Source organism: Nyctereutes procyonoides, unplaced genomic scaffold (genome assembly GCF_905146905.1).
Source record: "Nyctereutes procyonoides isolate TBG_1078 unplaced genomic scaffold, NYPRO_anot_genome, whole genome shotgun sequence".
Taxonomy (NCBI): domain Eukaryota; kingdom Metazoa; phylum Chordata; class Mammalia; order Carnivora; family Canidae; genus Nyctereutes; species Nyctereutes procyonoides.
Genome location: NW_026575131.1, coordinates 42,359,124 through 42,429,779, shown reverse-complemented (window position 1 = coordinate 42,429,779; position 70,656 = coordinate 42,359,124). Strand labels below are relative to the sequence as shown.

Below are 70,656 nucleotides of genomic sequence, written 5' to 3'. Positions count from 1 at the left end.
CTGAGCACCTTCCAGGAATTCTTTGGCCTGAATAATTGCAATAGCTCCAACAGGCTGGACCAAGCAATGCAGATTACAGAGACCCTAGGGATGACCCACTGCTGCATCAATCCCATCATCTATGCTTTCGTTGGGGAGAAGTTTAGAAGGTATCTCTCCTTGTTTTTCCGAAAGCACATTGCCAGACGCTTCTGCAAATGCTGCCCAATCTTCCAGGGAGAGCTCCCCGACAGAACAAGCTCAGTTTATACTCGATCCACTGGGGAACAGGAAATCTCTGTCGCCTTGTGACCTGGACTAGGTTTTTGTACACAGCCTGGGGGTGGGAGTGTTGCTTTTAAAAAGGAAGTTACTGTCATCTAGGGTCTAAGGTTCATTCACCCATCCGGCATCTCTTTTAAGTATATTAGATCATTTGAAGCCATCACTTCCAGAGAGTCAAATTGATATACATTGATGACATAGCAACCTTCTCATGTCCCCACCACGCACATCAATTTATTGGCAAATCTCCCTTCATTGCAAAAGCTCTTTATAAAAAAAAAAATCCTCTGAGAACTGCTGATTCTTGAGTTTGGTTTCTTAAACAAAAATAACAAAATTAATCAAGAAATATATTTTATAGTTTCATACCTGCTCCAGGCAACAGGTTGCAAATGGGCTTAAAGCAGGTCCTTGTCAGTCCTTGTCATGATGGGTTAGGAAATAACATCTTCTAAGTGCAATTTGCCCTGCAAGGTGTGGTTGGTAAGTTCCACAGATGTTCAGGACCAGGTGAGAACTGGGAAAGCTTCTTTGGTGAGAAGGGGATCCTCTGTTGGGCAAGGGGAGGGAAACTGAGCTCCAGGTTGCAGACCCAAAACACTTGGAGTGGCTTGGCAGTGGAAGGACTGGCACTGGCTGGGCAGGGAAGGTAAGCCTGGACCATGGGGAGCATGCACAGCACCACTTGTCAAAGCCAGAGCAGAGAGTACCCCAGCAGCCATTGCAGTGAGTTCATTGCACGGCCAAAGGATGGCCCAGAAAGGTGACAATTTAGGACAGGGAAACCAAGAACATGCAGGTGAGATGAGGAGGCTTCCATGTAGGTCCAGGCACCAGGGATGGGAAGCAGAGAGTATTTTCACAGCATGTAGGGTGAGAGCGGAACTTAGGATGGATTTGGGTTTGAGGTAAGAGACAGAGAGGAGACAAACAGAACCTCCAGGCATCAAGCATGCAGACTGGAGACGCCCTAAGGAAGACTTCAAGCATGGAAAGAGGATGAGGTTTAGGTCAAAACCAGGAGGGGCTGGTGAAAGAGGAAGGATCTGATTTTGTGAGGTTGAACATAGCCTTCTGTAGACAGAACCTGGGCTGTCTGAGTGGCTGCTCCTGCCCTCAGAGCTGTCCTTTCCAGCCCAGCTCCAACAACGGGGTGTCTCCAGGAGGCTTGGAAACACTAGATTTATGAATGCGTGAGTCTGAGGTCCAGGAACAATTGTAGGTCCAATATGATTTCCAGGTGAAGGCTGACTGCATAATGAACTGCCAGAGCTTTATAAGCATTAAACTAAGAGGTCCTGACATAGAGAAGGAAGCCCGAATAACTACGTTTCTGGCCTCCCAGGACTCACCACGACGTACACATTTTTTCAGTAGGCTGAGGGCAGAAGGGACAGATTGATTTGGAAACAGGCCGCCTCCTGCTTAATCAGTCACAAAAAGCACAGCTTGTGGACCTTTGTGTTTCAGGCTGAGTGTGGTGGCTTTAGACACTCCTTCCAGCTGCCATCTCCAAGACAAATCGTCCCCAAACACTAAGGGATACGTTCATGTCAGAGACAGAGTCATGACTTCATGTTCTGCGGTTGCTACTTTTATTGTTTGGTACCTGCCTGAGGTTGTTTTGAAGCTAGGAAATAGCTCAGACCATTTGGAAAAGATTAGGTGATGGATCATAAAGGAGTGAGAGTCGCTCAAGAGTTTAAGGTGTGAGAATCATAAGAGGCGCTGCGGACTTTCCTCAAGCTCTGAAATACGAAATGGGAGGGCATGGGTGTCAATGGGGAGCAACCAGAGGTGCTCTTAAGGTTGTTTCGAGGGTGTAAGTATCATATGACCCTGGCCTCTGGGTTAACTCAAAGACATTCTGATATTTTTGTGTATGGATATATATCATACATGTATGTGATGATCTTATGTACATAGAGAGTTACAAATTGCTTGGAAGAAAATCTTTACCTAATAAAAACCACGTCTAAAATAATTGATTATATTCTTGCTCTTTCAGTGAAGTGCACATTTAGAGACTAGCATATGAATTTTTTTGGTTTTTTTTAGCATATGAATTTTTAGATAGTTTAATTCTATATACACTTTTACAAATATATTACATATATTAAAATACGTATTTATTTATTATTTTATTATTTTTTAATTTTAATTTCTTCCCTGGGTCAAATTGCCAGAATAATTTGAGGATGCTGCCTCTAAGGGTAGCGCTTCTGAGCAATGGACACTCAAAATGTTTAAATTTTTCACTTAATTCTACTTCCCGAGCAAAGATCTGACATATTTAAAAAAAGAAAAGAAGAAGAAATTTGATGTCTGTTTCTGCACATGCCAGCTGTCTGTGTTTGACAATGAAAAAGGCATAATGTCACAGCCTGGTCATTTCTGTCATCCTAAATTGCAGATGCATGATGCATGAGGATGGCCACTATACAGGTTGCTTTTCTTTCATTTCAAATCCCTTCCCAAAACTCGGCTGTAATTGCAGTGATGACAATGCATTTGTCATTGACATTTGGATTTCTGTACACATGCCTCTTGTCCCCAGAGAGGACAGGTACTCCAGGAAAAGGTGACCGGTCCAGTCACATTCACAGTTTAGAGCCTGTTGGTTTTTAGGCTCTTACCTTCCAGAGTAGGTTCACCATCCCACCTCGAGGTCAGTGGAATGAGCAGAAGACATGGATAGCGGGAACAGTCACAGGGGTTGGCTTTTCCTCAACAACCTGAAGGATTGCCTTCCACCCCTTATCATGAGGAGGCATGACCCAAGGAAGGGCAGAAAGCGGCTGAATCCGAGTAGAAGAGTCCAGGGCACACTCCCATCGTCCCTGCACTCCTCACTTTGCAGCACCCTCCACTGCCCACCCTCCTCTGCCCCAGCCCTTAGATTGACAAACCAGTTGGGATTCATGGTGACCTTCCGGTTCTGGCTCCACTCACTCCCCAGCCCAGAGGCCTCAGTCATGGAGGGGGTCATATCTGTGCCATGGATAAAGTCAAAGTAAAGTGAATGTCCTTGGCAGGGATGGAAAATGTGCAAACTCATAAGTTTGGATTCTACTCACACTTGTATTCCAAGATTCTAGCTTAAACACCTCCAGTTCGAGTAAAGTGCATTGGCCTCTTCACTGTTAGGATGAAATCAAGTTATTTCTCTTCTATCCAGTGGAAGGAGGACACAGTCCTATACATAAACATCGACTTCTTAGTGTTGACCTTCTGATGAAGACACAGGGCTTACCTCTGGCTACACTGGAGGCTGGAAGAGGAGATGTGAGCGGGAGAGTGACCGTGAACTTCCTGACTGCTCCCACTCACAGCCTGTTCACGTACTCACCAGCTTACCCTCAGGGTGCAGAGACCTCCCATAACCCAAGGTTTGAGTGTGCCAAGGCAGAAACAAGAAAGCATTTCCAGAGATCCTTTACTTTTAAGTAAAACTCGCTATGGAAGTCTGGCTTGTATTTTTCCAAAACACAGTCAAATTTGGTTTCGTTTCCCTTTCCTACGCTGGTACCCAGTTTTTCAAACACTTTCCAAACTGCAATCAATGAACAGGTCTACAGAGCCAGTAAGAACCTTGGGCTACATTGCCCCCCTGTGGCCACCATGGCAACCAACAAGGGCATCCCGCAGCCTCACCTGGACCGCAGAGCCTATCTTCCACGCGGAAAAGTTTACGTTCAGCTGTTTGTGTTTGTCTCTGCTGGCACCCTCCCTGTTGTGGACAAAAGGTATCTCCACAACAGCTCAGAGTAGGTAATACTCGATTCTTGCTGCTTCTGAAGAATAAGAGGAGCACCAGTGGAGGACAGATTGATGTCTGCGGGGGAAATGAAAGTCCCAGTGCCCCGGGGCCCATCTCTGCAGATCACTGAACCCACGTTCCTGCAGCAAGGTCACAAAATGTTTTGTGACAAAGTATTTTTCACAATCCATCAAATGCCACAGCCCCTCCCCTGTGCCTGTCCTGTATATTCAGCAATGGACACAGGTACCAAATGTTGGAAGCAACCAAATAAGGTAGCCAGTTGGGTGGGTTTCTTTTTTATTCACCCTTCTCTTTCTCCATTCCTGTCTTCACCTCATTCTGAACCCTCTTCTGGTATCACATCATCTGGAAACAGAAAGGTTGTTGTAGACCCGTCAGCCCGACTCCTCTCTTTATGGACAAAGAATAGAGCCTCCTCCTCACCCCCCAGCACCAGAGATTCTGACGTCATAGGTCTGGATGGGCCAGAGCACCAGGCCTGGTTTCAGTTCTGGTGGGGTTTCCCCGTCACACCTGCGCAGCCAGCAGTGCACCATTGAGGAGAGCAGGTGGGAGCCCTGCTGACTTCCTTGATGGTCAGCACCCATGTTAGTGAGGGAGAGCCGGGCCTGTCATTCATGGGGGCCAGGAGCAGGGCCCTGGCTTCATCTTAGCTGCTCCTTGGAGTTACCTGGGCAGTTTTACAAATAGTGACACCTGGTCTCACCCCCAGGCTTCTGATTTGCTAGGTCTGCCGAAGCTCCCAGCGGTTCTAAGTATAGCCCCTTTGACAAGCACTGCTTAGGGATGCCTGGGTGGCTCAGTGGTCAGGCATCTGCCTTTGGCTTAGGTCGTGAACCCAGGGTCCTGGGATCGAGTCCCGCATCAGGCTCCCTGCAGGGAGCCCTCTTCTCCCTATGTCTCTGCCTCTCTCTGTGTGTCATGAATGAATAAATAACTCTTAAAAAGAATACTGCTGAAAGTCCTTCAGATGGAGCATGCAAGTGAGGACTGCTATCTGTGGAGGATCCTGCCCACCTGGAAGTGAGTGGAGCACAGGCCAGGGAGAGTCTGTAGTCAATTCCTTGATTTTTCACTACAGAACATTAACTCTGTCTTCCCATGAGCTGATGTTTAAAGCATATGACTCTAGACCGAATTGGCAATATAAAAGACCTATGTTGGAGGCTCCAAGTATCTTGGCTTTCATTTCTGGTTTTGGATTATGTTTTAACCTGTCCATTTCAAGTGAAAAGTAAATAAAGATGGGATGCCAGGTGCCCATGTGGAGTTTGGCGCCTTCAAATTCAAGACAGAATAAGTAGAAATAAGTGGATAAGGTCTGCTTGAGATGTTTGACCAATGAATGCGGATTTTTCTTAAGTTGGCAAAAGAATTCTCCCCTTCCCCTATTTCCTTGTCCCTCCAGGGAGCCACCCGTCTAACTGTGTCCGATAAAGCCTTATGCTTGAAGATCTAGAAATGACTTGGAAAATCTGGAAGTGTGTGTCAGCCCTGGGTAAGGCAATGATACTTCTGCAGAGAAAGAAACAAGTTAGTTTTAAAACAGCAATAGCCCATATTTACTCTAAAATGCCTGTAGTTTGGTTTATTTCCCCTAGTTAATATTCTTCAAAAATCCCTGGTAAAAACATGATTTTTTTTTCCCTAACAGATCACCAAATCAGGACTCTGTTGATTTGTTATCTCACTGCTTCCTACAGGGTGGAAAGTGGAGCCTGGTAGACGAAAGAGCTGAGATTTAAAAGTCACACTGACTTGAGGTCCAGCATTGAGGCTGGGAGAGCTTGAGGACTGACTCAGAGTCAGATCAGGATCTCCGAGTCCCTTCCTGCGACTTGGGACACTCTCTACCTGATAGCTGTGTCAGGATGTAGTTAGTCTTGAGACCAAGAACTTTCAGTAATGGTGGAGATGTCCAGTACAACGGCTGTCCAGTACAATGGCCACTAGACTAGTGCAAAACATGGCTAACATGACTATAGAATTGGATTTTTTAATTTTACTTAATTTCAATTAATTTTAAAACATCCAATGCATGTATCAATGGACAGTGCAAGTCTGGCATACAATAAGTAGTCAAGATATGTCAGTGTAACTTGGACTATGACATCTGGGATCCTAGGCAAGTTGTTCGGTGCTTCTAGGCTCAGTTTCCACATCTGTGATATGGGGCTGATAGTAACACCTTAGTAGCTCATATGTTTGTGCAGGGGATGAAATGAGAGATTGCCTGTTGGCTGAACTCAGTGCCTGGCACATGAAAGTTCTCAAAGCTGTTAGCTACTTTCCTAATAATGACTGTTTCCTCTTTAGGTTAGAATTGCACTCCCCCAAAGGATGCTCTTCCGTGTCATGGGCAACGCAGCTCCCCTTCTGCAGTGGAATGGAAGCACTGTGGATTGGGGGTGGGGGGCTCTTGGATGTGTAATCAAACACTGTGGATTGACAACAATTGATGGAAAGGACCTCTCAACTTGATGGCGTTGTGTTCCATCCATGTGACCCTGGGTAGTGCCTTTGGAAAGGCTTTTAGGTGCAGGGGGCAGGGAGCCTGGAGGGGGTAGGAATTAACCTGAGTACTTAATTCTGGCTGATGCGGACTCTGCAGCTCTAGGCAAACGGGAGATGGGGGCTGGCAGGCTAACTCCCCACCCCCTCCCTCTGTCTGGGATTCCAACAGAAGCTGACACACGCAGAGAAGTAAGATGGGAACACAGTTCACTTGTGCATTGACCATACGCAGCCCAGTTTTAGCATTCACTCATTCATTCAACAAACATTTATTCAGGGCCTATGCATGACACAACATGGGGCAAGGGATAAAGGAGCTCCCTTGCAGGAGGCTCTGTGTCCTTGAGCACGGGTTGCTTGGAAGCTCCATGAGTGGAGCCTGGGGGGGAGCAACTGTGCAGTCTCCAACAGGTGAAACAAGACAGGACACTGTCCAGGTGCTTAAAGTGGCACAGAAAAAATAAGTGGGACAAACAGTGCTTTATCTGACCACTTGGTAAAGAAAGGGTAACTACACCCGATTCCTGGTTCCATGCCTCCTTAAGCAGCTCCCGCAGAACAGAATGTACTTATTCCTTGTGGCAGCACCAGCACGCTGCCCTGAGGAGGGGTCATCCAGGGCCCGGGAGAGGGCTGTGTGTCTGCACAAGGCACCAGCCTCTTTGAATTCTGGGGGCTGGTTTTGTACTTTCCCTGTCTCCACTTTTGCTTTCAATTTGTTTGTACCAAAGAGAGTAAGTGAAAAGTCTCCTGTCCACTCCTGCTTCCTGCCATTCAGTCATCCATACAGGAGGCGATAAACATACCAGTCTTTTATCATTTGGGAGATATTTCCTGTATATAGAAGCAAAATCACGTCTTTACCCTTAAGCCCTGTGTTTACACGAATGCCAGTAGTGTGTACCACACCTTGGGTTTTTTCACTCTACGTCTTGGGCAAGTTTCTTAAACTCTCTGTGCCTCACTGTCCCCATCTGTGAAACGGAGATAACAGTACTGGCCTCATTGATGGTTCTAAGGGGTAAATGAACGAATATATTACCAAGCACGTGGCATATGTAGCAAGTCTTTTCTTTTAAAAAAAAAAGATTTTATTTATTTATTCATGAGAGATACATACACGCACAGAGGCAGAGACACAGGCAGAGGGAGAGGCAGGCTCCATGCAAGGAGGCTGATGTGGGACTTGATCCTGGGTCTCTAGGATCATGTCCTGGACTGAAGGTGGCGCTAAACCGCTGAGCCACCAGGGCTGCCCCTGTAGCAGGTCTTAACTATCACATGATAACCACTTGGTGAATTTTAGCTGTTGTTTGCCATGAAGATTTTATCCTTATGCAAATGAACTTATTAACATTTTCTTTGGTGTCTGGGTTTCATGACATGCTTAGAAAAGCCTTCCCCAGGCCAAGACTGCAGAAATCTCCCATCTTTATTCTTATAACTTAAATAACTGTTTAAATAACTGTTCTTAAATAACTGTTCTTGCTCTTTCTGGAATCCAACTTGGAGTTCAGAGTAAAGTGAGAATCCAAGTGTTTTTCCCCAGATGGCACATGACCATCCCAAGACCATTTATTTATTTTTTTTTTAATTTTTATTTATTTATGATAGTCACAGAGAGAGAGAGAGAGAGAGAGAGAGAGAGGCAGAGGGAGAAGCAGGCTCCATGCACCGGGAGCCCGACGTGGGATTCGATTCCGGGTCTCCAGGATCGCGCCCTGGGCCAAAGGCAGGCGCCAAACCGCAGCGCCACCCAGGGATCCCCCAAGACCATTTATTAAATAATTTCCTTGCTACCTTAAAATGCCATTTTTATAATGTTTTGGGCTTACCTTCTTCCCATGTTTGGCTCCATTTCTATATTTTTAGTTAATTGACCATATGCCTGGGTGTCGTTTAATGTGTTTCATTCCTTGGGGCGGCCGCTCCATACGTGGGGTGAGTCTTTCCGTCGGTCCACATGGGGTGTGCTGCCCCTGCTTCCGTGATGCAGACATTGATCTTGGGTCAGGGACTATCAGTTAGAACCACTAGAATTTCCCACCAGGCTTTGGTGATCTTTCAAGGGCCCTTGCAGCGGGCTCACAAATTAGAGAGGCTGTCTGCCCAACACAAAGTCCAGGAGTGTGCTACCCAAGGTGAGCCAATCAGATTCTTGCTCCCAAAAGTGATGACCATGGATGCACCCCCTAGGGGCCAGCAGTGCCCTGGAGAGAGGCCTTAGGACTGCCTGGGGAGATGTCCAAGGCAGAACTGCCTGGGGTCACATCTCTCCCAAGGGAAGACATCCATCAATTTCTTCTGTCCTGGGATCAACCCCAGGGATGTCCCAGCCCTCCCTATCGCTGCTAGGTGAGCCAGAGCCCTCACCAGTACAGATGTAAGGTGTAAGGTTCTCCCACACTCAGCAAGAAATAGTCCTCCACTTCATCCTTTCTTTTGCCAGATGAGTTGATGGCCAGCTGTTGTAGATTTGGATGTTTGTGGACCTCCCTCAAAATTCATGTGTTGAAATCCTAACCTGCCACATGGTGGCGTTAGGAGACTGGGACGCTTTGGGAGGCTATGAGGTCATGAGGCTGGAGCCTCTCAAATGGGATCTGTGCCCTCGTAAGAAGAGACAGGAGAGCTTGCTCCTTCTCTCTGCCCTTCCCCTGTGAAGACAAAATGCAAACGTGGCCATCTGCAAACCAGGAAGCGGGCTCCCACAGGACACCACATCTGCTGGCAACTTGATATGGACTGCCAGCCTCCAGAAGTCTGTTCTTTAAGCATCCCCTCCTCCATCGAGTCTGTGTTAATTCAATACAGCAGCCCAAGCTGAGACACCAGCCCTTTCTTCTACTAGATGTCTGTCTATCCTCTTGGAAATTGCTTTCTTAAGGGGCCTTATGATAATTACCAAAGAATCCTGCTTTAGGAAGATGATCCCTTTTGCCCCTCTCAAAGAATTGCCCCCCCCCCCCCCGCCGCTGGGGTATTCCTCCTCCATCAAAAACTCCCCTCCCTCCTTCACCCAGCACAGAGTGAACTAACAGATTACAGTGGAAAGTGTTATTCAGTTATTTACCTAATGTATATTGAGAAGCTGGTGTGCTGGCACTAAAGCACAATGTGGCCTAAGTCCTGCATTCAAGGAGTGATGGGAGCCTAGAGTCAGGGGCCGGAGAGTTGGACAGTCCTGGTGAGAGTGAGGGGCGCCCCCCTGCACTAAAGCAGGCCCCTTAGCCCAGTGCTGGGCTGTCAGAACTGGCTCCTGGCTGCAGAGCTGGCTCAGCTGCGCTGGGAACAAGGAGGAGCCATGTGACGTTTCCATCAGGCCCATCCTTGGAAGCACGAATGAAGGTAGTCTATAGCCAAACAAACATTCCCTCATTCTGAGGTGCACCAGATTTAGAGCCCGGAGCTCTACTTCCTCCTTCCTGGCATGTTGGGTCCTAACCCAGGACTCAGGAGTCAAATTCAGGAGGCACAGAGCTCATTTCTCCTGGTCCCCCAACTCCCAATGTTGATTCTTCTGGTATAGCAGGTCCGCCCCCCCCCCCGACCCCCCAGAGCATGCTTTTCCTCCAATGGCCATGCAGCAAGGTCTGGAGATATTTGATTTGTCACAGCCTAGGAAGAGGCCAACAACGCTGCTCCACATCTTACAATGCACGGGACAATCCCTCAGAGCAAAAGCTTATCCAATCCAAATGTGAACAGTTGTCCAGTTGGAAACCCTACCTGGTGTTTCGACCTTGCTTGAAGCCTCATCAAGAGGAATCTGGGAGTGCCTGGGAGGCTCAGTCAGTTGTGTCCTACTCTTAATTTCGTTCGGCTCAGGTGGTGATCTCAGGGTCATGAGATTGAGCCTCATGTTGGGCTTTGTGCTTAGAGTGGAGCCCACGTGGGATTCTTTCTCTCCTCCCTCTGTCCCTCCCTGCTCATTCTCTCTCTCTCTCTCTCTCTCTCTCTCTCTCTCTCTCTCAAAATAAAGAGGAGTCTGAGGGCTGCAATGGGCTGGTCCTGGCCCCTCACAGATTACAGCAGCATTTTTACACACAAAAAAATGTTCTTTTTTGTGGAACATTCCAGATCCCTGGCACGGCCACAGGCACACCTCATTCTCATTCATGCCACTCCTCCACTTTTATGGCCCTCCCACACCTGTTGATGCAGGACACACCCACGGTGAGTCCCATGGAGGGACTAGGGGGAAGAATAGAACGCCATGCTCTCTGACCTGCTCTCCCCCCTGCCACCATTGGCAGATGTGTGTCCCCTGTCCCACTGGCTGAGTGCCCTTAGAACATAGCCAGGCCAGGGGCACCTGGGTGGCTCAGTGGTTGAGCATCTGCCTTTGGCTCAGGTCGTGATCCCAGAGTCCTGGGATTGAGTCCTGCATAGGGATCCCCGTGGGAGCCTGCTTCTCCCTCTGCCTATGTCTTTCCTCTCTCTCTGTGTCTCTCATGAATAAATAAATAAAATCTTTATTAAAAAAAAAAAAAGAAGAAGAAGAAGAAGAAGAACATAGCTGGGCCAGGCATCTTTCCCAGTGATCCAGTTTGAAGGGGGTTGGGGGGAGGGGTCATACAAGGAGAAAATATAAGGACCAGTGTTTATATTTATATATGGGAGGAATTCCAGTGGAAACAGTGTGAGAAAACACGGAGGCAACTTTGAGAAACCATAAGTGGTTTCGTGAGAGCAGAAGAGAAGAAAGTGGTGGGAGGAGGGCAAATGAGGCCGGGCCTGACATAGAGCGCTAAGGAGTGTAGGCCAGCGGGGTGAGGGGATTTGAAGCCAGTAAACATGACCCTTGACACCCACCTGGCCCTGGCATGCGGAGAAGTTACTGGAGGAAAGCAGGGACCAAGTCAGAGCCCCAGGGCAAAGGTTGGGCTGTGCTCCTTCTGGGACACAGCAGAGGCCTCTGGAGAGATAAAAAAAAAACTCAGGGTAGAGACAAGTGAACGGATCTGAAAGCTACAGGGGACAAGGAATCAACAGGACTTGATCTCAAGGGAATGAGAGAAGCCGGGAGGGCAAGGCTGGACCTCCAGCCCCAGGGGGTGGGAAGCACAGGCTTTAGGTACAGGTTTCAGGACAGGCTGAGTTAGAAATCCTGGGGGACATCCAGGTGGCAGTGTTGGGGGAGGCTGCCTTGAACCCAGCAGAGCATATGCAATGGAGCTCCACAGTCATAGGCAGTGGACACCATGGGGGTGGACAGATGGCTCCAGACAGAACCCAGAGGAGGACAGCAGCAAAGGAGCCCCAAAGGAGAAGGAGAAAGTAAAGGAAAAGGAGGAGGAGGAGGAGGAGGAGGAGGAGAAGGAGGAGAAGGAAGGAAAAGGAGAAGGAGAAGGAAGGAGAAGGAAAAGGAGAAGGAGAAGGAGAAGGGGTGCCAGGAAAGGCAGAGCCAATGCAGAGAAGAGAGCTCTGGGAGGAAGAGGAAGTGCCAGCAACGTCAAATGCTGCAGAGATATGAAGCAAACTAGGAGCGGAAAAAACATCCACTGAGTCTGTGATGCAATCAGAAAAGCAAGATAACTTCACTGCCCCCGCCTTGACTCTTCCCCCGCCGACTCATGGCCAAGGACACAGAATCATACACCCCCCTTCTCCCTAGAAAAGCACTTCTTCTGTACCCAAGTTCTGGACCCTCTGGAGGGGACAGGACCAGCCTCTGTGGTTCGAAGGTCTTGGCTCCCCGGTTAGGGGCCCTCTCCAACCACCCTTTCCAGAGGCTGCGGCTGAATCTTTGGGACAGGAAGGGGATGGGGGTCCTGGACTCTGGGGCAGAGACAGGAGCCGTAGGACCTTTGGGGAGCCTCAGGGATGGTCCCTGGGGGGCCCTGGGCAGGAAGGGAACAGAGCCTTCAGTGTCCAACAGCTGGGGCTTTCTGGGACCTAGACCCGGGGAGGGGCCTGCAGCAGCAACCAAACCCTGTCCATGCTCAGGTCAAAGCTGTCATGATTGAATTTTGTTAAAATGAGAATGCTTCCTGGTTTATTACTTTTTTTTTCTTGCTCACAAAAAGAGATTTTCTAAAAAAGATAGTATTTATTTATTTGACACATAGAGAGAGATAGCACGAGCAGGGGTATCAAAAGATGGAGATGGAGAAGCAGACTCCCCGCTGAGCATGGAGCTGGACATGGGGCTAGATCCCAGGACTCTGAGATCATGACCTGAGCCAAAGGCAGACGCTTAACCCACTGAATCACCCGCGCGCCCCAAAAGAGATTTTTAAAAATCTATTTTAAATATGATTAGTATCACACAGGTGACTGACTGTCCAAGCCACCCAACCCTATGGAAACAGGAGTGTGGCCACTTAGGTGGGGAAGGAGAAAGAGGAATGAAAAAAGAAAAAGCTGGAGAATGGGGCCTGGAGGGTCCGGTTCCTCTTCCACTCTGCTCTTCGCACTCAAACACCAACGGGTGAGTAACCACCAGAGCAGTCACGTGCACTGAGCGAGCAGTTGGCCCGTGCTGTGCACATGACGCCTCCGGCGTGCACAAGTGCACCCAAGGGGGCTCACGGTCTTATGACATGGTGGTTTTAGAAATTTCAGGTTCCGATTCTTGTTATGCAGGGTACATGAAATCTGTAGGAAACCCAGAACCCTCAGCCTGGACAGCGGGTGCTATGGGGTCTGCTCTGCTGTCCTCTTCAGGGCTCAGTGCACCCACCTTGGAGAAAGGGACCACCCCCAGCCTGCCCAGGGCTCTGACCCCTCCTGAGGCTCAGGACTGGCTGATGTGGGGTTGCCAGGGCCCAATCCCCTTCTTTCCGTGTGAGACAGTGCTGAAGGGCCACATCCCAGGCCAAGAGCTCCTCGGGGGTCGACGGGGGCTTCAGGGGTTACCATACTGGGGCCTGCTTCTCCTTCTGTCCTGTCCTGCCTCACCCACTCGCTGACGGGGGTGCCCCCTGGAAGCCCCCTACCTCCCCAGCCAGGCCTCTGCCTGCAGCTGTCCTGCTGAGCTCTGGACTCCCAGGAACTAGATAAATAGATTGGTTCCTAGTTTCCACTTTCTTTTCCACAGAAACTCAGATGCTGATAAGTAATAAAATGTCCCCCCCTTCAGTTATTTCCTTTCCATCACCTCATCTCTGAGATACAAATGCATGGCCCCTAAGGACCTAGACTTCTAGAGAAGACATTAGGAGAAGGGAGAAGAGAAGAGGCTCAGCTCCCCTCACCTGGCCAAGCCACTCAGGCTTTCTGCTTGGATGGCCTCTCTCCTGGGATACCTTCCTTCGACCCTCTGGACGGTGCCAGGTGCCCCTGTCCATGGCTCCCCTAGCTTCTGGGCACTTCCTCCCCAGTGCAGCACCAGACTCCCTGGATTATAACTGGTTAGGTACCTGTCGAGGTCCCTTTAACACATCAATGCCATGGGCAGAGGATGGGTCTATTTGCTCACCATTTTCTTCTAAGGCCTGGCAAAGTTCCTGGATGGGTCCTGTAGACTCTTTGGCAGAAGACAGATGGCACCCTCCAGTATGGCAGCTAAAGAAGATCAGCAAGAGGATTACCCCAAGATTTAGACAGGGTGTAGGGAAACCCCCATGCATCTCGCAGCGTCTGGTGCAGGAGAGAACAGGGCGCCATTCCCACCGCTAGGATCAAGGGCAGAGGAGGGGACAGGCTGCCTTGTTCAAGGTCAAGGGACCAAGGGACGCACCAGCTCCAGGAAGAAGGAGCCGGGGGGCTAAACTCCTTGACCTCAGTCTCTAACCTCCCACGCAAAGCTCCCATTGACCAAACCCAACTGAGATTCTGAGGGCCAAGGCTTCTGCTGCTAACAAGATGAGCGCCCTGGGACACGTAGCAGGCTGGAAGGGGATGCGGAGCAGATACAGAAGGGCACACGGGGGATTTACCAGGCCGCAGACACTACATGCCTGTGAAATGTAGAACATTTTGAGATGAATATTTGCTCAATGAGTATTTATTATTTTGACCACTGTCTGATTATAAACAAACAAAAAGGCCTTTGAGCATGACTCTGACCCAGAGCAGCCAGTGGGCTCAGGCCACGTGTGATGGGGAGCCGGTGCTGAGAGGGTCCGCCCCGCCCTGAAAGCTAGCCCCCCGGGAAGGTGAACTGAAAGAATTAACACCCAGATTAAGAAGGAAGCTCATCTGGTTTTGCTTCAACTCCGAGTAGTAGGGGGAAAGTCTCTGAGACTCCAAAACCTGTGCCTCGTGCAAATAGGGAGCTCAATCTCCTCATACCCTCAAAATGGGAGACCCAGAAACTAAAATTCCACTCCAGCCACGGATGCCCCTTGTGCTCCTGGCAGAAATAAATGCAAAACTCTTCCGGAAGGGAGTGCTCCCACTGCTGACCACAAAGAGGGGCAGGACCAGTGATTCCCAAAAAATATGAATTCACATGGATGCTACAAAATGCAAGAAGAAACATGTCACCAAGAGTGACAGTGGGCAGGCCCCACAAACCATAGGACCAGAACCCTGAAAGACTCGGTTAAATCATTAGTTGGTTTAAAAGTATTTTTATAAGGAATCAGGGCACCAGGATGGCTCAGTCGGTTGAGTGTCTGCCTTCAGCTCAGGTCATGACCCCAGAGTCCTGGGATCGGGCTCCCTGCTCAGCGGGGAGTCTGCTTCTCCATCTCCTTCTCCCTCTGCCCCCTGCCTTTCTCCTGCTCTCTCTCTCTCTCTAATAAATAAATTAAATCTTTAAAAAAAGAAAGAAAAAGGTAATCTTTAAAAAAAAAAAAAAAAGCCATGCCCCGGTGGCTCAGTGGTTGAGCATCTGCCTTAGGCTCAGGTCGTGATCCCAGGATCCTGGGATTGAGTCCCACATTGCGCTCCCTACAGGGAGCCTGCTTCTCCCTCTGCCTATGTCTCTGCCTCTGTGTGTGTGTGTGTGTGTCTCTCATGAATATATAAATAATTTTTTAAAAGGTATTTTTACAAGGAATCAAAATCCTACAAAAATAAACTAAGACAAAGAATTTAAAAACCCAGAATATTACTGTCAGAAGTTATTCAATGTGTACCAGGGTGTATTTGACTTTTGTAGAGTCAGTCCTATTGCCCTGGCTCAATACATTGTCTTAGAATATGAGAAGTCCAAGAAACCCTTCTGGAAGAGGAGGGCTTTTACTCAGTAGGTGTTTCTCCTTTCTTTTCCTAGGGGTACATACTCACTTTCTACCCACTTGTCTCCTAACTGGAGAGTATTAGGATAATTCTCGGGATTTACTGATTTTCGCTCTTTCTTCACTCCTGTGTCTGTAGCAGGATTAAGTTTAGACATGGCTGTAATGCACCAACTTTCAAGGTTTGGGAACAAAACTGTACCCTATGCCGTGGTCAGTTGCTACTGGCAAATTTTTCGAATTTTTGTTGCAGCTACCTTATAAGGTACAGGAGGAGGGAGAGGCCGTTGACCCTGCCTGGTTCCACCATCTTTACTGGAAATTCCATATTAATGTTTTTTAGATTTCATAAGGGTTTCAAAAGCATAAAGCATGGCTTCAGCTTGGAAAGCCCCAGAGGTAGTGGTGTTGATGTGTTGTTGACCTTATCATGAATAGGGGTGTCTTGGTCACATCCTGCTCACGGGCATGTGATGCATCAGCTGCCCCCACTTCACAGGGCGACAGGTGACATTTCATCACAGAAAGGTGATGGTGACCCTGGGGAGGCCAATCTCAGTGGCACAGTGGGGACAGATGCCAGGCTGGCAGGGACTGAGTAAGGAATGAAAAATGACAAAGTCGGAAACATGGGTTTGGACAATCAATGAAGGCTGCCCGAGAATAGGGAGAGTATGTAGTTAGAGCCACATGTGAGCTTAAGGATGGACTTATGGTCTTTATTTGAGGGAGATACCCGGGTGTTCCAATATTGTGAAGAATGCGGGCCAGGTTGGAGCTGATTGGAGCTGATGCTTGGAAACACTTGCTAGCAGTCAGAGAGAATGAGATCCAGACGGCAGGAGGAGAAATTAGCCTTTGCTTTCAGAGGAGCAGCTCTGTCCATGGAAGAGCAAGGAATGGAGATGCCAGGATGACATTTGAAGCACAGGAGGCAGGGAGTGCAGAGAGTTCTGAGAAAAGCAGGAGACGAGCTCCTGAGCCCAAGTGCTGGTGGCAGCAGTGGAAGGTTGAAGACACTGAAAGAGTTTTAGGGTGCTTGAAACAGCTGATGGGAAACAGGAGAAGGTGACCATTTATTTGTACATGCAGAAGAGTGACCGGGAAAACTAGAAAAATCCCTGGAAGCTAGCTGAGACTGGAGACCACAAATCAGTGATGGGTCTTCTCTTTGTGGCCAAGTGGAGGGGGTTTTTTTGTTTTTCTTTTTGTTTTGTTTTGTTTTTTGTTTTTTGTTTTTTTTTGTGTGTGTGGCCAAGTGGTTTTAACCAGCTATCCTCAGAAACACATACTCAGAGAAAAATCAGAAGGAAGAAGCAGATTAACGGATTGATCTGAGGCTGAGGCTTCAAGGGAGGGTACGGTATTGACCAGGGTGGGGAGGCTTAGTGATAGACTTGGGTATCAGCTAGATGGGAGCTATGTGACCACTGGAGGTGCTCACAGGCAAAGCCGGAGGACTTGAGGAAGGAGAACAAGCAATGGCGGGAAGGGATAGGAGGGACAGGAGTCAAGGGCGTGGAAGCTCTCATCGGGAAAGTGAGAAATTTCATTGTAAGGGTTTAGTGGTGGATCAGTGTTAACACACCAGAGTGGAGTTGAATTAATGAGTTAAGGAAAATTATGACCAGGGTGCTGGATGGGGGTCAACTCGGACAGCTAAGTCCCCAGGGGCATGGAGGAGACCCGGGTGAACAGAAGCCTGTTGTCCATGGCTCAAAGGCTAAAATAAAAGAAGGAAGCAATCTGGCTGGTGGTGGCAGCAATGCGGTGGAGCAGAAAGTGATACAGTCAGAGGGCTGGGGACTGAAGGGGCCTCCTGCACACCTGGGAGCAACGGTCACCAAGTGGTACTGGGGCCCGGGACGTTATCTCCTGACCCCCAAGTCTGAGGTAGGTGTAAGGGGGAAGGAGTATCCTCGAGGGACAAGAGATGTTGGGAAGGTTCTGGGATGCGGATGTCAGGAGGAGTGTCCGTTCTGGAGTTCAGATTCCAGAGGGCACAGAGGAAGAGCGGGGGAGAAAGTGAACATTGAGAAGTGAGCCGAGGGCAGAAGGAACACAAAAGAGGGTGGCCATGAGAACCAAGAGAAGGTACATGACCTGAGGAGTTGAGCGGGATAGGGGCATGATGGCAGTACCTGGTCACCAGTGTTCCAGAAAGTTCCACCCCCTCAGGCCACAGGTAGTGGTGGGCAAGACAGTCAGAGAGGGATGAGGTGCTGCAAAGTATATCATTCCCCAGTAAGTGAAGGTCTCACGACTCTAGAGATGGATGCCTCCTATCTGAGGAGCTGTGTTGGTCCAGCTCCTTCAAGATGGGATGTGGCGTAGAAGTGTGTCAGAGGAGATGTCTCTGCAAGGTTGCAAGAGAACTGGGAGAAGCTGGGAAAGCCACCAGATGACAAAGCCCAATTGACCCCAAGTGAAGGAGAGAAGGAGGGAGCAAGGCTAGAGGAAAGCATCAGCTAAAGTCACCATCGGAGGAGCCTACCTCCCGGGATTGGGCCTGTCCTGGTGTCCCTAAGAGGGTCACTGGCTGGAGAAGCCCCTGGTAGGCATGGCCTTGGCACCAATGCCAGGATGTGTTTTGGGGGGCAGCAGCTGGGACCCTCGGCCACTATGCTCCCTTCAGAGATGTGGAGGCCTTAGTCCGTGGCCACCCCCATGACACAGTAATACATGTATGGCAAAGGCAACATTTCTCAAATTATGTTCTGCAGAGCTCTGGACCCATAAATATCTGTTTGAGAATTAAAAGGGGGGTTCTGTGATCAAACAACTTTTGGAAACACTGCAGACCCTCTCTTCCTCATGGAGGATCACAATGCTTATTAGCGTAGTAAAAGTTCTAAGAGGTCCTGTAGTAAAGAAACTTGCTTAAATTTTTTAGTTTCACTCTTTTGCAGACTTATTTAGGCAAAGTCTCCCCCACCAACCTGAATTTTTTCTCTTTTAAACTTTTTTTTTTACCACACTGCAGAATAAACAGAGCATGCATCAAGAGAGGCTTTTTAAGATATATTTAACCATTTTTCTTTCAGTAAATGCATAGAAAATCTGTGTTTGGGGGTTGATTATCAATACAATCACATTTTGAAAGGATCTGTCCCCCTCTAGCCGCCCTCCCAGGTTGGCCAGCTACAGGGAGGACCAAGCACTGAGGCGGGGTGTTAGTCATTAGGCGGTAGGCAGGAGAAAATGTGGGGGCGGGATAGACACCCTCAGAACCCTGAAAATTACGACACGTGGGTATTTGCCCTTTTATTCTACTACTCAATGCCAAACAACTAATCTGGCAGAAAGTAGTCATCTAAAAGTAATTTTTGCACATTTTCCATTAAGAAGCAGTGCTATTTAAAAATTCTAATAGCTGTCATTTGTGACTATCACTATTACCGATTATTTTTTCTATGCTTTCCAATTTTTCTGTAATGAAATATTTTCAAATAAAAATTAGATTGATTGATAGATAATCTGAGAGCCCTGATACTTGAAGAAGCCATTTTAAGGGATAGGTTAAATGATCGTCATTCTAAAATTTTGAATCCCCATTTCTCTGTATCAAGTTAACTCCTTGAGAAATTCCTTTCTCTCTCTCTCTCTCTCTCTCTTGAATAAATAAATAAAATTCTTTAAAAAAAAAAAAAGAATAGAAAAGAAAAGAAGGGCAGCCCGGGTGGCTCAGCGGTTTAGTGCTGCCTTCAGCCCAGGGCCTGATCCTGGAGACCCGGGATGGAGTCCCGCGTCGGGCTCCCTGCATGGAGCCTGCTTCTCCCTCTGCCTGTCTCTGCCTCTCTCTCTCTCTCTCTCTCTCTCTCTCTCTCTCTCTCTCTCTTTCTCTCTCTGTCTCTCATGGATAAATAAATAAAATGCTTTAAAAAAAAAAAAAAAGAATAGATCCCTGAGAAATTCACCACGCTAGCAATTCATCATCTGGGAATGCTTGCAACCCTTCAATGAACTAAATTCAATGTTGTATATCCATCAATTGGCATCCAGTAAAGAGACACACCAGTAATCTGAACAAAGAACATTTACTACGAAGAATTACTAATTAGTAACAGGGGACTGACTACCCAAGGCAGTTGGACACAAGACCAGGACAGGTAGGGAGCAGTCTCTAGGCTAAAGCAGAGCATCCAGAAGCAACGCACTTGGAAGGTGCCTTCCCTCCAAAGGCTGAGATTCAAACCTTGTTGGAGACAGTGTGACTACAACCTACTGGATTGTGTGCTTTCCAGCCTCCCTGGTATAAAAACTTAGTAACAACAACAAAGGAGCCCCTGGGTGACTCAGTGGTTGAGCATCTGCCTTCAGCTCAGGTCATGATCTCAAGGTCCTGGAATCGAGTCTCGCGTTGGGCTCCCCACAAGGAGCCTGCTTCTCCTTCTGCTTGTGTCTCTAACTCTCTCTGTGTGTCTCTCATGAATAAATAAATAAAATCTTTTAAAAAGCCACAACAACAAAATGAGATCATGAGCATTAATTATCAGACCTAATCATGTGCTATCTCTGCACACTCCTGTCACCAAGCTTTCTCTGACTCTCGTACATAAAGTGTGAAACCCTGAGCCATCCTGGCCCTTCTTACCCTCCTTCCTGCTTTGCTTTTCTCCATAGAACATCTCTCCTACTACTCTACAACTTACGTGCTTATTCTGGTTTTGTCTATAGAAAGTAAGCTCCGTGGAGTTCGGGATGTTTGCCCACGTTGTTCACCCAGGACGGTGCTGGACACAAGCTAGGAGCTCTGGAAATACAGATGAATAGATGAATTGAATAAATGAGTAATGTGTATGTATAGGAGAATGAGACTTAAAGCTTCTTAGTTTCTTGGACAGAAATTGAGGTTGAGTTATAGTGATAAAGACGAACTCAGGGCAGTCCCGGGTGCCTCAGCGGTTTAGCGCCTCCTTCAGCCCAGGGCCTGATCCTGGAGACCCGGGATCGAGTCCCACATCGGGCTCCCTGCATGGAGCCTGCTTCTGCCTGTGTCTCTTTCTGCCTCTCTCTCTCTGTGTGTGTCTCTCATAAAAAAAAAAAAAATCTTAGAAAAAAAGGAGAAGAACTCAGACCCTCAAAGGGAAGATCGTGACCCACATGCTGAAGCCACAGAAGACAGTAAGGTTTCACAAACAGTGAGGATGCTATAATGGCTCCAGATCATAGAATGGTAATCAAACTTTCCTCTTGCCTCCACTTCAGACCTCCAAACCATTCCTTCGTATTGATTTAGAAGTTTCTAGAATCCCATGGCCTTGGAGAACTAACACATAATATAGTGATTATTGGCAACAAAACTGTATTATAAACATCAAACTTGCTGGCAGGATTAGGTCTTAACTGTTCCCACTACTAGAAGAAACAATAGTTACATGGTGGGACAGAGGTGTGAGCCAACCTGGGGATGGCGATCATTTTGCAATATAAACATAAACCCTGTACACCTCAAACTTACACAATGGTGTATGTTAATTATATCTCAATTAAAAAGGGGTGGGGAGAAGAACCCCATGGCCTGAGGCTGGATAAGCAGAGTGTTGGGAATCCAGCCAAAATAAAATAATACTGAAAGTGAAGACTGTTAATATCAGGAAGTTAGGGTGGTCCCAAACTTTCAGTGTTTTTCCTGGGGAACTTCAAATTTCACATAATTCTGTGACATCCTTGACGTCCTGCTTACTGGTGTTTTGCTCTATTTAACCATGTAGTGTGTGGGCGTATATCCATGAGGCTTTTCATGTTTCTGAGTTGAGTTGACTCCCCCTCCTTGCCCAGCACAGACCAGTGAGCAGCTGAGGATAAGACATGAGCATTATGGAGCCTTGATGGCTTACTCACTCGAGGTCCTGGGGAGGGAGAGGGGAGGTGGGGAGGGTGCTGGTGTGGCTCCAAATAGCCCAGCTGGAGGTAGAGCCTCAAGAGGGCGGTCCACAGCCTGGTCCCAGGACTGTGCTGCCATCAGTGGCAGTGACTCCCACCCACTCACAGAAGTTGGTGCAGGGGGTGGGGGTGGCGGCGGGAATGCGGGTGGGGGGTGGGGGTAGTCCTTGCTGGGAAGTGTGCAGAGCCCAGGTTCCCACCAATGCCAAGCCCTCCACGGGTACAGAGGAGGAACGTCATCTTTGAGTTAAATTTAATGCTCAACCGCATGTTCATCTGGGCCGTTTTATGTTTGTCTTGCCTTTCTTTTAATAGTTTGTTTCTATTTTCATCTTCACAGGTCCACACTCTGAGTTGAAGGCTACCTCAGACACATCTCCGGAATTCATGAACAGGATGTCCTTTAACCGACTAAATGAGTGCGAAACCGCTGTGTAGGGGGTACCCCAAATGAGGTCAGTCACAGGTCCAGGGAGTGCATCGGAAGAAGTTCACATGGACTTTCCAGCTGTTTTGTGTTCCTCTTCTTCATTTATCCTTCTTCCAAGCTGCCCCCCACCCCAGCCTCCCCCTCACCACCACCCACTGCATCCTCTCCTACAACCCTGAAATCTGGATTTCTCCACTTCCTTTCTCTCGTGCTCCCTCTCCTAACAGAGTCATGAGCTGGCGAGTTCCCCCACAGGCTCTGTCACCCAGACTTGATGCCCCCCACCAACCCCATGGAATTTCCTGGAATCTTCTCAGAGCAGGGTCAGTGCCTCACAGCTTGCCTAACTCCTGGCTTTCCTCACTGTTTTCTCCAAATCCCATGCAGCCACCGCCCACCTGCTCCTCACTGGTACTGAGCATCTCTGCTCCAGCCCCCTCCCCAAGTGACACCACTCTGTGGCTTCCTGGGTCCCCAGATCCTCTCTTGGGAAACCCACCCACACCCCTCCCCCCAGCCACAGCGCAGTGTCCCTTAACAGTGATGGGGAGAAGAGAAGCTCATGTCACTCACTGTGGTTCTCCCTGAGCCTTCTAGACGCCCTACTGGATGCAGGGAGTGGGCTTCTGCTGACACGAGGAGCCACTGTAGGGAGCTCCAGGCTCTGGGGTCTGGACACAGGGCTACCGCACAGGATGCTTCCTCCTTGGCTGCTGGCTGCCACCTACTCAGACATGCCCTGCTGTCATCCTAACTCATATCACTGGAGAGCAGTAGCAACTCAGTTCCCTTATCTGGAGCAGCCAGGAAGAGGCCTGTCACCAGGCCAGGGCTGAGGGTAGAGGGAGGGGGACGATCAAAGGCCGGGTCCTGGGGAAACCAGGGGGAGCAAGGGACTTCCTGCTTTCCTCAGTCACTTGAGAAACATTGTAGGGGTCCAGAGGAGCTTTCAAGTTGCTTTCTTTGGGTTATTCCCTGCCGACACTGAGAGCAGTGACTTGTGGTATAGAGCTCCCACGAGAGCAACAGTGGCTTCTCTTGCCCCTAAAGGTCAAGACCGGCTTCTCAGAAGAAAGGCGGTCTCTCAGCAGCCCCAGACTACTCCCACAGCTGCTTGGATGGTGGCTCAGGAGGCAGTGCCCTGTCCCCCTGGAACTCTGTCAAGTGGTAAGTCATCTGTGTATTTAACCATTAGAGTCCATGTTGATGCTTGGGATGGTTTCACTTTTGCAAATCTTTGTTTCTGTCCTTCGAGAGAAGAACACAGCCAGCCTGTCACAGGAAGCTATTTCACAGAGTGAGCAGACTTTTCGAACGCAGAAATTAGGACCGATACTGATTTCATGACACAGTACTTGGCTCTCTTCGATGGTGTGTTTCCTTAAATATTATCTTCGGATAGTCACGGCTTGTTTCCACCAGGAGAACTAAAGTTCTGTAAAGAAGTAGAATGCTTACTTTTTTTTTTTTAATCTGCCCTGTGGTGTTAGCACACTGCCCTAGTATGACGTGAGGGCATAACAAACAGGTCAATTATAGTAGCCCCTCTCAGCAGGTGCAGATGCCTCAGAGAAATGTTTACTTTCAGTCTTCCAAGATGTAGACCTATTCTGGGTAAAATGAAGTACCAGTAAAGGGAGAGGATGGCTGCATGGACACTAATCCAATTCTTTTTCCCCCTCCAGGACCACCCAGCCGTATGAAGAGGAAATAATCTTTGGCTTCTCCACAGGGCAGCCTGAAGATGGATAATTACGTGACAGCCCCAGAGGACGACTATGACGTCCTCATAGAGGATGATCTGAATAACGATGAAATAAAACTGTGCCCCCTTTACGAAACCAAGATCCTGTCAACCCGGGTGTTGCCGCAGCTCTACGCCACCGTGTTCCTGGCTGGTCTCCTGGGCAGTCTCTTGGTTGTGCTCATCCTGGTAAAACATAAAGGACTCAAGCACATGGGAAATATCTATTTCCTAAACTTGGCAGTTTCAAATTTGTGTTTCTTGCTTGCCCTGCCATTCTGGGCCTATGCTGCGATGCATGGGGAGGTTCTCGGCAACTCCATGTGTAAAATTCTAGTCGTACTTTACTCCATAGGCCTGTACAGTGAGGCTTTGTTCAATATCCTCCTGACTGTGCAAAGGTACCTAGTGTTTATCAACGTGAACTTTCCCTCGACCACGAGAGCAGTGCACTGGGGCATCAACTCGAGTGTTCTGGCATGGGTCTTAGCCACTCTGGTCATTTTGCCTGAATCCATGTTTTACAAACCTCAGATGGAAAGCCAGAAATACAAGTGTTCCATTAGCAGACCTCACTTCCTGCCGGCTGAAGAGACATCCTGGAAGTATTTTCTCACCTTAAAGATGAACATTTTGGGATTTCTTTTCCCACTGTGCGTTTTTGTATTTTGCTACGCGCGAATGAGAAGAATACTAAGGTCTGGAGAGAGGGGGAATGGCCTTCACCAGCTGGTTTTCGCCATAATGGCTGTCTTCCTTCTGATGTGGGGACCCTACAATATTGCACTTTTCCTGTCCACTTTCAAGGAATATTTCTCCCTGCATGACTGTAAGAGCAACTACAACCTGGACAAAAGCGTTCAGATCCTTAGAATTTTCGCGACCACCCACTGCTGCGTCAACCCCCTCCTCCACGTGTTCCTCGACACCATGTTCAGAAGACACCTTCGCCGCCTTTGCTGTGTGCATGACAGCAGTCTGCTCCAGTCCACTGAGGAATCTGCACGAGCTGCACCAAGGGAAGAACGTGACCATTCTACCAAAGTGTAAACTAGCTTCTGTCAAAGGCAGAATAAATATTGATTTTTGTATCGTTGCATTGTTTTGTGTAATCTTTTTACACACCTTTGTATATAAAAATAGGTTATGGGAAGAAAAGCGAGGTGGTGAACAAGCATTTTCCAAGCTCTGAGTCTGTCTCAAGTGTTGTGCGAGGCTCTTTGCAAACCTGAGCCCCTTTGCGCCTCAATACTTGACCATGGGTTTGGGTGGAATTTGTCTCATTCTGCTAAGGGGGATACTAAGGCTCAGACATTTGTCTAGGCTCACACAGCTAGAAAGTGGCAGGACTGGGACCCAAACATGAGTGCCATTCACTCCAGAGCCAACACACCAAACTTCCAAAAACTGGGCAAGGAAACTCAAAAATTAATATGTACTCTTAAAACCAATAAGACCACATTCCAAACTAGAAGCAACCTATTCATATAGAAGTAATTGTTCAGGTATATTTTCTTGCAGGTAATTGAAAGAACTGGCAGGCTGGAAGCTATGGGTAAAGAGGTAAAAGTGACGTGCTCTGTGGAATTTGCTAGGTCTCCGTGGCTACTTGCTACATGAATAGTCTGCATAAAATAACTCCAGGCAAGAATATTTTCAAAGGAATTGAAAAAAACACTAATTCAGTATAATCTGAAGTGGAATCTGCTAAGATGAGTTGTAACTGATGGGGGTTAAAATATGTGTTGAACAGGAAAAGGCTTAGTTGGGAAAATTTACAAAATTTGTGAAAATGGATAAGTCAATGGTTATTCATTATTGATACTGCGTGGAAAATTTTGGAATTTACGATGTGCATTAAACCGGTAGCGTCAACAATGAATTTTATGTGCTGCCACAGACTTAACCATCATTAGTTCTATGGATTTCTTTCAGAAATAAAAATTGAGGGGCACCTGGGTGGCTCAGCTGGTTGAGCGTCTGTCTTCGGTTCAGATCATGATCTCGGGGTCTTGGGATCAAGTCCCACATCTGGCTCCATGCTCAGTGAGGTGTCTGCTTCTCCTTCTCCCTTTGCCCTTCCTTTCTCTCTCTCTCTCTCTCTCTCTCTCTCTCTTCATAATAAATTTATTTTTTATTGGTGTTCAATTTGCCAACATACAGAATAACACCCAGTACTCATCCCGTCAAGCGCCCCCCTCAGTGCCCATCACCCATTCACCACCACCCCCCGCCCTCCTCCCCTTCCACCACCCCTAGTTCATTTCCCAGAGTTAGGAGTCTTTATGTTCTGTCTCCCTTTCTGATATTTCCTACCCATTTCTTCTCCCTTCTCTTCTATTCCTCTCTCTCTCTCTCTAATAAGTCATTAAAAAATCAATAAAATCTTTAAAAAAAAAGAAAAGTTTAATAACCTGATTCACTTTATGACAGCAATTTAATGGTGTAGCAGTGGCAGGGACTCCATGGAAATTGTCCTGAACAAGAAGGACTGTCAATATCTATTATATAGAACACTGAACAGCTTTGAAAATTAAATTCATATGTTTCTTAACAAACTCAACCTAACAAAAAAATAAATAAATAAATAAACTCAACCTAACATTACAGGGCAAAATAGCACTTACATATGAAACATATAGTGTAGTCGTCACTTGACAACTCTTGTTTGGATCACAAGAAATGTCAAGCCTCTTTATACACTTCCCATGAACTATGTCGAAAGTAGGAATGGACCTAAAGGGTATTCTGCTAAGTGAAATAAGTCAGAGTGAGACAAATGTCATAGGTACTCACTCACATGTAAAATCTAAAACCAAGCGAAGGAATAAACAAACCAAAATAAGAATCGGAACTATAAACTCAGAAGACAAACTGATGGCTGCAGAGGGGAAGGGGGAGGGGAATGGGTAAACTGGGTGAAGGGAAGTGGGAGACAGAGGCTTCTAGTTACGGAATGAATAAGTCAGGGGAATAGAAGGCACAGCATAGGGAACATAGTCAATGATATTGCAATAGTGTTTGGTGACAGATGGTAGCTCCACTTGTTGTGGGCACAGCATAAGGTGTAGAGAAGTTGAATCACTATGTTCTACACCTAAAACTGATATAACATTGTGTGTGAACTATACACAGATAAAAACATTTTAATAAATAAAAATTAAGAAGTAAAGGTCCAAAAAATGTATACCCTACATTAAAACTGTGCTGCTCCCATGGCCTCTGGGTAGCTCAGTTGGTTGAATGTCTGACTCTTGGTCTCATCTCAGGTTTTGATCTTAGGACTGTGGGTTTGGGCCCCATATTGGGGTAAATAACTCTACGGCTGGATAATACTTTCACTGTTTTTTTTTTTTTAAGTAGGCTCCATGCCCAGCGCAGAGCCTAGTGTGGGGCCTGAACTCATAACCCTAAGATCAAGACCTGAGCTGAGATAGAGAGTCAGATGCATAACCTACTGCACCACCAAGGCACCCCAGCTGGATTTTTTTTTTAAGTTAAGTAGCAGGAGTGCCTGGGTGGCTCAGTTGCTTGAGTGTCTGCCTTTGGCTTGGGTCATCGTCTCGGGGTCCTGGGATTGAGCCCCATGTCAGATTCTCTGTTCGGCAGGGAGTCTGCTTCTCTCTCTCTCTCTCTCTCTCTCTCTCTCTCTCTCTCTCTCTCTCTCTCTCTCTCCCATTCCCCCTACTTGTGCTCTCTGCTCTCTCAAATGAATAAAATATTTTTTTTTAAATGTTAAGTTGCAGAAATGAGATCTCTGCTCTTATACAAACATATCAAACATGTTTTCTGGGGTGCCTGGGTGGCATTGTCAGTTAAGCACATGACCTGGTTTTGGCTCAGGTCATGATATCAGAGGCATGAGATGGAGTCTCCTTGGGATTCTCTCTCTCCTCTCCTTCTGCCCCTCCTGCTTGTGTTCTCTCTCTCTCTCTCTCTCTCTCTCTCTCTCTCTCTCTCTCTCAAAGTAAATAAGTCTTAAAAAAATAAAAACATATTTTCTGAACTTGGTGATTTTCAGACCTTGACACAAAAAGAGATTTCCATATTTTTAAATCAATTTGTGCAACTGGAGAGCTTCCATCTTATCTCCAGTTGGAGGTGGTCTGAAATCTAATGGCATGTCATGCTAGAAGGTAAACATCAGGTGAAGAATCTAATAGAATTCTAGAAATGCCTTCTCAGTGATAAATATGCACTATGTATATGCTAGCAGACTGGTATCAGAGTTTGGCAGCACCTGTGTGAAAAGACATTTTCAAAGACAAATCATGTAAAATTTCTCTGTGGATCAGCTTTATGGGATGAACTTTTGCAATCCACTTTAATAATAGGGAATATCAGTTTTGAACCTCAATTAAACAAAAGTTACCCCCCTGATTTCCACTCTTCTCATTAGTAGACCTGTATCACACAAAAGAAACTACTGCAATTATGAGTTGATACACATACCATGCCACCCCAACCCACAGCTTCCACCTTACTTCCTCCATTCCGAATTTCTTTCCTCCTCCTTTCCTTCATGGTAAACTCTAGGTCCCAAAAACATTAACACATTTACTCATTTTCTCAATCACACATATACACAACAGTCTCCAGGGTTGCTACACTCATAGTGCTTAGAATCATGGAAAGACAGATATAAGAAGGGAGGAGCACAAGTAGGGGGAGTGGCAAAGAGAGAGAGAGAGAGAGAAGCAGACTCCCTGCTGAGCAGAGAATCTGACATGGGGCTCAATCCCAGGACCCCGAGACGATGACCCAAGCCAAAGGCAGACACTCAAACCAGCCCTAAAGATGTAGCCTGGAGTGGGAGAGATGAAGCTGTCACTGGCCCTGGGAGAGTGATTGATGTTATGAGATTTATCGGTAGTCTTCCTGGAGGGTGTCTGAGCTCAGAAGTGAGTGATTCCCCCACAGGAATCCTGCACCTATTCCATCTTCTCTTTCTATGGAGTCTATGCAGGTGGAGTGCAGGTGGAGTCCTGACTATGACACATCAAGGAGGGACACACTGAGCCTGAAATCCAGCCTATGTACATGGCTGAGTGGGCCGAGCTCCCTGGCGGGGGCTGGGCACACTGTGGAAAAGGGGTACCTTTCCTGGACTTCGTACAGAGGCCCTGTATGGACAGCTCTCTGCTCAGGCACCATGAAATGCTCTGCTGCCACTGTTCTAATGCACTTTCCCTACCATCACACTGTCCCCTGTCCTGTGCGTGGGCAGACGTTCATGGGAATCATTCTGCCACCAGGACAAACAGGAAAGGGAGTTGTCTCCCTCTGAGACCAAGCTCAGGGGCAGAAGGAATTCAAGGAAGTAAGGCAGGGACAGCCCCAAGTCAGTGCAGGACTGGAAGGTCTTGCCAGAGGGTGGAGAAGCAGAGAAGCAGACACAGGTGAAGACCATGCAGAATGCAAGGTCGAGAGCTTTCCCTGGAAGCCTGTGAGAAGCTAGGGCTTGGAGGGAGTGAAAGGAAGGACGCCAAACTACGCCCTCACTCCATTCAGTGTGAAAAGAATGTGGGAGCCAAAGGTCGTGTGGCAGCCCAGGGCTTGCGCTACACAGAATGCACTTCCTGTGGGAGGAGAAAGAAGCATACGGGCAGTTACAGGACTGGGCAACACATTTCCCACTTCTGCAAGAATTCATGAGTACAAAGGTCTGAGATGGTTTACCACAGATATAGTTTCGGGGTTGGTTTGTCCCCAAAGATATGAGACACACAGAAAGAGGCATATTTCTCTAGTAGCTAAGACAAAATCCACAAACTGGTTCCTTCTCATCCCTGGAAGCCTTGACCATCATCTCAGCCAAGCTGAAGCAGAGGAGATGTGCTATTTCTTCTTTTCCTCCATCTTGTCCCTGCCTTACCCCAGATTCTCCATACCCTCTATCTCTCTAGGGGTGATGCTGTTCTTTAAAACTCAAATAGCAGGCTGTGGTACCAGTTTCCTGCTCTGCAGAGGGCTCGGGGTCCTCCTCAGCATTCCCACGGCCTCCCAGGGCCTCACCTGCTCACCACCTGTCACTCACATCCTTCTGCTGCCTCATTACTGATCTTCACCACCTGTCATTTCCAGAAGTTGTGATCTCTCCCCATACGCTCTCCCCATATGCAGACACTGTCCTGGTGTGTGATGGCCTAGATGGATCAGTCCTCCATTTGTATCAGGCATCAGTGATTAAGGATCCTGGCCAGCAGAGACAGGAATTATCTCTATGACTATATTTTTCTTTAGAACCTGACTGGCTGTGTTCCTGGGGCCCATGCATCCTCTCCGAGCAGATCTTTCACCATCTCCACATTTCCTCACCTGTGGTTGACTCTAAGTTCCCCATTCACCCAGAAGAGTGGGTCAGCTCTATTGATTTGGTTTCAAACTCTCACTCTTACGGTAGAGGGCTCACCTTTATCAACCCCAATGGCCATGTGACACGATTTCCTAACATATCTTCTGCTTCCATCCTGAAATTCAGACTCCAGCCATTTATTTTATTCTTGCTCTAACACTGGAAATGACCTGCTTTGGGCCATGGTGTTTCCAGCCCAGCAGGACTGTTGCTTCAGTTGGGAGGAGCAGGTTGGTGCTCACACCCACAACCATGGCATGGGTGGTGGTGATTTGCTTACCTTCTCTATTTTCGTGACTATGAGCCTGATGTATAGATATTTATGTGTGTTCTGTTGACAACACTAAATTTCAGAAAAGAGAGACATAGGCTTAGGGTTGAAATAATGAAGGTAATGCCTCAGATCCAGAAGAGAAATAGTGTCCTATTGCCAAAATATTCACTGCTCCCTCCCACTGGGCCTCTCCCTGCAGGACATCATATGCCTGCCTTGTTGATGTCGTGGCCACTCAACTTATTCTGAGCAATGAAATGATGGGAATGGCAAAGCCATTGCCACTACAGAAGCTTTAGAAGTTATTGTGAGGCATCTCAAATTCTCCTTTCTGTCTTCAGGCCAGCAGACCCCAGGTGGAGCCACTTGTTCAGCCCAGATCTCAGAACAAAGGTATGAGCAGAGCAAAAGAGCCACTGGTGCAAAGACATGGGTGTGAGACAAAAATAAGCACTTGTTGTGTAAGCCGCTAAGATTTCTATAGAACTTAGCATGAGCTGATGAATGCAGTGATGTTAGATTTTCTAATTTAATTTCAGCCAGAAAGGGGATTTCACTGGTGGGCTTTAATTTCACCTTCATATCTTATTTATACAAGAAATTTCATACTGTTCAAATGTCATGCTTTGTGGGGCTGTTATTATAAGTAATATGGCAACAGCATCAAATGTTGCTCACTGAATAACCTTCTCAGGCTAGTGAGGATACATGGCATATCTGGGCCATAATTATAGTAGCAAAAAGAAAGTGAGTTTTCATCCTAAGTTTAGGGGACCCTAATTCATGTCCTTTCAGAGCCCAGTGTAGGCAGCAGCAAAGCTACCTACCCGCTGATGGTGGTCAACACTGCCACCCTTGTCTGACATCAGCCTTTGAAGGTACAGTATTCCTCTGGTTGGCATGGGTTTACTTGTTGGATCCAATGAGCCAAAGGAAAAACTGAAAGCCAGAAAATTACCCCTTCCCAGGGAAAAGTTAGCAATCTGAGAGAGCTGGTACCTAGCCACCCCTGAGCCCCACTTTCTGGAAGAAGGTCCACATTAGTAGCTGAGACCACATCACTTGGTTCTTTCATAGGTCAGAAGCAAAAGCCTGGAGAAGAAAGCCACAGGGAGCTCACTGAAAGAACAAAGCATGGACCCTCCACAAGGCAGAGGAAGGCAGGCCAGAGAGGAGGATGAGTGATATGAAAGCTGAGGAAACGGGGTTCGAGAAGGAGTGAGAGGACCATGGGGTCAGGAGTGGCTACGGGCTCAGGGGAAGAGATCTGGAAACCCTGAGAAGCTTGGCAGTTTGGGAGGGCATGGGTGTCCTTTTCCAGAGCCACTCAGGAGAGAGAACAGGTTAGAACCCAATCACAGTGAGGTGCAGAGAGAATAGGAGAGTGGCCCGACTGCTTGCTGAAGGAATAGAGGGCAGCCCGCCTGGCCCGTGCTCTCTAGAGCTGGGCTGAGGGAAGTGGGGGGAGTGTAAATGAGTGAGTGGAGGTTAACCAGAGGGGGAGGGACAATAAGGCCAGTCAGAAGGCCAAGGGACAGAAGGTTGTCACCTCTCCCTATGATGCCTGTATTTGTACATTCACTGTACCTGATGTAATTTATTTAAGATACCAAATTCTCAAAAATCTTTGTGATACCCAGTTTCTTTCACCAATGCCTCAATTCCTACTCCCTATCCCTCTCCCTGCCCTAGAAACACATGCACACAAAGCACACATACAAACGCATGCACACACACGTACACGTGCGCACACGCGTACACACCCACCCCAGCACACACAGCAACAACCATGTGAACAGCCATCCAGATGCCCCTGGGGAAACCAGATGCTGGGCCTGGTCTTTGCTTCTAGACAAGCAGGCACTGAACCCAAAGGGAAGAGAAGGAGCCCGACCTGGAAAGTGTGGAAGGAAAGATCCAGCTGTGCCAGTATCTGATCAGACACATGATTTCTATATAAAATTCTAGAAAAGATGAATGATGCTTTATAAGGAATGAAAATCGAAAGACTTTCTCATTTTATTTATTGCAAGGATGACAGCAAGGAGCTGGGAAAGCAGTTGATTGGCCAGGAGGGGAGAAGGCCCAGTACCCCCAAGGGGGAGGCTGTAGGAGCAGTGAGGGGGAGGGGCCGAGGCACCTCTGGGAAAAAGGCCAGGCAGTCTTCTCATGTGTTTTATCTCCTCAGGAAGGCGCAGGCTTCCAGAAGCGCTGTGGGACACACCAAAGCAGGAGATTCAGAAACAGATTTCTCTTTTTTTACCCGAGTCAACCAAGGAGGGTACTAAAACACAGACTTTCCCCCTGCCTTCTCCCACCAAAGCCTTGGCCAGCCAGCTCTGTCCCCCACACCCTGAGCCACTTCCTGCCCTGGCCTTAGTGACACAAGATCCATCCCATTTGTCTCTAACTGAATCAACACTCAAGTTCACAAGACATGAGTGGTCCTCTGATGTGAGCCATTCATCACCCTCGTCTTCATGCAAATCTGTCTGCAATGGTGTTCACTCAGTCATTCACTAGTACTCTGGGGCCTGCTTTGTGTGAGGTACTGTGCTAAGTGCCGGGGATTGAGCAGGGACAGAAGGACCCTGCCTTCAGCCAGCATGCACTCTGTGCAGTCCTGAGCTGGCTGCTCCCAAGAATAGCCCCACAGCCTCTTTCTCAAAGCCGAGTGCTAGGGCCACCCCATCACAATTCCCCAGATGCGGGTTGGTAAAGAGCAGTGACACTGTTGACATTTGAGACCCGGGAATTCTTTGTTGGCAGGGCTCTTCCATGCTTTTTTTAGCAGCATCTCTGGCTTCTGCCCATAGACACCAGCTGCACCACTCACCCTTTCACACCCCCGCCCCACCCCAGCAACTTATAAGAATCAAAAATACCTCCAAGCATTGCCAAATGTCCCCTGGGACAGTGGGGGGCGGGGGGGTGGTCACTGCACCTAGCTGAGAACGACCAGTACAGAGATTCTTGGTCCCACCCCATCCCTGGACCGCCACCAGGCCGACACCTCCAGCTGTCTGATGAGGTGCCAGGAGTGGGACTCTGGGTGACCCCCATGCACAAGGGAGGCAGTACACACTGAAATTTTAGATTAACCACCTGGAGCCTTACAATGCTCTGCAATATCTTATAAATGTTTTTAAAGGAGCAAATTATTTGTCAGTATACTTTCCTGGCTAAGATACTTTCTTGGAATTTGTACTCTCAATGGTTGGTATTTATGGTAACAATCTAGAGACCAGAATTTGTCATTTCTGAACACATACGTGCATATATACACACAGACACACACAAATATACATATGTGTGTATATGTATGTATACCTACACAAAAGTATACCTACATGCAGATACACACACACTTCATTCTACTGAACAAAATGAATGATCAGTTTCTAAGAACCATGACAGACACTCTCAGCATTATAAAAATTTAGCCTATCACCACTGCCTTATTTTTCTCTAAACCTTACACCTCATCACTGATGCTGTTGCTTCCTGAGGTGCAGGGATACATACTGCCTTAACATTTTATTCCCATCTCCATTCCTAAAATGCTGTCTGGCCCTCCAGCCTCGCCACCCTCCACTCATGGTGGCTCCTCCAGGCTGTTGCACTTACGGGAGGCTGAGCACTGTCTCAGATTAGCAACGGCCGTGACATAGGCTGATCCCAAATATTCTTCATATGTGTTTTTGCCTTGGAGTTTGGCCAGGCACTCAGTGTTGTCATTGAACAGAAGATTTTTGGTTTCAGACTGGAACAAGCAAAACTCGCTTGGGCATTTGGCTCCATTTCTTCCAAACTGTGTCTGTGATAAAAGGGCAGACAGTAAGCAAGTGGCCAAGGGAAACAGGAGAACATTTAGGATTAGGAGAGGCCAAGGACCTCTCTTCCATCCAGGCTCAGGCCTGGGAAGCCTACAGAAGGAAAGGAGCTGAGTTCTGGAGCCCTTCTACCGCTTGGCTGAGCCCTCCCCTGCCCCATGTCCTCCCATGGCCCCGGGGTGACAGACCCACCAGGCAGTGCCGGGGCCCCTCACTACTTCTGATCCCATCTTCCACCATCGTTCCCTCCTTGTTCATCTGTGGCTTCTTCCTGTAGAACCTCTGCGTGACTAGGTGATAGCTGAGAATTTCTGAGGTCTCCCCAAAAAGGTGGTCACCTACAGCATTCTGACAGGGCCAGCTCTCCCACACAGGCAGTCTGCATTGGAAATCTCTGCCATTGGTCAGGACATTGCCTCGGGAGGGTCACTTAGCCTCTCTTGGCCAAAGTTCCTTCTCCGTGCTCTGGGGCAAGAGCAACACACCTCAGCGATGAACCACCTCCTACCAGCATGAGTGTGCCATAGCGAGGTAACTTTACCCATGATTACCATTCCAGGACCACCGTCTTTAAAGCACACCTGGACACCTGATGTTCTACTACCAAAGTAGAAGTTCCAAAACAGAATCACAGACTTTAAGGAAATTGCATGGTTTCCTTCAAACCGCATCCCACAGATAGCCTTCAATCTACAGAAGTTCTGGGTTTGTTGTTTTTAGAGATTACACATGTTCTCACTGAGACTCTGGGCAGCTCCTCAGCATGAAGCAAACACTGTCACCACCAGCTTCAAGCAGAGGGACTGCAAAGAAGGGCTCTGGCCAGACTGCTTCACCCAGCTCTGGGACCCGTGTGGTTAAGAGAGGGCAGGAGGCCCTCGTGATCCGCACCTGCTGGAGGAGCAGCACCTGCTCCAGGTGTTGGGCCTTTTCTTCCCGAGATACCACAGCATGGTTCGGAGCCATGGCCAGGTGACATCTCTGAGCCTCTGTCACAGGCTGCCGGGTGCCATCAAGACACAGCAGCTCAAAGTCCTCCAGCTTCAAATCCCTGGCCCATGGCTCAGGGTTCCCTCCTGGGGAGAGAAAAAAGAGGCAGCATTAGCCACAGGGCTGCCCCGCTTGGTCAAAGGTCTTTTCTGGGTGGGTCCGACGAGTCCCCTGGCCTCCTGAAACGGTCACGTGTGGGTCGCAGTGATGTGAGGTAGAGTGCAGGAAGCTTTGTCCGCATGAGCTATGCAAACTCCAAATACAGCAAATGTCAGTGCTGCTTCCATACAAGGGGACAAGATTCGAGAATATAAAGGAGCGAAGCCCTGACACATTCTAACATTTTACAATGTGGATGAACTTTGAAAATGTGATGCTCAGTGAAAGAAGCCAGTCACAAAAGTTTATGTGATTCCATTTATGTGAAATGTCCAGAATGGGCAAATCTACAGATACAGAAAATAGATTGGTGGTTGGCAGCTCTGGAGGAGTGGGGAAAGGTGCAGGGGTACTTTATGGGGGTGTGTGAGTGTTCTAGAATTGGACTGGGCTGGTGGGTGTGGAGCTCCATGAATGTGCTAGAGACCACGGAACTGCACACTTTGAATGGGTGAATTTTTATAGCATGAATTATATCTCAATAGAGTTGTTAGTTTTTTAAAAGAGAAAGCCCTCCACCTGTACCGTATTTTCCAATGAGTTCCAGAAAGAATATCTGGTTTATGTTCAAGAAGAAATTGTTTTCTCCTTCCCTTCATATTTAAATGCTCTTAGTGTCTAACTAGAAAAAGAATGGGAAATTCTACAAGTTTATCAAATATGATCCATCAATTTAAAAAAATACAGTTGTGAAATCCAAAAGAAACCTATACTTAAATAGGTTTCTCTATTTAAGTCACTCTATGACATCACTCTAGGGGATCAAAATGAGTCATGAGTCCCGAGTGAAGTACAGAACTATTGAATTGAATCGGTACACTGTACTCCTGAAACTAATATCACACTGTGTGTTAATTATACTTCAATTTAAAAATATGACATTAAACTGATCCCTGGAGATCACCTAGATTAATGGTTCATAAATTTGAAATACAATTGTATGTATGTCTGTGTCTAAGCAAACACAAGTTCATTGTTTAGGTCCCTGCTTCTCTCCTTCTACCCTCCCCCCTCAAAACAAAAGCAAAAACACTTTATCTGTTCTCTCAGCTTTTGTCTATTTGATATTGAGGTCATTCCAAATTTATAGGTCTGTCCTCAGTCCCTTTCCCAAGAGACGTGGGGAGGATCAGAAGGACGGAGGAGTGGCCATGACTCGGAGGAGGCAGTTCTTTCTCAGGGGGTGAAGTGGCAAGTCATCTGCTGGGGCCGTGGGGGGCAAGTGAGGGGCGAGTGGGGGCTCAGGAGAAGGCTGCAGTTTGGAAGGCAATCAGAGGGCTAGGGGTGCTGAAGTTAGCAATTATTATTCACCTTCCATTATATGTCTTTGCCTTTGGGGGCAAAGACTCTGAAGGAATTTCCAGACTGCGAGCTCACATGGGTCTAAATGAAGGTCCTTACTTCCTTTTTTAAAACTATGGCACAGGAAAATAAATAAAAAATAAATAAATAAATAAATAAATAAATAAATAAATAAATAAATAAAATAAAATAAAATAAAAACTAAAACTATGGCACAGGGAGATGGTGTGCTTCTGTGGTTAACTAGACAAAGCCAGGGAGATATTTGCTACTGAGTATGGCTGGTGTGTGTGTGTGTGTGTGTGTGTGTGTGTGTGTGAGAGAGAGGAGAGAGAAGAAATTTGGCTTCAAAATCAATCTCACACTCATAGACATACCATATGGCATAAGGAGGTAAAGAATTTTGGAAGTAACCTGATCCAAAGCCTAGAAAAGGTTATAATAGCTTCCCAATTGCAAATCTGAATACTGGGACATGAGAGGGAAACACTTCACTTACCGTTTGTGTTCTGCAAGATAGTGGAATCTTTCACAAATGCGACATCTCCAGCCTTCTCTGCCAGGCACCTAAAATGTTCCAGAAAATAAACACATTGCCAGAGAAGAAAAACTATTAGGGTTTTCATAAATATTTGTAAGATGCATGCCAAAAACTGAAACGTGGAAGTAAACACGGAACAGATAAAGACAAATATTTCCAGGAACTTATGGTTTAAAATGGTAGCTTGAACACATATGCTTGTGAGCCTTCTCTGCTTCTAGAATCCCAATAAAATGACATTACTGAGATTGTTAGGGTTTGGGAATTTTTTTTTTTTACATTAGGGAGATATTGTTTTAAGCCATAAACCATGAGCAAGAGGAGGGCAGGAGGAATAGAGTAAAGATAATGTGGACAATGTTTGCAAGGTGGAGAGCAAATCAATGAACAGGAATTGATCCAGCAGAGCAGAGACAGCTTTAACGTAAGCTGGAAGTGGGGGAAGCCCAGAAGGAAACTGATGTGCACTGCAGAACTCCAGAAAGACTCATTAGTTAGAAGTACTAGGCACCACTGAAAGTGGCTGAGACAGGAGGACTGGATATAGTGTGTACAGACATGGCTTAGGTGCCCTTCTCTTCCATGCGGATGTAAGATGACTCCCCCCACACCCCAGCAGAAAACTGAAGGTTTGTTCACAAGAGATTGAACCTGAACAACATTAGAGACACAGAGCCAAGCACAGTGGAGAGCAGAAGGGTGCTCTATTTGATATCAAAGTAGACTGAAAATCTGTATTCCAGAATGTTAAATCATAACCTCTTTCCCCCATGCAGCCTCCCAAAAAGCATACAAGATGATTCTTTCTTTGGAAAACCTGATCAATCCAAGAAAAATTCCTATAGATTCTCATATTTAGATGCCCCATAGTGAAATGACACACACTAATTGCCCCACAGGTGAGGCTCATAAGTCAAGATGTGGTACCTGACACAGAACAGTCAGCGCCAGTATTTCATTCTTAAATATGGACAAATGGCCAGAAACCACTGAATCTTTGAAGAAATGCTAGAAAAAATGTAGACTGAAAAAAATAGCTAATTATATTCATAATATACAGAGACAATACAGGATACAAAATAAAACTTTTTAGACTATGATTAATATCATTAAGGAGATGAAAGAAAGTGCAGCACTCATAAAACAAGAACAAGAAGCTCTAAACAAAGGACCAGTCAGAACACAAAGTGTTCTTAGAATGTAAAAAATCATCATCATAAAAATTCTAAAAAATGATATATGATTAGAAGGTTAAGCTAAGCAAATACCCCAGAAACTGGAAGATAACAAAAAGCAAATAATAAAAGATAAATAAGAAAATGAAATGATAATCCAAGAGACTATAATTTAAGAACTAAAGTTTACAGAGAAATCAGAGAAAACAGGGTAGAAATTATCAAAGACATAATGAAGTAAAATTTCCCAGAACAATTTGAGCTTCCAAATGAAACAGGCCCACCAAGTGCCCAATCCAAAGGATTAAAAGGAGACCCACATGAAGAAATAGAAGTATGAAGTTTCAGAACACTAGAGATTTTTAAAAATTGTTTTTTAAAAACTCAGAAACCTCTTGAAGAAACTCATTGTCAAAGCATTTTACTTTTGATAAAACCCCAAATGAATTTTTCCTAAAGAGTATTTTTCATTCATTATTAAATCTCTGTAAATTGAGAGAAATACATATTTAAGAAGGAAGTATAGCTGTTTGATTTCTTTAATCTTTACAAAATATTCTTTGTGTCAACCTGTATATCTAAGACATTTTCTAAGCCTCCTGATGCTTATTCTCTCAGAATGAGGAAGTTACAAATAAATTGTTGAAAACTCAAAAATATTTTTTTTTCAAAAAGGAACAGTCAGATACAAAGAATCAGGAATTCAAAGTGGTATCAGATTTCTCAACAGAAATTCCAGATCTAGAAGACAATGAACTAATGTTTTGGGTTTTTTTTTTTTTAATTTTTGAATTTACTGTAATTTCTGTCTTTCTGTTACATTCTGGATAATTTTTTCACATATCTTCCTCAATTCTTTTTTTAGCTATGCCTAAGCTGTTTAACCGGTCAACTGCATAGTTGGTTTCAATTGCTATATTTTTTTCTTTTCCAGAAATTCTACTTACTCTTTTATAAAAATACTACCGTGTTGTTTCTGCTGGATGTTGCTTCTGATAACTTTTCCCCTGTGTATTTGGTTAATATTAGTTCCTTTTGACTGTGTACTGCTCATTGTTATTGAGACGGGATTTTTGAGCAATCTTTGAGGCCTATCCTGAAGGTGCTGTCTTCCAGGCAAGTTTCTAGAGGGGCTGTTAGTTTGGGACCACTTTTAAAAATATTTATGAGGGGCACCTGGGTGACCCAGTTGGTTAAATGTCTGCCTTCAGCTCAGGTCATGATCCTGGAGTCCCAGGATCGAGCCCCAAGGTGGCGGATTCCCTGCTCATTGGGAGGGTCTCCTTCTCCCTCTCCCTCTGTTCTTCCCCCACTCATGCTCTCTCTTCTCTCATTCTCTCAAATACATAAATAAAATCTTTTTTAAAAATAATAAAAATATTTATGATTTGAGAATTTCTGGACCATTTTAGGGGATATGAGTTTGAGCTGCAAATCCATGCAGGAGGTGGCTCATGGATTCAGTTTCTCAGGGATGGTGTATATTCTTCTCCCTGTCTTCCTCAGTATCCACCAACTTGATGCCCCCAGGAGTAGGTGGGAAAATTACTTCTGATTCATTCCTCTCTGAAGGTGTATGTAACTTGTGTATTCAAGTGTGTCCTCAGGACAAAGTGAACACTTAGCTCTCTGAATTCCTATTCGCCCTTAATAATCTTACTACTTTGTCATTTATTCGGTAGTCCTAAGAACGTGTGTATGTGTGTGCACCTGTGGACTAATTCAGCATTTTTGCTTGTTTTTAGTGAGAGAATTGGTGAAAATAGCTAACACTGTCATTTTCCAGATATGGAAAATCCTGTCAAAATCTCTAGGGATGGAAAAAAAAATCTCTAGGGAGGGGCACCCTGAGTGGCTCAGCGGTTTGGCTCCATCTTTAGCCCAGGGTGTGATCCTGGAGACCCGGGATCGAGTCCCGCATCGGGCTCCCTGCATGGAGCCTGCTTCTCACTCTGCCTCTCTCTGTCTCAGTGTCTCTCATGAATAAGTAAATAAAATCTTAAAAAAAAATTTTTTTTAGGGATCCCTGGGTGGCGCAGCGGTTTGGCGCCTGCCTTTGGCCCAGGGCGCGATCCTGGAGACCCGGGATCGAATCCCACGTCGGGCTCCCGGTGCATGGAGCCTGCTTCTCCCTCTGCCTGTGTCTCTGCCTTTCTCTCTCTCTCTCTGTGTGACTATCATTAAAAAAAAAAAAAGTTTAAAAATTTTTTTAATCTCTAGGGAGAATGTTTTTCGACCTACGCTTAGTTATCCAGCCCAACTGTAAATCATTTCAAAGTAGTATAAAGACATCTTCAGGCAGGTAATACTCAAAAACCACCAAGGCCAATTCAGCCTTTCTCAAAAAGATGTGTTTTGTGCCAACAAAACCAAGAAAGTGAAAGATATAATATGCAGGAAACAGGCAATTTAACATGAAGTACGCAGAAGGGAAATCCCAGAATGACTGTCAAGGGGAATCCCAGGACCACAGATGTGCAAGGGATCTAGAGAAGCATCTGATGAACCCGTGTCAGCATTCACTCTGAGTATGTATAATGTTAGCAGGTTTACATTACTGGCTAGCAGTTTTGAGATGAATTACTGATTTCTTTTTTAAGCACAGAAAATTAAGAAAATAAAAAAATAAGACACCTACTAACTCTAGAGTAAACAAAAACTTTGTACCATAAGGGAAGTGCAATCTTATTATACACATATTTAATACAGGAATATTTACATATTCATAATAACGTAAGCACTGAATACGACATAAATTTGCTGAGTTTAAAAGCAGGTGAAATTCATAGTTGTGAGTAGAATAGACATAGGAGCAGCTGGAGAGGCTGGAATCTCTTCTTCCATAATGGAAAGTCAGTGGAAAATAGCTGAAAATTGAAAATTAAGAACCAGTAATATAAGATTGTTAGTTAGAAATACAGCAGTGATGGGAGTTCTGGTTCCAGCTTTTAGTTTAGACAAAAGACAAAGCATTTCCTTCTCATATAACAGGAATACTAAAGTGTGGTGTTTCCAATGAAATAATACTTTCCCGAAAGTTTAAAAGGAAAAGCACATGACTCCTCTGGGTTTTTATCACATATGTGTCTACTCAATATTTCTGAGCAGAATCACATCACAACTTTTCCATTTGCAAATCTTTAGTCTTTTTTTAAAGATTTTATTTATTTATTTATTTATTTATTTATTTATTTATTTAAGAGAAAGAGAGCATGAAAGAGCACAAGTAGGGGAAGGGCAGAGGGAGAAGCAGACTTCCCACTGAGCAGGGAGCCTGATGCAGGGCTTGATCCCAGGACCCTGAGATCATGATCTGAGCCAAAGGCAGACACTTAACCCACTGAGCTGCCCAGGCACCCCAGGAAATCTTTAGTCTTTTAAAGATATTCTTATAAAGTCACAAAATAGTGGCGCAGCGGTTTAGCGCCTGCCTTTGGCCCAGGGAGCAATGCTGGAGACCCAGGATCGAGTCCCACGTCGGGCTCCCAGTGCATGGAGCCTGCTTCTCCTTCTGCCTGTGTCTCTGCCTCTCTCTCTCTCTCTCTCTCTCTCTCTCTCTTTGTGTGACTATCATAAATAAAAATTAAAAAAAAATAAAGTCACAAAATATTTTTAGGAGTCACTCACACTATAGTAAAAGTTATGTCTATATCATCCCATCATTGGAGAGAAGGCTACTGTATTTATATATTAAGTTCAAAGACCCTGTTTGGCCACTGTCATTGTCAGATCCATGATGCCATCTTGTGGTGCAATATATTTTTTTTCTTTTCTTTTCTTTCTTTCTTTCTTTCTTTTTTTTTTTTTTTAGTAGACTCCATGTCCAACATGGAGCCTAATGCAGAGGTTAAACTCACCATTCTGAGATCAAGATCTGAGCTGAGATCAAGAGTCAGATGCTTAATAGACTGAACCACCCAGGTGCCCCAAGTGCAATATATTCTTGGTGAATAGAGAAAAAGGAATTAGGACCTCTGAGAAATGATCCCAACATTTGTAGGCGCAGGGTGGTAACTGTGAATTGTGGATAGTTACTGTGGATCACTAAGTGGTTAGAACTGGTAAATTCCAAAAACTTATTTTTTGGTTTATCTTTCACTTTACTAGTGGAGAATAACACTGCAGTCTTGCTTTGTCTTTGCCATTTCTAAGGCTGAAATCAAAGAGAGAAGTGAAGTGTGGGATGTAATGATAACCTAGACAAAGGTGAGGGGGTAGGGGAGAGGGAGAGGGTGGGAGAGAAGAAGGTGGTGGCTCCAGGAAAGAGAACTCTTGCACATAAAAATGGGTGGTAGAAAGGACTTAGAGACCACAAATACTACCCTTTGATTTTGTGGATGAGGACACTGAGGCTGACTTTGGCCCCAGGCCACAGGGAAGGGCCCAGCAGAGCTGCAGTCATGCAGTCCCATGGCAGCCCCAAGGGGAGGAGCCTTTTAGTGGACCCCAGGCTGTTTCCTGACTCTGCTGTGACAGGCCACATCTGGCTCCTTAGAAATGCACTGTAAGATGCTGGAGGATGAGGGATGAAGGACAAGGCCCTATCCTGGGCAAGCCTCAGCCACAGCACTCACCTGAAAGCCCCAGTGTAGCCAAAGTATCTCTCACTACTGTTGGGCGCACACTTGTTCTCACCCTTCTCGTCACCAATGCACAGTGCGCAGAGATTGGACTTCGGGTCGGCCCCAGGGGCACAGCTCTGGCTAAAGAATTCATCTGCAGAGAAGGAACATGGGAGTCAGCCATCCCCACCTGATTCAAGATAAGAGGCCTTTACCCAGCAGGCAATGCAGCTTGGGTTGGGTTCATTCCATTGCCCGGGACAGACATGCATACACTCACTATCGCAGACTGCCCTGTGCTACCACCAACCGAGGGCCCAGTAGAAATCAGAATAGCTTCACACAGGAGGCACCAACAGGTGTGAATAGCTGCCTGGGGGGTGGAGAAGAGGGTCTTCATGCTACCTGACAGAGGGTCCCATCATGACAGCCTCGGGCTGGAGACTCAACTAATGAACTTGGCTGCAACCTGCAGCAGAACCTGCTGGCTGCCCTCCAGGATCTGATTTCTCCTTTCCTCAGAAATAGAAACCCTGCTTTTGACCTGGGCTCCTGGCCCCTTAGAATAAAGCCTGGTCTTACCAGATGCCCTGTGGTTAGTATAGCCATGCGGCTAGGAACTCGCCAGTGAGAGACAAGAGGGGTGTTGCATGCCAGTGTCTTACACCCTTCAAAGACAGTTGGCCCAGGCCTTTCCCTCCTTCCGCTCCTTCCCCTTCCTTCTGCACACGGCATGCACAAACGGGCACCAGACCTCCAGTTGTGACATGGGCCATGAAATGACCTTGAGCTTGGCAGCCACATATATCAAAGTAGCCAGATGTTTGAAACCCGGGTTTCTGACATCGTGTCATTGTCACAGTAGCTCTGGACAATCTAACCTCTGGATCTCACTAACGTGAGAGAGAAAGAAACCTCTGCTTTGTTGAAGCCTCTGCCACTTGGAGTTTTCTCTCTTTGCAGCCAAACTTAATCTGAACTAACGAACCATGTGATTTAACCCACGTTAAGGAGTTAACATGGATTAATATGGGTAAGGAGAAAGGACACAGTGGCAACAAGAAAGTCCTGCCTCGATGAGCAGCTAGTACCTGCTATCAGATTTGTGAAGCCCCTGCCACTGGAAGAGCCACAGCACGTGCCAACCTATGGAGAGGGCCGGGGAGCACACCTGCTAAGGTCTGGGCAGCTTCCCCGCTAAGGAGACAGCCACTGGGGTCAGAAAGGGTGAAATCGGCGAGTGCTAGTGGCGCGGAGCAGAGCCACATAGAAGTCTGCTTGAGCCAGGATCCCAAATCCACTCAAAATGCAGCAGTGCCCCCACTTGAGGAGCTGCTTACACGAAGGGTGAGCCCTGGCGAGAACATGCCACACACTTCCACATCAGCAGGCCCACAGCAGGGGAGGGGGTGACTTGTACCTGGGGTGTGAGCGTGGGGTATGGCAGAGAGAGAAGGCCCCACAAGCAGTTGAGTCAGAACCCTAGAGCTCATATTTGGTTCCCTTGCAGTATGGAACAAGAAGTCAGTTTCCTGAGGGAGACAGGTGCCTTTCCCCACATTAGGAAGCCAGCACCTATGAGAAATTTGGATCTGGTGCTCCAAGAGACAGGAAAATAACAGCTGAACTTCTTGGAACCTGTATCAATTCTTAGGGTGCAGAAAAACAGACTGATCCCCCAGGTTTTTTATCCTGGGGTGAGGTGGCTAGGGAAGGGGAAGTGTCGGGTAGAGACACACTCAGTGCTGCTCTGACTGCAGGAGGCAGCCACATGGACAACATGGTCACCCCAAAAGGGGCCTTCGGGCTGCGGTCAACCTGTAGCTCCCCATCCCCGCCCTTCCCTGAGGTCTCACAGCTCCGTGTGTCTACCCTCCCAGATGGTCCACCCATGCCTCCTTGAGGACGCCTTACCAAATTTGCAGGAGCCTAACTGGTTGAAGAGCAGGCCCATGGGGATGTTCCAGCCTGCAGTCCTGCCCACAGCGGTGTGGCAGGACTTCCTGCCTCTCAGAGTGTTCCAGGTGAGATCGGCATCTGATTTCCTGACAACGGCCACAGCAAGGTAACCTTGAACAACAGAAGAGCAGGTCTGAACATCCAGGGGGGCTGGCATTGGACTCTAGTGCAGCCTCTGCAACCCGAGCCAAAATAGGTCAAGGAGCGCAATTAGGCAGTGATGCCCACAGATATCTGGCCATTGTCAGAAGCTTAAGTGGCGGCTCTATGCGAAGGTGAGGGTGATCTAGGCTATGGAATGAAAGAGTAAGAAAAGCTGATTCTTTAAGTGATTGCTAGGGACCACCCTTGACCAGCCACAAAGCGTCCCTGAGTCATAAAGCAGCGATTCCGTTACACGTGAGCTACTAAAGCAACAATGAACAAGTGAGACCTCAATAGTGCATAAATTACCAACTGCAATGGGCATCGGGCCCGAGCAATGATGGCCACCAGACTAAGTGCTGTGTAGATGCAGGGGGTGCGTCTCCAAGGACCTCCCTGTGCTGACTGCGAACCAGCCCTGCATTGTGAGAGCGTCAACCTGGTGGCAGTCCCTCTCCTGATAGCCTATGCCGGACAGATTCCAGCTGTGGTGAGTGCAGAGCTCTTTTGAAGCTGGGCAAGCACAGGTGCTGGCAGGAGGGTAGGGGTCATGCTTAGAGCATGGGATTTAGCACTGGAGACCTGGTTCAAGGCCAGGAGCCACCACAGGATCATCTATGCCTGTGAGTGAGATCCAGGGCACCTCCATGCCTGGGACTGTCTGGGTCCCTGTTTCCTCAACCATATGAGACAGGGATGTAACACCCTCCTTTCTCATGACCAGAACACAATGAGGAACTCTGGAAGTCCTCTGCCAAGTGTGACGGTCAGCAGAACATTAATTACAATTACTCATCTATGAATTATTTGCAGCTTCAAAAGAATTTATGGCTTCTATGGCTGCATCTCTTTCTGTGAGTTTTTTTAAAGTTCCTGCCACCTCCTCCTCTGGCAAGGAGAACTCACCCTTGACCCTGAAAGTAGCAGATTCCAACTCACCTTCCACCGGTCTATCCACACAACCTACGTTATTAAGGTTCTGTGATTCTGAAAGAACAAAAACAAGCAAAATGGAATTAAACGCTCAGCTTTGAGAAGTCACAAGCTTTCAAATCTCAGTGATGCAGGATCGGATCCAAAGAGACTGTCCAGCCATCCCATTCAGCAGAAGGGCATCCATGTGTTCACCAAAAGACACGGATGCTCACAGTAGCTCACGCACAATGGCTACCAACTGGAAACTACCCAAAGGCCTTTCCACCACCGTAGAAGGGACAATGACTGTGGCAGAGTCACACCACAGGATACCACACTCCCACACGATTCAATACTCTTTCGATGACTAGCACAAATGTAACACTGAACGAGAGATGTACGAAGCACGTGCCTTGCATGTAAGGTTTAAAACAGGTGGAATTGCTCTGTGCCGGTTGAGGTCAGGGGTCATTACTCAGGCTGGAATAAGGGGGCTGGTGGCAGAAGGGCACCCAGGGCCACGTGGAACTTGTTGTGTCTTGACCTGGGCACTAGTGCATGGGAACGTACCAGTTTGTGAAATATCACTGAGGTCCACACTTATGGGAACTTTCCTATATGTATATTATACTTTACTAAAACCCTTTTTTTTAAAAAAGATTTTATTTATTTGAGAGACAGCATGGGGGGGCAGGGCAGAGGGAGAGGAAGAAACAGGTATCCTATTGAGCAGGGAGCCTGGCACAGGGCTTGATCCCAAAACCCTAAGATCATGACCTGATCTTAAGTCAGACGCCTAACCAAATGAACCACCCAGGTGCCCCTAAAAATCTTTTTGTAAATGAAGAGGAGAAAGCTAATCTGTGCTGTCACTTCTCAACACAGCAGGCTGTGTGGGTAAAAGCCCCTTCCCTTTATTCTCCTCCACCGCCAGCTCTGATTCTCCTGTTTGAATGCATCCGTCCATCTCAACATCTCCACCTGGACCTACCAAGTGGGCTTCCTCCTCTCACGGGCCAAATGGAATAAACTAGAGAGGACACTCCCCCAGACTTACTTTGGTTCTCTGCCAGGACAGGCACCAAACCACACTTGCCCGCAACATAGATAAGTCCTCCATCCAGGCTCAGGGCATCCGCTTTTCCTTTCTGTAAAACCAAAGCAAATCGTCAGCACTACATAGTGAGGCTCTCACCTGTCCCTCCTGTCCTTAAGCTCTCTAAGGGCATGGCCTTATGTCAGAGAACGTCAGGCATAGCAGAAAGAGAGTGGGGTTGAACTGAGCACCCAAGGAAACACTATTGATTCTCTACCAGTCCCACACGCCTTTCATGCTGTCACTTCTGATGGAGACACCAGGCACAGGTCACACTCACCCTCTGTCCTCCAAGCACTCTTGGGACGCCCTCCTGGACCAGCCTCACTCACCGAGGAGATGCATGAAAACAACAGGCCTGGTCTAGTCTTAGTCCACTGGCACTACATTCAAAGTGCTACACAGAAGTTGTTCACCACGGGAGCAGAAATGACTGATCTGTCTCATGGTGGGAAAGGATGAGCCCACATCCCAACATTGGAACACGGATTCATCTAGACTGCAAACTCCCGGAGCACCTGAGTAGCTCAACGGTTGAGAGTCTGCCTTTGGCTCAGGTCGTGATCCCGGGGTCCTAGGGCAGAGTCCCCAATCCGGGTCATGCAGGGGGCCTGCTTCTCCCTCTGCCTGTCTCTCTGCCTCTCTCTGTGTGTCTCTCATGAATAAATAAATGAAATCTTAAACAAACAAACAAGAAAAGACTGCAAACTCCCTCTTTGCAGGCTCAGTAATTATTTTTTACAACTCTACTAAAAATACCTGGAGACGTAGTGGAAGACTTCCATTCAGGGACGCAGCACCATGGGGTTATTGGTCATAAGGAGGTAAGGGGACAAAGCAGAATAGGATCCCGGCTAAACCGAGCCACGTCCATAGGAAAGATGCCCTAAAATCATTGTTAGGTGTTTTCAAAGAATATACATGCGCGTGGGCCAATGGCCGCAACGCACCGTGAAGGGCCCAGGGCTCGAACCCCAGGGAACTGGTGCGATCCAGGATGCTTGCGGGCGCACACACGCGTGTGCTGCAAAACGTGAACCGTGGTGCGTCTCTGCTCTGTGTTCTACAAGTGCCACCTGTCTGTGCTCCCCCAGCCCCCTGCAATGATCGCGCGCCCCTCGAAGCACCAGAAGCGGTGGCGGCGAGCGCGGAGCCTCGCGGGTCCCCCCCCCCGCCCCCCCCCCGCCCCTACCGGCTGAGCGGGTGCCCCTACCAGGACCAGCGCGATGCAGTCCTCCCCGCTGGGCGCCAATGCGCAGCTCACGCTCCCGCCGCTGGCGCGCGCCCACCGCTCGCACTTGCGCTGCTCCTCCTCGCCCACCGCGCACCACGCCACCCGCGCGCGCCGCTCCGCCGAGTCCGATTCCTCTGCGCATAGGGACACGGGGACACGGGGACACGGCCGTCGTCGTGGGGCCCTGAGCCTGGCAGGAGCACCCAGGCACCCCGCCGCCCTCCAGCCCGCGCGCGCTGCTTCTTCGGGGAAGCGCCCCTGCACCTGCCGCCCTGCCCTCCCCCTGCACTCTGAGCGGCCCAGCCCCTTCTCCTCACCCGGCTTCTCATTTCCAATCTTTTGGACACTTCCTGGCTTCTAATCCACCACCCTTCACGCCTTATTGCGATGACTTGCCTAATATCTCGGTTCCATGGGACAAAAGCTCCAGGACACAAAGACAGTGGCAGTCCCAAGAAATTGCCCAGGGGACACTGACCCTTGCCCTGAACTCTCCTAGGGCAGTGACCACCTTCAACTGCAGTGCCCTGTCCTGGTTCCCCCCATCTCCCCACTCCACTCCATCCCGCCTCCCATAAGGAGGGGAGGAGCCGTGGTTGAGCTGGCCCACTCATGTGGTATCCCATCAAGTGCAGGGCCCTAGCCCAGACTTGGCGTTCACCCAGCTTCCAGAATTCATCCCTGGAGGGATCTGGTTCTCTTGGTTCATGTGCATGTATCTTATTTCACAGGAGACAGGTTGATTTTTCTATCAGGGCTGCAAAGCCTGACATACATACACAGGGACATGGGATGGCATTAGCTGGGCGCCTGACATGTTAGTTTGGAGACACTCCTGCATGTTAAAACGCCCTGGCTTGGTTGATAGAACACTGGCATCTGCCTCAAATGGAGAAGTGACCACTCCAGAGCAGAGCCGTGCTGCCAGAGAAGGGAGCACAGAGTACTTCCTGGAAGGCCTCACCCTTGGCTTACCACCAGCACCAGCCTGCCCCCACAGCATGCCCAGGGCCTCACTCACTTTCCTTCAGGCTCTGGATGGCGTTGATGTAGTTGAAGCCAAGGTACAGCTCAGAATCTATATTTGAGGGAATCCTCGAAAACCCAATGGCAGAGTCTTTGAACAGCAAATCCTTTTCCCCACTAGGAGAGCCAAAGAGCTGGAATGCAGATGACTTGTCTTTTCCAAACTTTTCCTAATTGAGGGAAAAAAATAGAATTACAGTGTCAGTGGTAAATAGAGAGGAAAGGAAGAAACACAATGTTGAAAAACAGTATCTGGAGCTCGGGGATGATCCTGAGAGCAGGAAGCTTGGTTCACTTCCTCCTGTGCAGGGACTGGTGACACAAGCTCAGTTGTGGCTTATTCCTTCAAAAGTTGCCAGGGCCCGAGCACCCTGGGGTCCTGAGAATACTGCATCATCCTCCCCCTGCTTCTGCTCCAGCCCATGAGACACTGTTCATCAGTAATGCGGGAGAGATTTCCATTGTTTCTGCTGTCTGGAGCACAGCCAAGGTAAGCAGTTCACGGAACTTGTAAAGTGTTGTGCAGACAGGCTGCAGAAGGACTTTTAGGGCAGCAGGATATTAAGGAAGGAAGGAATCTCCCCGTGGTCACAAATCCAAGCAGGTGGGGAGGGCCTCAGGGGACGGGGAGAGTGGGGGGTGGGGTGGATACCTGTGCCTTCTGAAGAAGCCTCCAGATCAAGTCCTCCTTGCCACCCACACTTCGGGCCACAACAGCATGAGAAGGGACCCGGGCCAGGTGGCAATCCTTGAATGCGTCCACTGGCTTCCGAGTGTTATTTAAGCAGAGCAGCTCATACTTGTCCTGGTCAGCCTTGTCTGGCAGGTTCTCTGGAGGAAGGGCAGAAGTGGAGGGGAGTGCAGATGAGGCCACTACATGTAGGCATTAACCATGAGATGCAATTTCCCTCCCCCCACATTGTGAACTAGAGGAGATATCGTATGCACTTTACAAAACTGGGGGGTCAGAAAGACAGTGGGTTGCTCCAGAACATTGAAAAAAGAAAAGTAGTGCTCAGAAAGCCTTGAGGGCCAGCCTAGTGGTCCTGTGGGTCCGACAGGCTGCTCTGGGATCGTTACGACCACTGCCAGGCCAGCCAAGGAGGCAGAACCAGACTCCATCTGTTTCCAGGACAACTCCACCTAGAAAAAGGTCACGTGGAAATGCCCTTGCCCATCCCTCTAGAAATAATAAAAATGAGAAACATTTTTAAGGCAGGAAATACAGTTGAATCACTTCTCGACATTGGGTGTTATCAAAAGAAGGGGAAAAACTGTTTCTAGGAGCCGGTTCAGACCGATTTGGAACTGCTAATGTATCTCATATGTAAGTTGCTTCAAAATATATAAAGTGACAGGAACCTGCCCAACTCATTTTATGAGATTAGTACAAACTTGATCTCAAAATCAGGAGAGAGAGGTACAGGAGAGAATTACAGGACTTTTGTACTTAGGAAAATGAATGCATCAATCTCAAATATACATTAGCTAAACTCAGTCTAACAGAGTATTTTAAAAACTAATAGATCAGGATTAAGGTTTGTCAGTTTATTCCAATAACAAAAGAATGGTCAGGCCTCAAAAAAGCTAAAGCGATTCCCACCCATTAATGGAGTAAAGGAGGAGAACGGTGAGATCATCTTAATCTTAATCGGTGCAGAAAAAGCATGTGTATGTTCAGCATCTATTTGTGTTTGGTGGTGGTTTTTTGGTTTTTGAGGTTTTATTTTTTAGTTTCAGAAAACTAGTAATATAGAGAACTTGGTAAAGTTCTTGACCTTGACAAATGCCATTTTTTAAAGAGGCCACAGCAAAATCATACCAACAGGAGAAAATGTAAGCATGCACTTCAGATCTGGCGGCCACATTCCATGGTGCATTCCTCAACTCTTAGAACCACTGAGCAAGACATACACACAACATAGATAAATCTCTAAAACGAAATGCTGGGTGGAAAATCTGGGTAGCAGCATGGTTTCTAATACTGAAACTTCTGTGGTCTTGGAACCCCCAAAGCACAAATGGCACTCTGCATCTTACAAGACCACATATATCTCGAAAGACTTGTGTCAAGTATGTGGCAGGGCGGTCTATGAGGAAAAGAAAGGCAGTGGGTATGGGGGATTTAAGGAAAAAATGATCGTTTAAAATAGGAAATAACATAAGAGGCATGCCCTGTAGGGAACCCTGACAACAGTGTGCCCAAGAAATGAGGCATCTGATTAGTTCAATACTCAGAGTTATGGGAGAATAAAATAAAAGAAGGCAGTACCCGTGGCTCTCCTCCTGACCCTTACCAAACACTGTGCTGTCCCTGACAAAAGCCACATCTCCAGCCCCATCTTGCAGACACCTGTGGAATGAGAAAGCGGCAGAATGGTCAGCACCGAGTGGCCCTTCTCAGCTTCTTCCCCACGCCTCCCAGGGGAATGGGGCCCTAGGGCTCCTCTCCTGTGGGTGTCTGACCCACAGGGGTCAGGGTGCTGAGGCTTTGGAGCACCCCATCTGAGAAGGCAGCAGGTGCCACCTCCTGGTAGATTGTGAGGGAAGAATGGCTCAGGTGCTGGCCAGAGACCCTCACCCCCACCCCACCTCCTGTGTTAGGGGCTGAAAGGGCAAAATGGGTCTTTCTCTGTAAAAGGGTTTGAAGCCTCTACACCAGAGGGTAAAGTCTTAGTAGCTTCCTTGGTCATGTGCTTCTTTCTCCCAGGACTGAGTGGTGGCCGGCAGACAAGGTGGGGAGCCTTCCCTCTGCAAAACTGCCTGAGCTCAGGAGGCAGATGGAGGACGAGAAGCAGAATCAGCCTCAGGATGGGGACAGAGGGTGCTGGGGGCAGTTGGGCGGAGCTCACTGTCTCCCGGCTGGGGCGAGGCCCACGCAGGGCCGACCACACAGCTTGGACAGTCCAGCGGTCCTGCCGGGAACGTGGGACTGCTCATCTCATGACAAGACCCCTTCAGTTCCTCTGTGGCTAGGGGGAGGGCAAGGCGGCAGGGGCACCCAGGACATCACAGGGCAAAGCAGACTCAGGGTTCTGAGAAGGAATGGCCAGTGCCGGGGTGGTGGCTCACCAGGCCGGTATAGAGGTGAGGGGCACCTAGGGGGCATCTGGTGCAGCGGAGGTGGGGACGCCTGGAGGCCCAGGTGCACCGGCCAAAGTCAATGTCCTCTTTGGACTCAGAACTTCTGTCTACACACAGTAGAAGGACTGGACCTGCCCTGCAGGCTAGGCAGGATTTTGGGCCAGAGGAAAGGCCTCATGGGCTGAGGACACGTGGCACTCAGCCACTGGGGAGAAGAGGGCACTCTCACTCACTTGAAGGCACCAGAGTAGCCAAAGTATGGTTCCTGGGAGGAGCAGGCACATTTATTTTCCTCTGTCCCCGCACACAGGCGACACAGGTTAGGGTACTGTTTTCCATCCGCGCAGGGCACACAGCTGGCAGAGAAGAATTTGGCTACAGCTATTGAACACAGAGAAATAGAACACATAGTGTGAGCTAGCCCAGCCACAGCTCGTCACACCTCCCCGTGTCACTCCTGTGGGCAGAGAGCCACTTCCTTCACCCCTGCTGGATAGCCTCTTCGTGAGGCTAGGAGCTCAGAGATGCACTTGGCTGACAACAGGCTCAGCTGCCACCTCCCAAGGGCCACTGGAGCAGTGGGCCCATTGTGCGTGGGTTGTCACACATGCTTTACAAAGTGGCCTGTGTGTGCAGTTGGCCTGGAGACCCCTGCCAGAGATTGCCCACTGTCCCCCCAGCCATCTTACCTTCCTCAAGGGGCTCAGGTGGCCCTGTCCAGTTTAAGAATGGACGAAGGGTACCTATAGGGATGTTCCATCCCGCAGACCTGCCAAGGCCTGTGTGGCAGGACCTCACACCCTGTAGTTGGTTTAGCTGGAAGTTGGTGCCTTTCTTTGCTATGGCCACAGCATAATAGTGGATTTGTTGCTCTGCAAAGGGACAGAGAGAATTGAAAGCTCTTAGCCAGAACCAGAGGGAGAGAAACAGCCCACCGTGACCTTGCCCTAGTGGAAAGGGGAGCCATATGCTGCCTTTTCCCATGGCCTGTTCTGTTTCCCCAGGGAACCCACGCAAGTCCTCCCTGCAACGGGTCAGCATCTGGCCCAGAGAGACCTGAGACTCCGTTCCTTGCAATTGGGATGCTATCCGAGACCCCACCTCTACAACCCCTCCCCTCTGACTGCACAGAGCCCAGGGCCAAGGCCAGGACCACCCCAGTGGCTGGATCTCCAGGAAAAACTCACTTGTTTGGGTACCATACACCTCAGCCGCTATAGGTCGCAGTTTGTTGGGCTCCAGGCCTGCCTCAAACACCAAACCACCATCCAGGGTCACAGCATCTGCCTTGTTTGCCTGAAAGCAAAGACACAGGACCCACTTCAGGAGAGAGCCTGCCCTAACCCAGGCAATTGGATTTCAGGATGTCACAAGTCTCCATGGCTGGAAGGATCTTCAAAAGGGTTGCCTTTTGGTCGCATTCACTCATGTCCTGTGACAGGTGGAAGCAGCCAAGGGTCCCTCTTTTGGGGGCACTGGCATCAGCCCAACTGCTTTAACTCCTGGGGTTGGCATGTTGGCTCTTTTGCATGAGCCCCCCTGCCTGTATCACTTCACTGTTCCTGCCCTTCAGCCATTTACATACAAAGCTGTTTATTCTAAATACTTCCTTCCACTTTTGCTCTGTATTTATTTGTTTTATTTGTTTTATTTTTTATTTTTTTAAGATTTATTTATTCAGAGAGAGAGAGAGAGGCAGAGACACAGGCAGTATTTCTTTAAATTCTTTTTTATCGAATAGAAAATAGAACTTTTACGCTATCTTAAAATTATCATAATAAACCACGTTCATCCTCTTTGGTGCATTACCTCTCATATACTTACATATTTCTTATATTTGCAATCTGGTACAGATAGTACCTTGTGGACCGCTTTACTCATCTCAAACCACATAACATTTTCTTACTTCTGCAGAGTCTTTATTGATTTGATTGACTTCATAATATTTTATGATGATGTGGTTTTTCCATAGTTTATCAAATAATCCCTCAAATGTCCAGCACTTTCTTTTTGCTATGAAACCTGTGCTTTCATGGATCGCTTGGGCCTCATAGATTTTTTTTTCCTTCTGGTGACCTCTTGCCTTGGGATAGGCATCTGAGGGTGGAATCATCCAGTGAGCATGTTTATCTTCATGGCCCTGGCTGTTGTTGTTAGATCCATATGGTCCATGGATCCATATGAAGATCCATAATGCCAATTTGGAATGCCATGGACCACGAAGATCACTTTCACAATGAAATCACCAGCAGGACAGGCTTTCATTCTGTTGCTATTACTCTAGAAAATACAAATGCTAACAAATTGCTTTGGTTTGTATTCCTCTGGCCACTAAGGGAAACATTTCATATTTTTAGTGATTATGATTTCCCTCTATTACTCTGTTCATATCATTTTTCATATATGACCCTATATTTCTTAGCAAGTTGAATTAGTTCTTTACAGAGTATACCGTAAATAGTAATCATTTGTCAGAGCTAGTGCATATTAATTCTAGTGCTTTCTAAATTTTTTGATTAAGTGTTTTTAATGGCCATCAATTAAATTATTCAGATTTTTTAATCCATTTGCTTCATGATTTAGTTCTTTGCTTAAAAGCTACAAGAGCTTTTGTTCCTCTAAAGTTCTACAAATTAACCTGTCCCTTGGTTCTTCAAGAATACATGTTTTATTTTCAACCATGTCATCTGTCTCAACTTTGTTTTGATGTGTGGTCTGTAGAACTGAATGGGGGTTTTTATTAAAGAGGCAGATTTTGCAACCTCATCACAGATATTGGGCTGAATGGGTTAGAATAGGGTCTAAGAATCTGCATTTTAAACCATCAGGGTATGATGATGCTGTTTTCAGCAGGCCATTGTAAAATAATAGCCTAAAACATCGTTCAGACTAGATTTTTTGCCTAAGTACTGTTTCGATAACTCTAGATATTATTAGAAACTTTTACACAAATTACTGACTCTGTGCTAGAGTCAAGTATGCACAACCATGGCACATGGCAGGCACACAGAACATATATGTTGAGCAAATGAGTAAAAATTATTTCAGTATGTCTAATATCTCAAAAAGCAAAAGGAATCTGAAATCATCCAAAAGTCATGATTCCCTTTTCTCTCCATCTGGAAATGTCTTGCACAAACATCTTTCCAATGCCCAGTGCCCTGGCTGGCCCTTCTCCAGCAATGTGATGTTGTAACTATGGACCAGCTGAGCTTACTTTGCTCGGGGTTTGGGGATAATGATCTTCCAGAGGTTTTACCTTTCAGAGGAACCCTGACATTTGCCAGTGTTACAGGTTCATCCAATATGACTACTTCTGAGTTTGCAACAGCTGTTATTAACAGTTTGTGTTGCAACCCCAGATTCCCCACACATGGTCACTCTGCTTTAGAACATTAATATCTGCTTTCAAAATAGCCTTGTGTCCTATGAGGAAGGAGCTCTCCCAACTTACAGGTACCCAGGAAGAAAAGCAGAGGAAGTAGGGGAAAACACATTTTCTATTTTACTCCATTTCATTCCCTCCATTCAGTTGGGACCCACTCAACACATGGCACTGACTTACCTTGATAGCCTGGATACATTCTTGGCGGGAGACTTTCCTTGTACAGGAGACAGTGGGGCCACCTACTTTTTTCATATTCACTTGGAATTTGGAGCATTTTGTTGCCTCTGCTTTTGATGTGGTGCACCATCGAACATTTCTCCTAGGGGCGGCCAGACACAGTCCTGGGAGAAAGAAACCAAAGAGTAAGGGCTCAAGAACTGCCCATGGAAGATACTGTCTCACCCTCTGACAGGGTTTTCCAGACTCCTCCATCTCTCTGATCCTCCCTTTTGCTCTCCATTCAGTGCCTAAGTCAAGCCACCCTCTTCAAGTGGACTTGTCTTGATGGTCTAATGAGCATTCTTTGCTGGCCAGGAGGCTATAATTCTCAATAAAGGAAATGGTCAGAGCCTCGGGACTATTTTCTTTCCTGTAACTGACACATTTCCTACCTCTAAAAAATGATGATGACCTTTCACATCAGTTCATGAAGTTCTTCCACCTGCTTTGACCCACATGAAGCTGAGATGTAGGCAGGAAAGGGATTATTGTTCCTGTTTTGTTAATGTGGAAACTGGCTCTTGAGAAGGCTGAGTGATTGGCTTCTCAGCAGTGGCAAAATCCAGCCTAGAATCTGGGTCTCTCTAGACTGTTGAAACTACAAGAATCTCCCTGGATGATGCCAAGGCAACTAAAACACACCTGACTCCTTGCCAGTAGCTACAGTAAGTGGTGGTACCAAATGGGTCAGTGTGCCAGAGTTAGCACCATTCGCCTCTGTATCAAAAAAACTAGTTCTCCTATCAAGACTGACTTGTTGATAGAATCTATTCATTTAGGCAGGAAGCTGAACCAGATTTGCTCATAGCTGTTTAAAAAACCACATGGTTGGGCAGCCCGGGTGGCTCAGCGGTTTAGCGCCACCTTCAGCCCAGGGCCTGATCCTGGAGACCCAGGATTGAGTCCCACATTGGGCTCCCTGTATGGAGCCTGCTTCTCCCTCTGCCTGTGTCTCTGCCACGCGCTCTCTCTCTCTGTCTCTCTCTCTGTATCTCTCATTAATAAATAAATAAAATCTTTAAAAAAAAATAATGCAAGTGCTTATGTTTAAAAAAAAAACACATGGTTGGGGCATCTGGGTGGCTCAATGGTTGAGTGTCTGCCTTTGGCTAGGGTCGAGCCCTGCATCAGGATCCCTGGAGGGAGCCTGCTTCTCCCTCTGCCTATATCTCTGCTTCTCTGTCACTCATAAATAAATAAATAAATAAATAAATAAATAAATAAATAAAATCTTTTAAAAAAAAGTGGTTGCCTGATAAATGGCATCTATGAAAAACTGATAGTGAACATTATATTAAAATGGTGAAATACTGAATACTTTCCCCCCTAAAGTCAGGTATCCACTCTGAGTTTTTCTATTCAACATGATATTGGCAATCCTAGCCACAGTAATAAGGCAAGAAAAAGCAAGAGAAGGTGCCCATATTGGAAAGAAAGGAGGGAAACTGTCTTTATTTACAGATTACTTGATCCTCTATGTAGAAAATCCTAAGAAGTGCACAAAATGATATTAGAACAAGTATAACAAGTATAACAAGAGCACAGGATACGAGATCAATATGCAAAGAGCAATTATATTTTTGCATATAAGCATTGGATGATCCAAAAATTAAATTAAGAATATAATTCTATTCACAGTAACATCAAAAATAATTACTTAGGGAAATATTTAACAAAACAAATGCAAGATTTGTACACTAAAAATTATAAAGCTTTGCTGAGGGAAATTGAAGATCTAAATAAATGGAGAAACATTTATGTTCATGCTTTATAAAACTCAGTATTGTTAAGATGGTCATTCTCCCTAAATTAACATAGAGAATCAACACAAACTCTATCAAAATTCCAGCAGGCCAAGGTTTTGTTTTTGTTTTTGTTTTGGTAGGAATTGACAAGTAGATTCTAAAATTATATAGGAAAAATAAATACATGATATAAAATAGCCAAAATAATTTTATATAATTTATATTCAATAGTCAAAACCCTTTTTTAAAAAAGATTTTATTTATTTATTCAAGACACAGAGAGAGAGAGGCAGAGGGAGAAGCAGGCTCCATGCAGGGAGCCCGACGTGGGACTCAATCCTGGGTCTCCAGGGTCACACCCTGGGCTGAAGGTGGCGCTAAACTGCTGTGCCACCGGGGCTGCCCTCAAAACCATTTTTAAAAAGAACAAATCTGGAACAATTTTACTTCCTAATTTCAAAATATGCTAGAAAGCTACAGTTATCAAAACAAGGTGATGCATAAGGATAGACATATAAATCAGTGAAACAAAATTGAGTCCAGAAGTAAATCTTTCTATTTACATTCAACTGATTTTTAATAATGACATTAAGGTAATTCATTGGCAGAAGGATAGTCTATTAACAAATGGTGCTAGCACCACAGATATCCACATACAAAAAGATTAACTTAGAGTCCTACCTCACACCACACACAGAAATCACCTTGAAGTAGATGATAGAATTTAGTGTAAGAGATAAAACAATTACATTTATGAAAGAAATACAAAGGAAAGCTATGCAACCTTGGGTTAGGCAGAGTTTAATTAGCTATGACACCAAAAGCACAGTCCATAAATGAAATAAAAAACCATTGATAAATTGGGCCTATCAAAATTCAAAACCTTTATATTTTGATAGACAGTTAAGAAAATACAAACAAGCAACAGACTGGGAGAAAATAAATGGCTCAGTGGCTTCAGTGGCTCCGTGGTGCCTCAGTGATTGAACCTTTAGCTCAGGTCGTGATCCTGGGGTACTGGGATCGAGTTCTGCATCCGACTCTGCACAGGGAGCTTGCTTCTCCCTCTGCCTATGTCTCTGCCTCTGTGTCTTTCATGAATAAATAAATAAAATCTTAAAAAAAATAACCTTGACAACTCAAAGACAAACAACCTAATCAGAAAACAGGCAGAAGATATGAACAGACATTTCACCAAAGAAGATATATGAATAGCTAATAAGCACATGAAAAGATGTTCAACCTCATTAATCATTAGGGAAATGCAAATTAAAAGCACAATGAGTATTCATTTCACACCTACTGGAATTAGTTATAATAACTAAAACAGAGGATAACATATAGGTGAGGATGTGAAGAAATGGGATCCCTTATACATTATAAAATGGTAGAGCCATTTTGGGAAATAGGTTGGCATTTCAAAATGTTAAACATAAAGGGACCACACGACTCAGCAATTCCACTTCTAATATATACCCAAAAGAAACAAAAAGATATATCCACGTAAAGACTCCTACATGAAAATTCACAGCAGCATTATTCAGAAAAGCCAAAACCTGGAAACAACCCTAAAAGTCCAGCCCCTGGTGAATGGCCAGAGAAAATGTGGTACATACACACAATAGAATATTATTTGGAAGTAAAAAGGAAAGAACTGGTGATATGCACCATGATATGAGAAAACCTCATTTATGCTAAATGAAAGAAACCAGACACAAGACACTCCATAAGTATATGATTCCACTTGCATGAAATGTCCTAAAAGGCAAATTCATAAAACAGAAAGTAGACTGCCTGATGCAGGGGTAGGAATGAGAAGTAACTATAAATGGATATGAAGAATCTTATCAGGGGGATGGAAATGTACTAAAATTGATTTACAGTGATGGTTGTGCCACTTGGTAAAATTACTAAAAATCACTGAACTGAACACTTAAAATAAGTGAATTTCAGCATATGCAAAATATGCCTCAATAAAGCTATTACAAAACAAAACAAAACAAAAAACCACTTGTTTGCTAAAGCCCCCTTTCCATTTGGATGTGCTTTAGGGTGGAACACTCAGCTCTCTGCCACTTGCTATTCATGAACCATCCCCTGCATAGTCAGACCCACGGTATTTGAGGCTCCCAGGGAGAGTGTGAGGAGGAGACCAGTGGCCCCTAGGCCAAGTCAGCACAGGCTCAAGGACATGTTGCCACAATCCTTCTCCACCAGCCATCCTCCCAGGAAATCCCAGGGGAGGTCATCTAGCCCGAGGCTCTCATGGAATGGTCCTGCCATAAAAATTAATCCAGTCATATTTAGCCACTTCTGACCCAGTAGCATTTCCTGGATGCCCTCTGCATACACAGTACTGTGTGTCATACAGAGGAACATGTAAGCAGACAGGACTAGACCTTACCTCCCATCTGGAGAGGCAGAAAGTCAAAAATGAGCAAGCTAAGGATGATGAATGCTCTAGAAGAAACAAACACCAAACCAAAAGGGAGATCCTCATGACCTGAGCCAGTAATTAGGGGAGTGGCAGCCCAGGAGGGTGAGAACAATGGACCCCAGTGTTAATATTGCAAGCACGGTTTATGCCAGGTGCTTTGCTCAGCACCTCACATCTTCTCTGCCCATTGATCCTCCCTACTCTCTGTATTGTGAGTTCCGTTAAGATCCTCCTTTCCAGGTGAGAAAATAGTGGCTTTAGCTAGTTATGTGGTTTGCCCAAGGTACCCCCGGCTAATAAGCATTGGGTCTAGGATTTGAACCTACAGAGTCAGGCACATAGCCCCTTGCTCTCATCTGCCTATTTAGGTCAGCTAGCTTAGAGACAGGCTGCAGTGGAGATGGGGTGAGTAAAGGGTTTGGGGTCAGACCATGGAAAGCCCTCAGTGCTGGTCCAAGGAGGTCTCATTCCAGAGGGAGTAGAGCACTCTCGTGAAAGAGAGCAAAGAGCTCTACCTAGAATGGGGGGAAGGGTGGACCTTAAAGCACCAAGCAGAGAAGCACTGGGAATGGACAAGGGGCAGGAATAGGGAAGGGGTGTCAGAAATCGGCTTGGAGATGGATTGGACCAGGGATGAAGAGGGGGAGCAAAAGAGAAGACCATGCTTTGAGGTGAGAGAAGATATGCATGGTGGCAGGAATGGGGAACTTGAGGGCAGAGCTAGCTTCTGCGAAGGCCTGGACCAGGAGAGTAAAGTACCATCAAGGAGTTCTCCAAGATTCATAGTCCCAGCCCCCCAAACACCAGGGGCTGGGTCAGAATGCACCACCTACTCATCCCCCCTACCACAGCTCTCACCAGTCACCTCCAAAGCCACAGGTCCCCCTCAAGACTATGTGCTCCCCAAAGCAGGTCTGGGGCTGGCCCTCCCGTATCCCCAACCCCACAGCCGAACTGTGTCAGCCACTACTACTAGTGCTACTCCCCTGAGCCTGGATGGAAAATTCTTGAAAGAATGCATCCCCTGATTGCTTCGGTGCAGGCAAGCAGTGCCCAGACTTCAAAGGCAGGGGCTGGGATGGAAGATACTCTTCTCACCCCACCCAATGTCTTCTACCAGTATGCCCACGGGAGCAGGGCAGGAATCTAGGGCTGTTGTTACTCCTTCCTCAGGGTAGGAAAGGGTTTCGGTGACACTTTAGGATGCTAGCCATCATCCTATTGACTATAGGATTTAAACTGCAGACTCGGAGTGGAGAGGGGGTGGCCCAAGGCAACCAAAGATTTGAATGAAAATGAGACCCAGAGGTGTAACTCTAAGCCAGGATTCTGTGCCCACAGCCCATGATCACCTTCAGGAAAGCAAAGTTTCCTGCTTCCCATCTCTCCCAGGTGGCCCCAACCCTGTGCTGTGCTGCAGCCTGATGCCACAGGTCAAGGAGCAGAAGGAAAGCTGGCCCTGAGCAGTTGGTCCTGGCAGACCTCACCCTGCCTCAGAGAAGACAGGGATGACAGTACCCAGAGGAAGGTATTTGGAGAAGAGGACCAGAAGGTGGAGACAGCGATGGCTTCATGTTCCCTAGGTTTGGGGGCATGAGCTCCCTATGCTCTCTATAGCCCTTTGTCACCCAGGAAGCTCTCAGCTGGGTGTACACGCCCTAAACCAGGAGGAGGCTGACCGGGGCTGGCAGGGGCCTGGGGAGGGAGGGGACACCTGTCCTTTACCTCTGACACCCCACATGCTGCCTAGGCACTGATGTGCATCACAGCCCCCGCCACCCGGGAACCCTGCCCTCACACATCTACACCGCTGATGTGCATGACTGGCGAGTGCCCTCTGCACACCCCAGAAATTATTTCACATAATCCCAGTCCAGCACATTTAAAACCAGAAATCAATCATTTCCCTCTTAGACGCTCTGACAGAGGGTGGCTTCAGGAGGGCCTGTGCCACCACCCCTTCCCTTCTGCAGGCGAAGCGTGTGCATGACTTTGCCTGCCATTGAGCAGGTGGCAGCCAGCCTCCTCCTCACAACTCTGTGGGAAGATGGACTTTTTTTTTTTTTTTAACTGAAGAAACTAGGGCTCTGTCAAGCCCCAGTCACACAGTCTTAGCAGGAGCTGGGGTCTGAACTCCAGGTACCTGTGTGTCTTGGGCAGGTCATTCACGCCCTGGGACTCATTTTCTTCCCATGTGAAAAGCCTATAACAGTACTTTGTGTCCCAAAGGTCCGGATGGGACACAGTGGGATAGGGTCGCTTTGCACAGCTCTAGGGACTCCCGACCGGCTCAGACGAGCTGGGCTCTGGCTCCTCCCCAGGCAGATGGGCCGCCTCCGGGCTGGGCTGTGGGCTGCAGGCGCTGGGAGCCCACCCCGCGGGGCGCGGGGACATGGGGGTGCCAAGGCGGGGCAAGGGGGAGAAGGTGCACCAGGACGCAGGCGCCCACCCCGAGGGGCGCGGGGACAGGGGGTGCCAAGGCGGGCGGAGCGGGGCGGGCAGGGTGCACCGGGACGCAGGCGCCCACCCCGAGGGGCGCGGGGACAGGCGGTGCCAAGGCGGGCGGAGCGGGGGGGGGAGGGGGGCGGGGCAGGGTGCACCGGGTCGCAGGCGCCCACCCCGAGGAGCGCGGGGACAGGGGGTGTCAAGGCGGGGCAAGGGGGGAGGGTGCACCGGGTCGCAGGCGCCCACCCCGAGGAGCGCCGGGACAGGCGGTGCCAAGGCGGGCGGAGCGGGGGGGGCAGGGTGCACCGGGTCGCAGGCGCCCACCCCGAGGAGCGCGGGGACAGGGGGGTGTCAAGGCGGGGCAAGGGGGGAGGGTGCACCGGGTCGCAGGCGCCCACCCCGAGGGGCGCGGGGACAGGCGGTGCCAAGGCGGGCGGAGCGGGGGGGCAGGGTGCACCGGGTCGCAGGCGCCCACCCCGAGGAGCGCGGGGACAGGGGGGTGTCAAGGCGGGGCAAGGGGGGAGGGTGCACCGGGTCGCAGGCGCCCACCCCGAGGAGCGCGGGGACAGGGGGGTGTCAAGGCGGGGCAAGGGGGGAGGGTGCACCGGGTCGCAGGCGCCCACCCCGAGGGGCGCGGGGACAAGCGGTGCCAAGGCGGGCGGAGCGGGGCGGGCAGGGTGCACCGGGACGCAGGCGCCCACCCCGAGGGGCGCGGGGACAGGCGGTGCCAAGGCGGGCGGAGCGGGGGGGGGGGGGGGGGAGGGGGGCGGGGCAGGGTGCACCGGGTCGCAGGCGCCCACCCCGTGGGGCGCGGGGACTGGGGGTGCCAAGGCGGGGCACGAGGGAAGGGTGCACCGGGTCGCAGGCGCCCACCCCGAGGAGCGCGGGGACAGGGGGATGCCCACCCGGCGAGGCCCGGACACAGGCGCCCCCCCAGCGGGCTTCCGGGACCAGTGAGCCCACCTGGCGGGCCGCCCCCAGGTACCTGCACTCACCAAGGGCCCCGAGGAAGAGCAGGGCAGGGAAAACTAGCTTCATTCTGGGCTCCTGAGGCGACTCCAGAGAAGTCTCTGCCACCTTGCACCAGCTCTGCGCCTCTTTATCCTGGGCTTGGTGACCTCACGAAGTCTGCCCCACCCTGTGGCCCAATAAGCGTCCCCTGCCGGTGTCCTCGCTCCCCCTCCACTAGTTCCTTGAGGCCAAGAGAGGGGGGAGGGGCAACGGGAGGGGGAACAGAGGTGGGAGGGGAGAAGGACCAGGGCCTGAGCAGCCTTAGCGCCCAGAGAGAGGAAACCCTGCCCACAGGCCACCTCCTGAGTCTGCGCTGCTGCTGCAGGGTGACCCGGATGGTCTTTCTCTTCACAAGCCTGCGAGTCCCTAGCAGGCCCCTGAGTCTTGTCCTTCCTCTGGTCTTGGTGCTTTCCAGAGGGTTGAACCCAGAGCAAGGATCTTAGGGTGAACATTTATGATCATCTGAATTGGGAGACTCACCTTCCTTTCAACAGATGGATCTAAAGCCTGGGAGGAGTAGGGCAGTAGAGCCACCTCCACCTTGGCCAGCAGCCAGCCCAGAGTTCTACAGAGGACCTTGCTGCCCCTTCCACCCAGGGTCAGCAACCTGGGACAGCTAGCAGAGGTGACAGCTGCCCAGAGTCTGCCCTAGGCTGCCCATGGGGTCTCTCCTGGCCCCACTGGGACCACAACACAGCTCCCAGAAGACAGAGCCAGAAGTCTTGGAAGAAGTGACCACCACACAGTGCCCAGTGGCTGTCTCCCTTGTCCCCTCATTTGCCAGTGAGAAGGCTGTCCTAATTCTTGTTTTCTTTTTCTTTTGTTTCCTTTTGTGGCAGTATGAGGTGGAAGATGGGAACCTCATTTTGATAAATGGCATATCTTGTCAACAGAAGCTGACCTTATTTCAGGGAGGTGTTTTTAAATTCTAGGATTCTGCTGCTAAGAATCTGTCTCATAAATACACTCCCATAAAGCACAACAGCTCCATACAGGAGTCTCCAGGGGAATGCTGTGTGTCATTAACCAACTGGAAGCAAATTAAACATCCATGTCTGGGGGAGTGTCACAGAGGGTGCCTCTGTGCACGCATTGGGACACACTTGCAGCCTCAGAAAGTTCAGGCCCCAATAGGTATCCCCTGCCTCTATGTACTGATGTGGACTCTGTGCCAAGAGATACTAGGTGAAGAGGTAAGGTACGAATGGTGAGGGGAAGTGTTCTTGCCAGGTCAGTCCTGCCAATATGTCCTTCTGTAATCTGCTGACCCGGAGAAGTTGATTTGAACTGCTTGTTAGACTGTGGGGTACGGAAAGGATTTCCTGGAGCAGGTGGGCAGTGGCTCAGGAAGCAGCATTGTAGGCATGGGGCAGGCTCCATGAAGAAGCAGACCCAGCCCAAGTTCTTGAGACCCTCAAGGAGGCTGTGGGACCCCTCTGCCCCAGGTGTGGAGCCTGCCAGGGCACAGAGCAGGGTCTGATAAGTCCTGCTTGCCAGACACAAGAGTGAGGTCTGGGGTTCAGCGTTAGAACCGCCAGCTGGGTTTTGGGGTGACAGATACAAGGTCTCCTCTTGTTTGGAAACATGGTGTCACAACACTAAAAGTCGCTTTCATCTATAATTGCAAATAAGCTATTTCAAAAACAGTGAAGAAATGCAAAATTGACTAATTCTCAGGAGTGCTGAAGCATCTTTGTACTTAAATTAGCAACTCGGCTTTGTCCTTCCATGATAATAAAAGAATTAAGGAATGTCACGACCCACGTGTCTGTCTCTGAAGGTGATTTTTAAAAAGGGTGGTATGTAGAAGTCAGGGGCCTCCAGACCCTCTTATGTCTGTTAGAGGGTTGGCAGGAACACGGGTAACCTGGGGCCCTTGGAGGCTGAGCTGAAGGGATATGCACTGGAGGCAGGCCCCCGGGATGGTCAGGCCACGGGGCAGACTGCTTTTATGCTGCGTTTGGAGGGAATGGGCCCGACCCACTCCCTGGGACTGGGATGTGCTCAGCTGGACACGTGCAGAGCATGGCCACTCCAAGGCCCTCTGCAGAGGAAGTGGATATGAGGGTGGGTTCTACCCAGAAGACAATGAAGTTCAGCCAATCCATCATCATCAACATTCGTTCTTCATTCATTCGGGCCAGAACTGGTAAGTTCCAGGAGGGACCCAGAGAAGAGGGGTCTGTCCTTGCCCTCAGAAGCTCCTAACACAGTCAAGGGGTGAGGGGCAGCCACAGGCATGTACCTCTATCCCACAGGCATGGCAGCATAAACAAAGTCAGGGTGGGAGGAGGAATGACCGACCAGTTCCGGGCACCAGGGTTTTGGAAAAGTTCGAGGAAGAATGTTTGACCTGGGTAGCGAGGGGAAGGACCGTGTTTCTCCAGGAAGAATATTCAGGTGGAGGAAACAGCCAAGTAAGGGCTTACGAACATGAGCACTCAGTGACCAATTACCTGAGCACAAGGAACCCCCAAAGGTCACTCTGGGCTTTCTGCCCTGGACTTCTTTTTTCTTGGAAGAAGGATTAACAAAGTCACCTCCTCTGTCCTGAGCTCCACACCAGGTGTCTATCTGCCTCTGGACAGTTCCTCTTGTAGGTCCCCTAGGTACCAGAATTTAGTGTATCTGAAATGGAGCGCATCTACCCCCCTCCAGTCCTGCCCCTTCTCTCGGATTTCCTACCACCTTCTACCAAACTCTCCAAACAAAGAGCCTCAGAGTGGTCCTCAGATCCTCTGGCCAAGCTAGCTCTGTATGTGTGATGGACACCTGATGATCAGTATTGGCTGCAAGAATGAGGGAGGGAGGAAGAGGGACAGGGAGTGAAGGATCCTGCTCACAATGTGTCAGGTCTGAAAGACAAGGAGGCCCAGGGCTGGCTACGCCGGGCCTCCCCAGAGCCTGTGTACCCGGAGTCGTTAATTTGTCCATTAGCTCAGCATTGATCTGCATGGCTCTCTGATGGGCCAGGAGCTGGGCCAGGTCTTGCAGAGCCTGCAGGGAAGTAGATGCAGGTCTTGCAATGCTGGGATCATAACATGGCGTGAATATGAGTGTAAAGAAGGATGCGATGCTACAAACCACCATGTGATGGCGTGTGGCAGGCAGAAGGGAGGCTAACTAACCTCTCTCACAAACTTACTTCCTCTCTGCCCCTGAAATTCAAACAGGGACCCTTTGCCAGCTCAAGGATTGGCCCAAGCTTAACCCTCCCCACAGGTGCATAACAAGCCCCACACCCTGCCCTCTATGGAGTCCTCCGGCTTCAAAGCCCAAGAGGAGGTTTTGGAAGAATGTATGGATCTGGGCAGAACCAGCTGTAGATGGAATAAAGGAGAAAAGGAGTTCTTGAGACATCTGCTCACACAGGGGCTCTACCCTGGCTGACAGGAGACCACGGGCCAGGTACCTGCTCCTGCCAATGGTGGGAGGTTACTGGTAGAGAGCCACTCGTTAAATATTTAGGAATTTTGTAGTGGCTTGTCAAACCATTGGTAGCTTGAAATCATTCACGGTGGGAGTATTTTAAAATACTAAAAAATTAGCAAACACTATGAATCCGGGTGTTTTTCCCTCCTGGAGAGTCAGTTTACAGCACATCGCTGCCTGGGGTTGTCACTGTGTGGCATGCAGTGCCCACATCAGTGTGGCTACATGGGGCTGGTGTGCCATCCTAGGACAGAGACAAGGTAACAACCTGAAGCATTTGGATGGCACTTCTAACTCCAGAGCTGCCAGTGACGTTGCCTCTCGTGGTTCTGACAGCTCTGGAAGTCACTGCTGCTGCTCTAGAAACAGGCAAACTGAGAGCTGCCCAAAGTCACACAGTGAGTAAGAAACAGAGATGGTACTGCCAGCCCTGAGTCTCCCCTGAGGCCCACAGCTCGTCTGTCCGTCTGTCCTCCACAAGGGCCCAGAACTCCCCAAGAGGTCAGGATGCGGAGGCTGAGATCCAGGGGCATCCCTAGCTCCTCCCATGGGCAAGAAGGAAAACCCGCAGAGATTGAGCCCCTTGTGGCAAGGGCACTGTCCAGCCCCTCCCACACATCAGTCAGTCGTGGCTTTTGATTCTCGTGGAAGCACCATGATGTGCCTCATCAGGCCTGCCTTCCAAATGGGGGGAATCAGGCAAAGCAACTCATCCATGGTCACACTGCTGGTCAGCTCTAGAAATCCGCCACTGCCCCCTGCTCCCTATCCAATGATCCTTCATTGCTATTGATCGTTCCTTTGCTGACCACCCTGAAGAGAGAGCAGAAAGTGAGCAAAACTAAGGATGAGGTAGACGCAGAGCTCCCTGCTTCTTGGCCAGTGTGATGGTTATGATTTCCGGAGCAAGGCCCTAACATTCAGCCCCTTGCTGGCCCCTCGCATTGAGCCAAAGGTCCTGGTGAGTCTTCAGGCACGTCTGGGGGTGATGGGGGCTTCCATCAGGAAAGAGTTCAGCTGAAGGGTGGCGGGCAGGAAATGGTAGCTTTATTAACTAATATGTCCTGTTGCCTAATGTTGCCCAATTCACAAAGAACCCACAGAGACAAAGAGCTTCTATCTCCTTGGACAGGCCTCCTCCTCCTCCGTCTCCTCCGCCTCACCTACCTCTCCTCACAATCAGGACTCTCTGCCTTTTGGACCCTCCCTTCTCAGGGTGAGCACCCCGCAGACCTGCCGAAGACGCTGCACCATTCTGCCCAATGGTCCAAGAGCCAGTGGAAACATCCTAGGTATTCCAGTTGCAAGATTTCAATTCTCCTGCCAGGATATCACCCCATTTCCCTGGCAGAAATCCAAACTCCATGAGCACCTCATTGTCACATCCAGATGAGAACATGAAGCAGGCCAGGCCCAGGGAGAGTCTTCCTGGAAGGTGCCAGCCAAGGGCAGCCTGAAGGGTGGCAATTGCTGGCCCAGGGCCAGCCATGCAAATTTCTTCCCAGAAGGAATGAGGTCCCTGCCAGAGAAACCCCCAGGCAGGAAGCACCTGAGCTGAGGCTGGGGTGGGGGGGACACCTGCAGCTGCCCCTCCCATGGGGCTGCATCCTGGCAGCTCAGCCAGTTGGCGGCCTCCATGTCTGCTGCCTGCACGCTATGGGGGACAGATGGTGGGCCATCTCTCAGAAGGAGTTTGAGTGGGCACCCAGAGGAGCAAGGAGCTGCTGTTTCCCTCCATCCCCCCTGGGCGAGGCCAGAGCTGCTCCTCCCCAGCTCCCCCAGCCAGGAGTGGCCAGCCCTCTGACCTGCTCCAGGTGGACCTCTCTTCCACATCCCTCATTCACCTCTGCACTGGACAGCCTGGTGGGCTGGAGCACACAGAGGAGGTATGATTAGAAGCATAGGAGATTGGGTTGGATATCTGCACTGGAACCTGTTCCACTCTAAATAGCCACCTTGCCCTGGGCAAGTCTCTTAACCGATGTAAGCCTCAGTTTCCCCCTGTGTAAAAAAGGGATACAAATAATCCCATCTCATGAAGTGGGGAGAGTTAAAACCTGATGTTTGAGATGCTCACACAGTGCTCAGTACAGGTGAGCTATTGGTCATATTTGCAGACACTCATGAGCCCCTGCTGTGTGGGCCTCAGCTGGGCACAGGGGTACAGGGGAGCAGGCAGTGGCTTCTGGGGGTGCCTGGTCCATCAGGAGGCACTGTGAGTGCTGAGAGTCTCCATCCCAAATGCAGGTCCATGACAGGCACTGCTGGGAGCTCTGGCAGGAAGGGGAACAGCCCTGAGGAGTAAACAGCCTCTCATTTGGCCTCTCCCTCGTTGACTCCCTTCTCCATCTCCAGCTCTAGCCCCATCTCCCTCTTCCCTCCTAAACTCACACATCCACATTTATTTTGGGGTGCCCCTCCACTGGAAGCCTGCTGACCCTGGCTGAGCATCCTTCCATCACAGTGACTGTAACACTGACCCATCTCCCCACACTCCTCTTCTGACACTGAGATCTGGGAGGAAGGGGCTGCCTCTGACCCATTCCTGGATCCTCAAGTTCAGCTCAAGGCCTGGCCTAGGAGAGAGACTCACTGAGGGATTTTTCACTGGGTGAGTGTGAAGAGAGGCAGGTAGAGAGGTCGAAATCCACCCCACCAAATCCTTTGGTTGTAAAGTCTAATTGGCACCCTTCTCACCCCAGTGGAGGTGAGAGGAAGCTGGCCCATGAGAGTGACCCAGCACTGAGCTCCAATGCAGCGGGGTGGGTGGGGGGTAACACCTGCTCCATCTTTCCTCTCCCCTGCCATCTGTGCCCTGCAGAGACCTCCCAGCAGGTGGGACATTCCCATCCTGCCCCTGTCCTGCCCTGTGCAGCATCTACTGGCCTGGTGTCCTGGAGAGCATCCATATAAGGACAGCAGCTAGGGGGTTGATGAGAAAGGCTGGAGAAGAAATTCCTCCATCACCCTCAGCACCCAGCACTCCTCTCCAGGGAAGCTAGGATCCCGTTCTATGAAAGGCCTCTTCCCTTCCCTATAGCCCACATCAGCTTCCAAAGACAAGGAGAGGAGACACCAGGAGAGCAGCAGGGAAATATCAGTGATGACCAGGAAGGACTGTGGAGGCAGGGGGCCAGAGCACCCCAAACCCTAATGCATGCCCCCTTCCAGGCCAGAGATGCTATCATCTTAGTAAATTGATTTCCAGCCAAAGGCTTACTGGAATGTCCAAAGGGGCCTTGGCAGCCTGAGACCTCTCTCTCTAGTTCCTCCTAGGTGCTGTCTTCTCCAGAGTAACCCACCCTTCTCATCCCCACTCTCCCTCCCAGCTCTAGATTCAGCCTTCCTCTCCCCTCCCCCAACTCTTATTCAACTGAAACTAGAGGTAAAGCTAGCACAAAGCCAAGTCCCTGTGGAAGGTGGTTGCATGTGAGCCGTGGCCTTTAACTCCACAGGTGTATATTATCACTGAACGTGTGCTCTCCCGAAGCTACAGAGAGCATTAGCCTGGGGTTCTCTCCTGGGCACTCTATCTGCTCATCTTTAACTTCCTGTGTGCTCACGTGGAGTGAGAGGA

General features: G+C 48.2%; 3 protein-coding genes across 6 annotated transcripts in view; 2 read left to right on the top strand and 1 right to left on the bottom strand.

Annotated features, from left to right (window-relative positions):
• Positions 1-2,206, top strand: part of CCR5 (C-C motif chemokine receptor 5) — a 4,654-nt gene extending 2,448 nt beyond the window's left edge. For all 3 annotated transcript variants that reach the window (XM_055343832.1, XM_055343831.1, XM_055343833.1), the window contains exon 2: positions 1-2,206. This exon is cut by the window's left edge and continues 779 nt beyond it. In XM_055343832.1, coding sequence (XP_055199807.1) covers positions 1-291 — 291 coding nt within the window. In that variant the 3' untranslated portion in view covers positions 292-2,206.
• A 20,713-nt stretch (positions 2,207-22,919) lies between these two features.
• On the top strand, positions 22,920-24,803 carry CCRL2 (C-C motif chemokine receptor like 2). Of its 2 annotated transcripts, none has more exons than XM_055344457.1 (2): positions 22,920-23,176; positions 23,695-24,803. In XM_055344457.1, the coding sequence occupies exon 2, from the start codon at positions 23,754-23,756 to the stop codon at positions 24,801-24,803; it is 1,050 nt and encodes a 349-aa protein (XP_055200432.1). In that variant the 5' UTR covers positions 22,920-23,176; positions 23,695-23,753. The 2 variants fall into 2 exon arrangements, with proteins under 2 accessions (XP_055200432.1, XP_055200433.1); XM_055344458.1 differs by lacking the exon at positions 22,920-23,176 and adding an exon at positions 23,318-23,380.
• Positions 24,804-32,377: 7,574 nt separating this feature from the next.
• LTF (lactotransferrin) lies at positions 32,378-63,793 on the bottom strand. Its single transcript, XM_055343727.1, has 17 exons — positions 63,632-63,793; positions 55,968-56,131; positions 53,590-53,698; positions 53,092-53,274; positions 52,636-52,783; positions 51,616-51,671; positions 49,971-50,149; positions 49,314-49,488; positions 48,272-48,426; positions 47,020-47,110; positions 45,987-46,034; positions 44,859-45,014; positions 42,957-43,098; positions 37,166-37,233; positions 35,107-35,291; positions 34,010-34,199; positions 32,378-32,593 (listed from the first exon to the last, which is right to left on the bottom strand). The coding sequence occupies exons 1-17, from the start codon at positions 63,672-63,674 to the stop codon at positions 32,559-32,561; spliced, it is 2,127 nt and encodes a 708-aa protein (XP_055199702.1). The 5' UTR covers positions 63,675-63,793; the 3' UTR covers positions 32,378-32,558.
• Between the last annotated feature and the right edge of the window lie 6,863 nt (positions 63,794-70,656).

Coding starts and splice junctions, on each gene's coding strand:
- CCRL2 (XM_055344457.1), top strand. CDS start 23,754: ATGGATAATTACGTGACAGCCCCAGAGGACGACTATGACGTCCTCATA.
- LTF (XM_055343727.1), bottom strand. CDS start 63,674: ATGAAGCTAGTTTTCCCTGCCCTGCTCTTCCTCGGGGCCCTTG. Junction 51,672..52,635: donor GGCTACTCTGGTGCCTTCAA/GTGAGTGAGAGT, acceptor CTCATTCCACAG/GTGTCTGCAAGATGGGGCTG. Junction 50,150..51,615: donor CAGGGACAGCACAGTGTTTG/GTAAGGGTCAGG, acceptor CCCTTCCTCCAG/AGAACCTGCCAGACAAGGCT.